Source organism: Papaver somniferum, chromosome 5 (genome assembly GCF_003573695.1).
Source record: "Papaver somniferum cultivar HN1 chromosome 5, ASM357369v1, whole genome shotgun sequence".
In the NCBI taxonomy this organism is placed as follows: Eukaryota; Viridiplantae; Streptophyta; class Magnoliopsida; order Ranunculales; family Papaveraceae; genus Papaver; species Papaver somniferum.
This window is the reverse complement of record NC_039362.1, coordinates 188,839,741-188,911,829: the sequence shown is the minus strand read 5'-3', so window position 1 is coordinate 188,911,829 and position 72,089 is coordinate 188,839,741. Positions and strand designations below refer to the sequence as shown.

At 35.6% G+C, this 72,089-nt stretch overlaps 3 protein-coding genes, 2 long non-coding RNA genes and 1 pseudogene across 18 annotated transcripts; 3 read left to right on the top strand and 3 right to left on the bottom strand.

The window, feature by feature from the left end:
- Positions 1-20,060: 20,060 nt before the first annotated feature.
- Positions 20,061-22,063, top strand: LOC113278348 (annotated as a pseudogene).
- Positions 22,064-22,657: 594 nt separating this feature from the next.
- On the top strand, positions 22,658-24,582 carry LOC113278347 (amino acid transporter AVT1H-like). The gene is made up of 3 exons (XM_026527210.1): positions 22,658-23,001; positions 23,149-23,756; positions 23,929-24,582. The coding sequence occupies exons 1-3, from the start codon at positions 22,824-22,826 to the stop codon at positions 24,472-24,474; spliced, it is 1,332 nt and encodes a 443-aa protein (XP_026382995.1). The 5' UTR covers positions 22,658-22,823; the 3' UTR covers positions 24,475-24,582.
- A 1,557-nt stretch (positions 24,583-26,139) lies between these two features.
- On the bottom strand, positions 26,140-31,029 carry LOC113284017. 10 transcript variants are annotated; one of them, XR_003327875.1, is made up of 10 exons: positions 30,000-31,029; positions 29,318-29,401; positions 27,823-27,995; positions 27,603-27,668; positions 27,359-27,514; positions 27,228-27,281; positions 26,910-27,118; positions 26,773-26,832; positions 26,510-26,619; positions 26,140-26,423 (listed from the first exon to the last, which is right to left on the bottom strand). It is a non-coding gene; the product is annotated as an uncharacterized LOC113284017 (long non-coding RNA). The 10 variants fall into 10 exon arrangements; XR_003327873.1 differs by having other exon boundaries at positions 27,823-29,401; positions 30,000-30,038; positions 30,783-31,029; XR_003327871.1 differs by having other exon boundaries at positions 29,318-31,029.
- A 7,423-nt stretch (positions 31,030-38,452) lies between these two features.
- On the bottom strand, positions 38,453-40,476 carry LOC113284016 (serine/threonine-protein kinase OXI1-like). The gene is made up of 2 exons (XM_026533408.1): positions 39,515-40,476; positions 38,453-39,397 (listed from the first exon to the last, which is right to left on the bottom strand). The coding sequence occupies exons 1-2, from the start codon at positions 39,612-39,614 to the stop codon at positions 38,880-38,882; spliced, it is 618 nt and encodes a 205-aa protein (XP_026389193.1). The 5' UTR covers positions 39,615-40,476; the 3' UTR covers positions 38,453-38,879.
- An 855-nt stretch (positions 40,477-41,331) lies between these two features.
- Positions 41,332-51,085, bottom strand: LOC113284015. 4 transcript variants are annotated; one of them, XR_003327864.1, is made up of 15 exons: positions 50,582-51,085; positions 49,162-49,300; positions 48,444-48,657; positions 48,252-48,352; positions 47,380-47,501; positions 47,164-47,255; positions 46,759-46,864; positions 46,213-46,367; positions 45,948-46,078; positions 45,423-45,550; positions 44,759-44,856; positions 44,283-44,548; positions 43,254-43,671; positions 42,686-42,954; positions 41,332-42,349 (listed from the first exon to the last, which is right to left on the bottom strand). XR_003327864.1 is itself a non-coding variant. In XM_026533406.1 (14 exons), the coding sequence occupies exons 1-14, from the start codon at positions 50,867-50,869 to the stop codon at positions 42,879-42,881; spliced, it is 2,334 nt and encodes a 777-aa protein (XP_026389191.1). In that variant the 5' UTR covers positions 50,870-51,085; the 3' UTR covers positions 42,403-42,878. The 4 variants fall into 4 exon arrangements, 2 of the variants coding, with proteins under 2 accessions (XP_026389191.1, XP_026389192.1); XR_003327865.1 differs by having other exon boundaries at positions 41,333-42,325; XM_026533406.1 differs by lacking the exon at positions 41,332-42,349 and having other exon boundaries at positions 42,403-42,954.
- A 9,325-nt stretch (positions 51,086-60,410) lies between these two features.
- LOC113278346 lies at positions 60,411-63,095 on the top strand. 2 transcript variants are annotated; one of them, XR_003325454.1, is made up of 4 exons: positions 60,411-60,586; positions 61,480-61,633; positions 61,786-62,013; positions 62,475-63,095. It is a non-coding gene; the product is annotated as an uncharacterized LOC113278346 (long non-coding RNA). The 2 variants fall into 2 exon arrangements; XR_003325453.1 differs by having other exon boundaries at positions 61,786-62,028.
- Positions 63,096-72,089: the final 8,994 nt, after the last annotated feature.

Here is a 72,089-nt window from a genome sequence, read left to right as displayed (position 1 = left end):
ACAGTTTAACTCCGTCTTCTCATTACAACCACGCTTCAGCTTCTAATCTCAAACTATTAGCTGTAACATAAGGTAAAAGTACGATTAATATCTAAACCCGTAAATAACCAATTATTGTACGGACCCATTACTATAAAACCGTGTTAAACATAACCCGCTAATTAAAATCCCTTTAGAATCCTTAAACTGCAATCAATTTCAAAGAAAATCTTCAACGCATTAACCAAACGCAGAAGATGCACTGTGCAAAACAGTAAGTGTTTCAAATTAGGCTAAATTAACTACAACACAAAATTATTAATATTAATAATCATGATTTCATGAATCATGGTTCTTACATTGATAACTTCTTCCAGCAACATACATGAAACTCTCTATAGTTACAAAAAGTTTTAATTAGGAAATAGGATACACAAAAGAGTAAGTATAGACACAAAGAAAAACGGAGCTTTGAATGAAGCAGTTCAAAAGATGATGAAACCATACCGTTCAATTTCAACGTCTCTGAATTGCTAGTAGCCTGAAATCTGGAAAGAAGAAAGGCTATGGATTTTCAAGAATATTAATTGTACACAGAGTGTTGTTGTACAGCTTGTTGGAGCACTGCTTGGTCGAACTCACAAGCGTTGTTATCTCAAGCTTATTTGTCAAGTTTAGTTGATCAAAAATATATACTTGATTTCTAGTCTACTTATATCTATGTCTCATATTAGGATAGAATGTGTAGTTGAGCTTTAGACTTCACGTCGTTCACCAATTGAAAAATAAGATCAACAAAGGAGCTTGGAGGAACTCCATCAACAAAACGTATGTGGAGACTAGAACTTATCCATCTCTCAAAAGTATATTATATTCTATATTTTGATGAGACTAAGTCGTATAGTTGTATATACTTTTACATTATACAGATATTTTGAGTCGAGTTCATCTCACTTATCTATTTATCGAAATATGTGTTGGAAGCTTTTTGCTTTATCTATGTTCATCATATTCTTGACGAGTTTAGTTGGAAAAAATTTATTTGTTGGAAACAAAATGTTAATTCAAAAGATGATCATGTGAAAATTATCTTGAACATCTTATATGATATGTGTGAGACAGTCATTTTATGTTAGCTCGGGAAGTTTCTTATTGATCATTCGATCACTTGAAAATTACTTGAAGCTAATGGTATGTGTAATAATTCCATTTTCGTCTTCCAAGGATGTTTCAATGATCGAAAAGGGAGTTTAATACAATTACCCATGTCTGGATACAACACGATACGCATACCTAGTATGAGAACTGTATTGTGATGATTCAGGTCCACAACTCTTGTTTGCGTACCTAGTATGCGAACGGTTTACCTGAGAAGGTATCTTATTTGCGTACCTAGTATGCGAACGGATTTACCTGAGTTTGGGTCCAGAACGGTTGTTCGCGAACCTGGTTTGTGAACGAATTGTCTAGGCCAAGGTACGAAGATGTTGTTCGCGTACCTAGTTTGCAAACACATTGGTGAAGTTATAAAATATATTATGTATGATTATCACACTCATGAAATAAAACATTTATGATTTAAGGAATGAAAACTTTGCAAACCGTGGCTTAATGTTCATGAATTCATTCTTGTATAAGTACTTTGTACTATTACAAATCAAACTGATTTCGATTCAATTTGTTCATATATATTTTTATGAGATAGTAAAAAATTTAACAACTCTATTTGAAATACAATTATATTCATTTGATTATGTTTCATGATTGATTGATCTTCATATTTGATCTAGAAGTGTTAGATGAATACGGTTAAGACAAGTGTTCATATGGCTAACTTCGGTTAATAGTTATTGAGCCAACTCAGTATACATGTTTAGGTATGGTAAACTATAAGTTAACATAAGTATATTTCATTTGTGTGTAACAAGATAAGACCATCTAACGGTGGAGATTTGTTGCTTAATTTCTAAGCAGACTTAGCTTGAATCTTAAATTAGGAGTTCATCTAACGATGAATATTGAATGCTTCGTTACTAAGCTATCTTAGCTTTGATTGTAAACAACATTGATTTGAAAGACCATATAAGAGAGAACACTAGTAACTGGAAAATCTAATCCCGGTACTTTCCTGTGTCCTAGTTGCAAACTAGAGTCGATTCTCCTTTAACCTAGGTTTTCCAAAACCATTATTAGGTTAACGACTTGAAGACTTCATTTGGGATTCGTGAAGCCAGATCCAAATATTTTCTCTGTAGTTGCGTATTGTGATCTTACTTATTCTATCGCATTGAGTTTAATCTTCTCTAATATTTACTCGAGATTTATCTCTGATGGGTAAGATGTAAAAAGTAATCACAACAGTTCTTCGTCTCAGACTCTTGTGACTCCACAATAACTTTTCCTGTTAATCAGTTGGGTTATTTTGAGGTGACTAATATTTCTAGGCTTCTTTTCGGGAGTATAAGACTGGATTGTTAGTTGGTACTTGTTCACGTTGATTTTTGTATCAAAAGACGGAAAAAAACAGAATTAAAAATAGACATATCTGTGGGAGACAGATTTGTTTATATGTCTTCGAATTTGGGTCGTAGCAACTCTTAGTTTTGGGTGAGATCATCTAAGGGACTTAAGTGCGTAGAAACCAGTGTGGTTCTAGAGGCATAAGGAACGCGACTGTACCTCAGACGGTGTGAGACTTGGTTACGGCTCAACTATATTCCATTCCGAAGTTAACTTGTAGTAGGCTAGAGTCTGTAGCGGCTTAATACAGTGTGGTGTTCAAATTTGGACTAGGTCCCGGGGTTTTTCTACATTTGCGATTTCCTCGTTAACAATTTTTCTGGTGTCTTTGTTATTTCTTTTCCGCATTATATTTTTATATAATTGAAATATCACAGGTTCTGCATAGTCCAATCAGTCGATAAATCCTACCTTGTTTGTTGGATAAAACTTGATTGACACTTGGGCATTGGTCTTTGGTACCGTCAAAGTTATTTCTCATATCAATCAGGCTCTCGAATTTCTATCTGTTTGATTTGCTGATTGTATTGAGAAATAAATAAAAACTCTTTGATATAATTTTTGATGGAGTCTCTCTTCTAAGATGGTTCTCTCAGAATTAAATTGAAGTTTAGTCCATACAGATTGTCGAACGAATTATTGGGTGTGGTTGTTATAACCCCGCTTTTTCACAGCTGAGTAAAACAAATGAATGTAGTTAGGATTCAGTAGGGTGTGTGCAACTATATGACCATCGTCTTCTCTATTAATTCTTCTTCATTCATTCTCTATAACAAAAATTGAATTCTCTGTAAAAAAATGAAATTGGTTAGTGAATATTATTTGTAAATATGTTGAATGGGTTATTCTTGTTAATTTTCATTTTTAGCTAGTTTTATGATTTTTCTATTTCAATTTCGTTAAATTCCACTGGAGAACAACAAAAAATTGTCATTTCAAAATTTATAAATTTTGCATGAAAAGGATACTTAAATTCATCGATTCCAACCGAATCAATGGAGTTTTAGATCAATTTTGAACATGTAATTTGTTCATTCAATTGTCTTTTATTGAAATCCATGATCAATTTTATCAGTCTCCTTCATTTGATTATGAAATTCCAGAAATTAACTTTTTTTTTGTCTTTTTGTACAGAAAAGGTGACGGAAAAACACGCATGTTTTCATCCTTAAATGACTCCTCCCTTCGGTCGTTGTCCGATTAATTCTTTATTAATATTCAAGCATATGTATATTGATTTTAAATAGTTCAATCTGTGGGTTTTTTTTCCTTAGGAAGACAAGTAATGCTAGGGATTGACATGCATATTAGCTGAGATTAAGTCATTCATATTTATACGAGTGATATATCACATCTTCAAGGAAGTTTGAGGCTAACACCTCTATAGCTCCTTGATTGAAAAGAGAACTAATTTATGAAATCTCGGAATTCTATACATTTAGGCGGTTGATTTGAAGCCTTGGGTTATCTTTATATTTGTTTAACCTTTTATCTTTAGTATAATCGTCCATATTTTGGTCATTCGCCTATTCATTTCGTTCATAGTTTTTTTTTTTTTTTTTGAAAGAAAACAAACTGAATTTTCATTAAGCTTAGAGCAAACAAAGTTAAGCATTACAATACTCTTTTTCAGCACCTAACCTAGATATGACTGACACATGGAGATCTGAGCTCCATTTCCTAGAACAATTATTAATCCTAGCATACTTACCAAGTAAGCCTGCTGCTTGGTTACATTTCCTACTTTTAAAGCAAACTTTAACATTACCTAAACATTTAACTAAATGCTGACACTCCCTAATAAGATTATTGTATTCCCAATTTGGTGGTTATGATATGACCATTGATGCTTTACATAACTTCATTGTTGTCTCCTTCTACAATGACATTTTGAAGCTGCAACTGGAGGATCCACTGAAGAGCTTTTAGAACTGCCACTGTTTCAGCTTGTGAAACATCTCTAGTTCTTTCTACCAGAGTCCAGGCCTCCACCAGCCTCCCTTTAAAATCTCTAACAATTAGAGCAATACTAGCATAATAATTATTAGGTAAAACATAAGCATCAATGTTTATTTTAAGTTTTCCCCTGGGGGTCCAATGTCTATTGACATTAGTATTAGTTTCATTTCTTCCTATGATGTTGATTGTAGTCTGATCCAGGTTACCACTCTAAGTTATGAGAATCTTGTCTTCAGTGCAGAAAGAAGTAACTCTGTTTTTCAAGCTAGAGCTGGTGCATCTGGAATTGTTGAAGATTAATTCACATCTTGATTTCCAAATAAACCATGCACATGGTAATCACAATCAAATTTATCATGGGCTTCTTGTTGAAAGAGATGTTGTTTTCTAGATTGCACCAACTTTTTATCCATTGCCTGACATCTGTGACATCTCTTAGTTCTTGATAAATCTCAGAATAAACAACACTCCACACATTTGTTGTATAGTTGCACTGGATCAGGAGGTGGGTGATAGATTCAGTTTCAATATTGCATCTTTGACAGAGAATCTCCATATATTGATTATGCCTTGCACATCTTTCATTAACTGGAAGGATGTCATGGGAAACTTTCCACGGGAAGAGTTGACACTTATGTGGTATCTGCAGGTTCCATATATTGATCCAAAATTTGGATTCTTCTTCCTTGCTGGCTAGATTAGGATTTTTCTGGCATAACATATATTTGTATGTAGAATTCACAGTGAAATGACCACTTCTTGTTAGGGACCAAAGAATTTTATCTTCATGCTGAGTTGAAGGCCTAATGTTGAGAATCTTCTCTATCTGATCTTGAGTAAAGTACTTTTGAAGCTTTTTTAGATCCCAACTTTTTGTGTATTCATCCATTAGCTCTACCGATTTCATGTAATAAGGATATTCTTCATAAGGAGATAAATTTTGTTGTATTTGTTGAGCAGTGTACCCCTCAATCCTGTTTTCCCTGAATATATGAACAGTCTTCCCATTGCCAATTTGTCATATATGAAATTTCTTGACCCAACTGATTCCAATGCAGATAACCCTCCAAATTTCATTGCCATTGTTATAAATCTCTTCTTGAAGAATGTTCACCTAGGGGAAATGTTTAGCCTTCAAAATCTCAGCCCATTTTTTATCTTGCTTTTGAACTAACCTCCATGGCAGTTTAGTGATCATGGCTTCATTGAAAGCTTTTAGATTTTTGAAACCCAAACCTCCCCATCTTTTTGGAATGTTAACACTTTCCCAAGATTTGAAGTAACCTATACTTCCTTGTTTCTTGTTTCACCAATATCTTATTTGGATTGCTTCAAGATAATTTATGTTTTGTTGAGGAAGTAAGAAGCAACTCATCCGATATTGATCCATAGAGTTAGTCACTGATTGAATTTGTGTACTCCTTCCAGCTTGATTAGTTATCCCAGCTTGCCATAGAGACATTCTTTGTTGCATTTTGTCTTGGATATGACTGAAACATTTGGTTCTCTGTCTTCCTATGAAGAGATTCATTCCCAAGTATTTCTCCTCCAAAGGCATCACTTTCATATCTAAGACTCCACAAACTTGTCTTCTTTTTTGATCACTTAAATGTTTGTTAAAGTGTATGCTGGACTTGTTTAGGTTCACCATCTGACCTGAGATCTTGCAGAATTTGTTGAGTATAGACTTTAGGTTATTGATGGAGTTAATATCAGCTGGGGAGAATAATATGCAATCATCTACAAAAAATAAATGTGAAATTGGAAGACCCTTCATAGAAGGAGAGATGGGAACTAAGCTTTTGTTGTTGACTGAAGCAATTACCAGCCTACTAAATCCTTCCATGAAGATGATGAACAAGTAAGGAGAGAGGCTATCTCCCTATCTTAGCCCTCTAGTTGGCTGAATTGTTTCTATTAGAGAGCCATTCAGTAAAATGGATATGGTAGTTGTAGAGATGCATTGGTTTACCATCTTGCACCATTGATCATAGAATCCCAATTTCTTCATGATATTTATGATAAATTTCCACTCCATTATGTCAAAAGCTTTTGACATATCCAACTTGATTTCCACAGTTCCCTTGCTAGTTTTAGTTGTCTTCATGTATTATATAACTTCGTGAGCAATAACAATGTTACCTACAATGTTTCTACCTGGAACATATGCAGCTTGCCAAGGGGATATTAGATTGTGTAAGAGGGGTTTCAATCTATTTGTCAAGATTTTTGAAATGATTTTATATGAAATGTTACACAAACTAATGGGTCTGAAATATGCAGGGGTTTGGATGCAATTACTCTTAGGGATCAGGGTTTGGAAAGTATGGTTAAGTTCTTTTAGAATTTTACCCTTTCTGAAGAATTCTTGAACCATATTAACAACATCAGCTCCTAAAGTCTCCCAATTTTGTTGGTAAAATCCATCTTGGAATCCATTTGGACCAGGAGCTGACCAAGCATTTATTTGTTGTACATTCTTCTTGATTTGCTGGGTTGTTGGGATGGCTATCAATTCAAGATTTTCAGCCTCTGTGATGCATGGGCTGATAAGATTCGTAATTTCATCATCTTCCTATGGATTATTGGTTGTAGCAATTTCCTGGAAATGAGCTTTCAGGATTTCATCTATCTCTTCTCTAGTTTCTTTCCATTCTCCATCTTGATTTTTAAGGAGTGTATTTGATTGCATCTTCTTCTGTGATTGGCCTGAGCATGGAACACTTTAGAGTTTTTGTCTTAACATTTGATAGCCCTTTCTCTAGATTGTTGATAAGCAATTCTATTTTTGATATCATACAAGTTCTTTAGATGATGTTGAAGTCTGTTGTGCTCTTGTATGTCAATCTGTTGTTGGTTAATGCATTGTTGAATGGAATCTTGGGCTTCTTTAACTTTTGAGTTTGTGTTGCCATACTCCTTAACTCTCCATTCCTTTAGTCCTTTTTTTGTAGCTCTGCGTTTGTTGGTGAATTTGAAGGCCTCAGTTCCTTGTATGTTGCTTCTCCAATGTTTCTTTATCTCTTCTTTGCAAGATTGTTTCTTAATCCAATGCTCATAGAATCTGTAGGGTTTTGGAAGTTTAATTTCACCAATTCAACTTCCCGAAAAATCGACCCGTGTTTATCATTGTTTACATTGTAGACTCTACGCGCTTACGGTACCTTTTATAAGTCCTGCCAACTACGAGGCTTGAGAGGGGCTGGAGCGTCCAAAGCCCAACAACGTTGGGACTAAACGTTAATTCCCACATATACAAACTGATATTTGACCTGCCGGTTTTTGGGCCGGAAATGTGTGTTATTTGCCTGCTTAAGCACGCCAAGGAACTCCTCCTCCATAAGGACCATAACCTCTCGATGGCGTTGTAACGCTAACACTAGAGTTAGACGTCTGCTAGAAGTACGAATTTCTTCCCAAATAAAACAAAATATTTCGAAAACCCTAATATATATTCAAGTATCATTCTGATCTTTCCCTTGGCTATTCAACTAGGGTTCGTGTTTTTTTTTCCTCCATGAGCAGTTTTCTACCAGCGGTTATCATAGTAAGCATTTTTTTCACGTTTACTTGTTGAATCATTGTCGCAATGCGCTTTAGTGTGCAGAACTTGGCGAAATATCATCTTCAAAGACGAGTCATTCACCCAGATGCACTCACGTCAAGTTTACGATCATGATTCTATTGCTGCTGTTGCTTCTGGTAAGGCAAGTTTTATTCAGTTTTTTGAGTCAGTGAAAGATTTTAAACTTCTAAGACTTATAGAATATGATGATGACAATTATAATCAAAAACCTTTGACGAAATTAAAAAAAAATTAACTTAATCCCTCATAATAATTCTGGTAATTTTGTTGGTTCATGTAATGGTTTGATTTGTATTTCTGTACTTGGGAAGGAAAATATCAAGGATCCAATCTATCACTACACCAAATTTGGGTTTTTGTAACAATAGGATTCCAAACAAAATCTTTTTTGGTAACTCTAATAATCTATTATAGATCTAGCAACTCATATAAAAAGTTAGCAAATTAAGAAATAGCTACCATAATTTGGAATTAATTCATAAAAAAACTAAATAACTATTGAAAGTGTGAGATCATTAGTTATACACCCCAAACACATTTTACACTAAATCACTATTACTAATATTCCTACCCAAAATCCATGTATACCAAAATCCACCCCATTTTTATAACTCTTTGTCATTTTTAGTAGTAACACAATTTTACATAACTAACACATTGATTTATTTTAAAATTTAGAAAATGTAAAATAAAATTATAGGATTTTATAAATCTTTTGTTTGGAACCAATTTCAGTTCTAGAACCTAAGAACAACTTATATCCTGGAACCAAAATGATATGGGAACCGTAACCTAACTTGGCTATTTTCCCAAATCTTCTGAGGACCGAAACCACACCCGACACAACTCTTTCAACCATTACACACCTGAAGAACTCGATCATCTTTCTTCCTTTATATCAGTTGAACTCAAATCCGTTTAATTTTTGTCTCCCAAATACCTATCTATCTAGGTTGAAGGAATTAGAGGATTGAATCTCAGTCAATCAAGGAATTAGGCGTTTAATTTTGATCTCCCAAATCGTCTAATTTTGCTGAACTTGATCAATTACAAGTTGGTTTTCTTTCTTTTTTTGTTGCTTTAAGATTGTCTAAAGTCTCTCAGATTTCATGCTATGCGAATTGGGTGTTTTCTGGATTATTATAACATTGGGTTTAGAAATTGGATTTACATTAACTAACCTAAATGCATGATATTTCCCAAAATATGTTTGCTTTCTTTAACGGATTGATTGAACATATGGTAAATTTGTGGAATGCTCAACGCCTGCAAAGGTAGAGTTAACTTCAGTGAGAATTCCTAGACTTAGAGTGTTTAGCTTAAGCTACAGGACAGAGTTCAGTTGTGATTTCTTCCGAGGTTTTGGTAGGCTTTTGATGTGAAACTTGAAAACAAAGATGAGATAAATTAAGAGCGACCAATTAGTGGTTAAATTGAAGTACTAGCTTATTGGTCTCTCAGTGAGGAAATACCAGAAATCAACACCTTGTCTTATGTAGTTATGTGTTGAAGCTTAATTTCGATATACATCCACAACCCCATTCATCTTTTATTGTTCCCTGCGCTAATCATTTTGGTGTTCATTATCTCTCAGGCTCCGTTGCGTTGTTGATGCAGGGGCATAATCATTTTGGTATCCATTATGTTTAATTGCATTATTCTATCACTTTACTTCTAAGAAACGCATCAGTTGTGTTATTCATTTTTCATTGTTTACCCCTTTTTTCTGAGTGTGGATAGGTCATTATGTGTTTGGTTATGGTTTTCTTAGTTCTGATGTACTAGGCTGCCTCACAGCATTTACTTGTATCATTGGAAACCATTAGAACTGACTAGATGTGCTTAAACATAATAGTTATAGGGATGCCTGATCTTTTTTGTAATTCCATCTTTTTTAGGTCAGGGTAGTTTTCAGTGTTTTTCTAGTAGCAGCAATCTCTAAATTGTATGAAATTTGGCGACAAATTCAAGCTGAGTCCTAGGTTCATGGAGGGCCTTCCAGTGATCCACTGTAAGGTCAAACCAAGTTGTGATTTCCTATGTCGTCAGCAAAAGGTGGATTACAAGGTTTAAGACTCCAGCTTCCGCTTCTTGGTCACAATTTTGATGAACTAGGTATATGGCACTTGGAGTGCATATCTGGTAATGTACTAGGTTATGTTTCAGGAAGATTTAGTATGTATGACAATGCATGAAGTTACTATTCTACATATGACTAAAGGCCTAAAGGATTGTTTGAAAGGCCAATTTTCTAATGGTATCAAATGGTTTTAATTTCTCTTGCATAATTTGTAACTCTGGGGGAAGCTGATTCATATAATGTTTACCAGCTACCTCAATGAGCTAATGCCCTTCTTTTTCATAAGTACAGGGTTGCGGGTCTAGAAAGGCAAGTAGTATGTTCTTTGTCTCAACTTGTAGAACGTGTTTTCTATGTCTTACCTTAGTTCGGTAGGTAACCTAGATGTTTTGAACATCAATTTTTGTTGTCCAATGAAGATTCATTACAGCAGCGGAGCTCCTTCTCACCTGCGCAAGAGGTTTCTGTTTTGATACTTTTCATTCACATATTGTACTACGACAAACTATAGTTTCATACATAGTATACAATTCTAGTAGAACTCCCCCTTCTTTGGTTTTTATTCATGTAAAATTTCTTCTCATGTATTGATTTTTCCTCACTAGCCAGAGTAATCAAGGTTCTGGTAAAGCAAAAGGGGGTTCAAAGTTTCCCATGGATGAAATAATTTGTAGTGTCTGCTTGGAAGAAGTCAATGATGGAGAAATCGGCTGGACCCTTACATCTTTGCATCAGGTGTGACCTCTTGATTCATCACCATTTAAGCATGTACCTATTCATGTTGTTTATGCTGTAGATGTTATATGCTCTGTGCTAGTTGTGGCCCTTGTAGGGTCTTAACTTCTTGTTTTTATGAAATTTCAGAATTAAGTATATCCATAAGAAGAAGGTTTCAGTCCCCAACATAATCCAATGAAACATGTTACATTGCAGTTTGTCGTTTTAACTAAATCTGGACTTGCAACCTGTTTTACTTCTTGTCTGGCAGCTTGATTTCCCCGTCATTTATTTTTATCACTTATGTAGGAAAGCATTAGCATATGTATATCATTAGTTATGTAACGCCGGAATCCTTTTATCTGAGTTTTCGTTTCTCTCTGGTGCTTTTACTGGCAATATTCTTCGAGTTCCTAGTTACTGAACTGCGTACTAATTTTTGAGTGTTCTAGATTCCAACTAGATGCCATTATTTATTTGTTGGAAGTTATAGGAAAGATAAAGATGCTAGTAATGATGATTTTGAGTCAATGCTAATTGGCGATTTTGGACACAGTTTTTATGTTGACATCTTTCGGGTTTTACAGGCAGCTGGATCAAAAGTTTCGCAGTTGGAGATGAGATGCTCAAACAGAAAAGACAAAATTTGGACTTGGAATAAATAATACATGGTTTTGTAAAATGAGTTGATGAATTTTTTTAAACAAGTTTATGGATGTCAAAGAAAAGATTGTAATTGATCAGTAGTAAACTTGTGTTTGCTTCTATTTTATTTAATCTTAAAAAGAGAACATCAAGGGATCTATTTTTGCAACATCAAGCATGTTTTCCATCGTTGTTGTGACGAAATATGAAGGATTCCCTCTAAAGAAATATCAAGGATAGCAATTTTCCCAATTTATTATCATCATATGGATTTCTTCCCATTGTCAACAGTTATTTGGGTTTACGCTGGATTTTCCAATGGTAGAAAGCAATTTGAAATTTAATGCGGATTTGCCTCGCATTATTCAGTGGTTATTGTTACTGTAAATATCCTTAATTCGTTCCAAACAAAAATAAAATACATCTTCAAAATACAGATGCCCGGTATGCATACCATTCTAATATGACCCTTTTGATCTTTAAAATTGATCTTTTAGAAAATTTCCCAAGCAAATAACCAACTGTTCACCATCAGTATGCATACCTTTATAGTAGTCTACTCCCGGTCAGGCTTCGAGCTCGGAGCATCTTTTTTTTCTCAAGATCTCCATAAAAGGGTTTTTTCAAGGTTTCAAAGAATATTCCGATGGAATCTTACCTGTAAATGGTCAAATTCATCGTTCCTACGAAGTTTCCGACTTAAAGTAGTCCACTCCCGGCAAGGTTTCAAGCTCGGAGCCACTTTCTTTCTCGAAGTCACCAGAAAAGGGTTTGTTTAAGGTTTCGGAGAATATTCCGATGAAATCTTACCTATGAATGGTCGGATTCATCATTCTTACGAAGTTTCCGAATTATAGTAGTCCATTCCCAGTCAGGTTTCGACCTCGTGCCACTTTATCTCTCGAAGTCGCTAGAAAAGGTTTGTTTAAGGTTTCGGAGAATATTCCGATGGAATTTTACCTATAAATGGTCGGAATTATCTTTCTTACGTAGTTTCCGACTTACAGTAGTCCACTCCCAGCCAAGTTTCGAGCTCGGAGCCATTTTCTTTCTCGAAGTCGCCAGAAAAGGGTTTATTCAAGGTTTCGGAGAATATTTCGATGGAAACTTACCTGTAAATGGTCAGATTCATCGTTCCTACGAAGTTTCCGACTTATAGTAGTCCACTCCCAGCCAGGATTCAAGCTCAGAGCCACTTTATTTCTCGAAGTCGCCAGGAAAAGGTTTGTTTAAGGTTTCGGAGAATATTCTGATGGAATCTTACCTATGAATGGTCGGATTCATCATTCTTACAAAGTTTCCGAATTATAGTAGTCAATTCCCGGTCAGTCCATTCTCGGAACTCAGAATGTTTAACAATCTACCAAGATAATCCTCAGTTTGCTGCATGTTAAAATAACAATCTTCAAACGAGTGTTCAATCGATATAATCTTCAGTTCGTTGTAAGTCAAAATTACTATCTTCATACGAGTGTTCAATCTAAAGTCAATCTTTGTTCGTTATAATTCATTTTCAGAAAATCGGCCTTTAGATATTTTCGAGCAATCATTAGTTCGATATAGGTCAGGAATATTGTTCATATTATCATTTAATAACCTCTTCTACTAAGTTGAAATCTCCACCTGGCTCTAAACCTACAAATGTTTCTCAGATTACCCTTAATGACCTCTTCCACTAAGTATAGAATCTTCACTGGAGCTATAAACTGAGAAGTGTTTTTCATATTATCCTTAATGACCTCCTCTATTGAATCAGAATCCTAAATCTATCGATATTGTTTATATTATCCTTGATGACCTCTTCGACTAAGTCGGAATCTTCATTGAAGCTCTAAATCTACTAATATATGTTATATTATCCTAAATAATCTCTTCTTCCACTAACTCGGAATCTTCATCAGAATAATAAACCTACGAATATTGTTCATATAATCCTCAATGTCATCTCCTATTATGTCGCAATATACACCTGAGTACTAAACCTACCAATGTTTGTCAGATTTTTTTATTGATCTCTTCCACTTGTAAGTCTGAATCTTTAACGAAACCCTTAATCTATCGTCATTAAGTTTTGAAATTTTGTTTAATCGAAAAAGAGTAACAGTTTTTGATTTCATTTCTGATTCTTTTGATTCGTTCTTATATGTTTTTCGGATTTATATATAGTCAGAAGGTCGATAACAATTTCCAAATTTATTCTGATTTATATGTAGGGGTATGATTCGTTGACATGGTTATAATGACATAATCTTGACATGGTGACACCTTTTTCTCTAAAACATCTAAACGACGATTAATTTGAAGCTAAGATTTTGGTGACACGTTCCTCCTATAAAACTCTACATTCCTACCAAAAATGAGAGTATTTCGAAATACGAAACTTTCGATTTTGGTCTTACGAAAGTTCAAAAAAAACACACCTATGCTCAAAAGAAACACACTTGTCTTAATCCGTGTGAGAACCCATTATTATTTTTCTACCGTTGATAAATCTCCGCAATCCGTATGAGGAGGAATCCAACGTCCAAAGTTTTTTATACAAAAACCTAAACTTTTTTTCTCCTCTCACTTTCCTCTTTCTCTGCTTTTCTTTTTTCTTTCTCGGTCTGTTCTCTCCTCTCCAACTCCGCCTTAACCAAAACCCTCATAACAAATCCGTGTTCATAACCCTAAAATTTTTTGAATCCTTGTTAATCCGTGAATCAAAAACCAATCCGAAATCGAAAAAAAGCCTCTAATTGAAACATTCATAACCCTAAAAATTTGATTTTGTCCCTGAAATTAAAAAAACCCTTTTTCTGTGATAATAATTGTTCTTCGATCTATTCGCCAACGATTTTTTTTAGAAAGTTACGATTTTCTCTCTCAAAATCTATTCTTCATATCATCTCTCACAATCTCTTAAGGTGAGAAATATATTATGTTTCTATCTTATCTTATCTTATCAATTTCTGAAATTAAGATTTTAGGGTAGATTTTAGGTTTTTAGTTGAAAAATGGTTGGTTTTGATTGTAAGATTTTAGGGTTTCCGTCAATTTCTCTCAAATATTTTCTCCATTATTATCCCTTTACTTCTTCATGTTGTTGTATTGTTATCTCCTTTGACTGTTTCTTTCAAGTAATTTGGTACTAATTTTTCTCTACTTTCTACTTCATGTGTAGGGATAGTTTTGAAGTCCATTTGCAGGAGCGTTTGTGAATCTACCTCTGAATCTCTTCTAGTTTTTGATCTTGTGATTTTGTACGTTATTTTTTTTCCTTTTCTTATACAACTTGTCTTTTGTATAATTTGAACTAGACTTTTTGTATGGTTTGAAGTAGAATCTACTGTGTTCAGTGTGTAGCTTTTGAGGGTTCTTGTTTTGTTTTTGAAAAGGGGTTTTATTCTTTTGACCTCTTCGTTTTTTTTATCTTGCACCAAGTCATTTATTGTAAACTTAGCAAGTTGTTTTAGTTCTGTTCTTAGTTTTCTTGTTATCCTTGGATCAGGATATTGTACATGAACTATTTCAGGTCATCCTTGGTTAGAGTGATAGTCTTTCCTTCTATGGTTAATATAATTTAATAAGTGGAATTGTTATGGTTTATTCTCCTTTGGAATTCAATGATATTATTATTTTTTTGAATTGAACCTGATAGGTGCAGTATTCTATTAAGCATAACTTTCAAGTTGTCTCATTTTTTTCCAATTTTGATCTGAATTGTTTCTTTTGTGTTATATGTAGCTTGGAAACTTCAATTCCTTTGAAGAAGTTCTTTAGTGCAGTCCTCACTTTGATCAAACCTTCAAACCAACTGGTAATCTCGACAGGAGTTTCGAAGGTAAAGAAACTGTATTGACCTAATACAGTATATATTCCCATATCCTATGTCGCAGTCCCCATCTTATTCATTTATTTTTTTCCACAATCTCTTTCAGGAACTCCAAAAATAGTGAAATGAGACCAGAGAATACTGTTGACAGTGAGGTAATATAAGTGCTCTATATCTGAGCTATTCCAATTCTAATTGGTTTGTCATTAAATGCAACACCTAGATGATTTATACTTTATGACCATATGCAGCTGCAAAGTGCAAGCTCCTTTTTTACCGTTTATGGCCCTTTCTATGCAACGAAATGAAAGGGTCTCAACTATGGCGTAAGTACTACACATTGTTCATGGGTATTTTCTTTAGAATGTTACTTTGTTTTGCATGTATTGGGAGTAAACTAGTATACTTTTGTTGACTGGGGTTGCAAGAGAAAGCTTTATGTGAAGCTAATGCTTCAAAAGGAAATTTTTATATCAAAAAGTCATGGTTGCTTACAAGTTAGTTCTCCTCTCAAATCTATTTAGGGTGTCATCGGTGCATTCTTACGAGGTTTCTGTTCAATGCGATTTGTAGTTTCTTTACCTTTATAACCAATTCTGAATAATTTGGGTGTTGGTTATGCAGATATTTCCAGGAAACAGGCTGAACAAAGACTTGCACAACCAGAACATCCGATAACAAGTGAGTATTTCTTAGTTTCATATGTATTATATAGGTTTGAATCAGTTTCTTATGAGACGATTTAGGTTTTTATACGAAACACATTAAGTTTTGGTTGGATCATGATTCTCTAGTTTGCTTAACTATGCTTTGTAACTGATTTAGTACAACTTTTTTATGTGCTATTAACTTTCTTTGGTGTTTACCTCCAGGAACTCAAATGTAACTGACAGAATATGGTGAAACGTTGAAGGTATACAATAATACACTCTCTGACTTCAAAACTTGATGATCTGGGAACTCTTCTCTACTATGATTGTATTTTTGTATATTTGTCAAATAGAATTTGAGCTGAATTAAAGTTAAACATATTTATTCTGTTGATTTATGATCAATTGACTGATTTAATGTTAAAATGGTAAATTCCGCTGAACCTACTGCTCTACAGTGGAAAGTCTTGGAGCAAGTTGATAAAGAGCTGGTGAAAGGAGATGAAAGGGAAGCATTAAGCCTCCTGAAGGAGCTGGCGGGAAACCTGGTGGTCTTTGTTGCTTTGGCACAACAAGGAAGGTAATTGTTTGGTTTTTCACTTTTTTTCCCAATGGTCGGTGCCTTCTATCATTTCTTGAAGCCATATAAAATAGTTCTTGAGTTGGTTCCTTATTTTGTTTACCCTTCCATAGTATGAATGATGGAGTATGGATCAATTTTGTCGTTGATGTTCTCATGTAGTTGCATGCTTGTGATGTCAGTCCTTACCGTGATTCATCCTATAGTGTGCTATTATACATGTTTTGACAAAGGAAGACAGAATAGGTGACTGGATGAAATCCTAGAATAGGCCTTGTTGTATGAGTTATGTCTAACACCATAAGGGATCTACATCCTGGCTGTTGTTCTTAGCTCAATGCCTGTGATATGAATAGGAAGGTTGATGTCAGGCTTCATATGTTGATAAATTTTTTAGTTCTTATAATTGTGGTGTTACTTGATGATGGATCGTGTCTATTGAATTCTAATTGCCAATGTGAACTTGTTTGATTCCTATCGTTGGAGAGTAAGATGGAGCATTTAGAATGGTTGGCTTATTTGTGTTTAATTACATTGCAGATACACCCAAGGCTATCACACACTGGATGAGATGAAGCTGAATGGCCTTCAACAATTCATTCACCTGTTGACGGTACTTTCGGTTCAATTGAAACTTGAAAGGTATCTTCAAATTGTTGTTGTTTTATGACAATTGGATCCTTCTCAGTGGGCTGCAGGCACCTATATATTTTATTATCAATATTCAATTTTATCACAATGCTTTCTTTCATCGATTCATAGGGACAATAAATAAATTTTAATTTGTACATTTGATGTCATACTTTGCAGGTTGATTTCTGGAAGCTTTCATCCTTGGGGAGGGAATTCGGTCCAATTTTCTTTGGTGAACTTTGCATTGATGGTTGCTGCTGAAGGTTGGGAAATAATTATAGATCAAGAAGGTTGTTGGTTGTATTTTCCCAAATATTTCAGTTTTGTACCGTGAATTTAGAATGGTTGTAATGTAAATTGTTTCTTTTGGGATCAAATAGTAGTGGATATGAATATGAATTGTAGTTTCACCAACATTCTTGTTATAAATTTGCACTTGAATTTGAATCTAAGAACATGCATGAGATGAACTGCTGTATATTTTCAGGTAACCGGAACCTGACATTTTCAGGTAGCCGGAACCTGGCCGGGGTCACCTGAATGTACCCTGTAAACATTAGACACATGGTGTTTCTTCAGTGGTCAGAAAATAAGACACATGTGATCTCTTTATTAGTCACTTGAACAGTTATATAAAGAGTTAGCAAAGGTTATAACACAATCTTTACATTACAAAATAAATAAGAATTGTAAAATGTCAATAGTTAGGATAAATATTGTAATGGAAATGAAGTGTTAGCTTCTTTAATTTCCCTAATGGACTAAAAGAGTTAGATAAAATACTAACACATTATATAACTGCTTATGGGTAACCATTTTTCTTAGTTAGGGAAATTAGCTTCTATATTTTGGTAACACTTTTTTTTCACAAGGAAATCCTTGATTTGGTGTAGTGTATATTTGTAATCCCATGACCCAAGAGTATGTGTTTCTACCAAAGTTGAGCGTGAAAAAAGTCCGTTCTGAAGATTATATTGTGAATGGATTTGGTTACCATCGTTCTATCAATGAGTATAAGGTTGTGCGGATTTTCTGTCGTGCTGCACGACCCCGCATGAATAAACCATTTGTTGGACTTGTCCAAGTATACACTTTAGGCAGTGGCAATGGGTGGAGAAATATAGCAGAAATCGCCTACAAGTTGCATCCATCAATTTCTAGTGAGATACTTGCAAATGGAGCACTTCACTGGTAAGGCGAAGAGGGAAATATTTGTTGGAAAATTCAGGGTAATAGAGGATGAAAACAAAGAATGAAAAGAATGTTGTATCACTGGAGTTTTAAGACCTTGCGATCTTTTTCGGCAATTACTTCGACCGTTCCCAATAAATTGGTCAGTACAGTCGGTCAACGAAATATTGCTGGATACAATGAAGCCCTAACAACGTTGTTGGATTCAAAAGTTGTACTTCCTTGACCCAACCAAGAACACATTGTTTTTTATTCTGAAGATGCTTAGAGAGAGAGTTTTTTTGATGATTGTAATGGGAAGAATTCTTCGCTGTTTATAGATGGTTTCATGACTTTTGGAGACATCGTTTCATCTTCAACAGGCGCTATCAAGTCGAACACAGCCGGAAGGGGCTACGCCCCCCGACCCCCCAGATAGCGGCAAACAATATTGAAAGTATCCAACAATATTGTGGCATTCGATTTAGCAAGTGAAAAGTTCCATGTCCTCCCAAAAATCCAGATTATGGCTGAAAAGTGGAACAGACAAAGTTTAAGAGAAGTTCATTGTGAAGTTTATGGAACCCGTTTTGAACTTAGGGTCTGGGGTGGTTGCTTGTGCATTATTGATCGATATACAAGCTATCGCGAATACTCTATATGGTCATTCAAGGAGAGGGACAACCTATTGGAAAAAGGTATCAAGAAAAGAAAGAGGACTCCTGACCATAATGAGAACAATGCTAGTAAGCAGGAGGAATATTACAAGTTCTCATGGAGTTGGAAAGACGAGTTAGTTTTTGACTGGAAAACCCGGGGCCATAATAAATCGGCTACTGCAACATACCCGTTCGCCATTTTAAAGGACGGTACCAAAGTTTTATACTTCGATAATAGTTACAGAGACTAGTGACAAAATCTTAGGGCTCGTAATTATAATGCAAATTATCATCCTGATGAGCGACCAATTCGGTACGTGAAAAGTTTTGTTTCGCTGAAAGCCATTGGAGAAGAAGATGCAAAGATTATGGAATTATGTGTAGGGGGACAAGAGCTACCAAGGTCTGACTTGGATACAGACGATGAGTGGATACCGGCTAGCTAGGTATCTTCGTTATTCTCGATTGTTGCATGTGGTGTCATTTTTTAAGTAATTTTGAAAATTTCAAATTTCCTTTTGTTCCTTCTTTTTCTTATCTTCATGTATGAAGTGCTCTCAAGGTTTTATTTTGCAAGTTGACGTACATGCCCGTCATTAACTTACAGGGAGGCATGATTTTGAACCCAAATTCTTTCAAAACAGGATTAGGCACATATTAAAGACACAAAAGGTAAAGTCAAAATACAATCGTGTGCAAGTGAACTGCAGGTGAAGTCATGTTTCCAACAATGTTGGTGCGATTTTTTCATCGTCAACTGGTTACCTACAACAGATATTCCAACTCAATGGTTGTTGTTCTTGAAAGACGGAAAAGAACCTGGCACGGAAATGGAACCAAAATGCCAAACAACGTGAACTACACAGTCCACGCCAAACCCCCCATCCTGGTTTGTAAATATTCCTGTTCCAATTTAAAACAATAACCATATTGGAAACGAAGGTTAATGACTACAGTACCCCTCCAAATTTCTCATTTCTGCTACCGCATAAATCGGATGTCTAGAAGAAAAAAAAATAATTAAAAGAAGAATTGTATTAAAATTTAGGATTTTCAGATCTAAAGCAAATAAGTGTAGAGAATCTGGCATTAAATAGGGTTATGATGAGCATTATCATGTATTCATGTTAGTTTTTTGATCTGTGTTGGCAGTGCTAACATTCAGTCATTCGTACATACAATCATTCTACATCATCGATCGGCGGCATCAATGTCTGAAAATCTGTTGAGGACACCATTTCTGAAATCGGAATCTTTTCGTAAAAATTATGACGACGATGACGATGATGAGAGTTACTTGAAGAGTTCTTTTTTTGAACAACAAGCCGACAGTTCTTTTCTTCATTCTGTTATCAACATGTCAGGAGTGCTTATGGGTACATAATATTTTCTTATTTTTTTCCTAAAGCTTTTTTTTTTCCTAAAGCTTTTTTAATTATGATCAGCAAACATAATCATATTTAGCTTCAATGGCGGCCTGATGGGTCATATGATCAGTTCACGACCAAGATTTTATTTTTCTTTTTTTTCGTAAGAATATACATTCTGAGAGTCAGTTTGCAAGTGGGGCAAGTGTTTCCAATTGCCATACCTGGCTCCCCTCCTGGGCATGGGGCAAATGAGGTGATGTTTGATTGTAGGCGCCATTGCAATCAACCTTTCATTGTATCAAATGGGCACTACATTATTTTGAGTGGACAATTTTGAAACCTTTTCATGTACTTATTCATTTTCAAATTTTCTGGTAGGTCTTGGACAATTAGCAACTCCATATGCTATACAAAATGGTGGATGGGCATCTGCTTTTCTCCTTGTAGGGTTCGGAATTTTATGCGCATATACATCATATATTCTAGCTGAATGCCTCAAATACGATCTCAAGTCGAAAAATTACTTCGACATTGGATACCATGCTTTTGGAAAGAAAGGGAGAATCATAGCTTCAACCTTTATTTACTTGGATATCTTTATGGGTCTTGTTTCTTACACAATTTCACTAAATGATAACTTGAGTACAGTTTTTACTGGAATCAATCTAGATATCTCGTGGACTTCTCTATCGACAACTCAGTTTTTTAACTGTTATTGCAGCTGCCATTGCATTGCCTACTTTATGGTTAAGAGATCTGTCTAAAATATCGTTCCTTTCGACAATGGGGATTATCTTATCACTTATGATCTTTATCACTGTTGGATGCACAGCCGTGTTCGGTGGTGTCAAAGCTAACCAAACAATACCTGCTCTTCAGTTGGAGAACATTCCAGCAGTATCTGGTTTGTACATATTCGGTTTTGCTTCCCATATGGTGTTCCCTGACATTTACAAGTCCATGAAGGATCCTTCTAAATTCACCAAGGTTCGTATGCATAATCGATTGCGGAATGTGCGCCTACTCTGAATCTGCATAGATTTATTTATATTGGTATAACACATCTGCATCTCTCAATTGATCAGGTCTCAGTTGTAAGCTTCAGCTTAGTTACATTCTTGTATACGGCACTGGGCTTCATGGGTGCAAAATTATTCGGCCCTGGAGTGAGCTCGCAGGTCACCCTCAGCATGCCTGAACAATCTCATCTTTACAAAATTTGCTTTATGGGCTACTGTGCTAACACCAATGACTAAATATGCATTTGAACTATTACCAATAGCTTCACAAATCGAGCATAAACTTCACCCTTCGATGAATTCTAAGGAAAGGATGTTCATTCGAGGAGCTGTAGGATCACTACTCTTGATTTTTGTATTAGTGTTAGCCCTGACAGTCCCTTACTTTGAACGCGTCCTTAGCCTCACCGGCTCCCTTGTCAGTACTGGTGTTGCTATTGTTTTTCCTTGTGCATTTTACATCAAGATATTTTGGTCTGAACTCTCAAAACCTATTTTAGTTCTTAATTTCTTCTTCATAGCAGTTGGTGTATTCTTTGGGGTATTTGGTACTATCTCATCTACTAAATCACTCCTTCAAGATTTTACAAATTAATTTAGCAACTCATTGGTTTGAAAGTTTATAGTAGAAAATTCAATGTCTTTTGTTACACTTTGCTCTTTAAATTCTTGAAACAAGAAATTCGACCTCTTTTGTATATGAGAAATGGTTATTTGCTGCAGTGCTTGTACTTTGGCTACTCATGGAACAGTTATAGGATAGTTGTGCATAGTTCCATGCATTAAGCCAGTGTGTCTATGGGATACCAATAAACAAGCCTCTTTAAGTGCAATGTCTATTGAATATTGATACAGCCTCTGTGATGATTACAGCGTTTTAGTGCTGAGGATATATCACAAAAAACATGACGTTGGGAATCGTACGGGATATTCAATTGATCATAACAGCAAAAAGCAAAAGAAAGGAATCATGCTTTATGGTTTAGTCGATTTGCATGCAGCAAAGCTTGCCACGGCTGTTCGGTTGAGTGTTACCAGTAGAGGAGACTGATAGATTCAATAAACTTTTAACAATGCGAATTGGATAGGTTCCTATGTTTGATTCCTTTTGGGTCAAATTATAAGTGGAATCTGAATGTTCAATCAATACGAACAATTGCACCTAGACCACTTGCTTAAACTTTAACTGAACTTTCTCCTTCTACTTTAATCAAAGAAAGGTTTAAAGCCAAGTTATAAACAAATAAGCGCCATTTTAAGTGGTATTGCTTTACACGTTTATAGTACAATAATTCACCATATTGGTGAAGTGTTATTTATAGTGAAGGACTGTGGATGATCTCATAAACATCCAATGATATAAGATTGTACTACATCTGAACAAGATTATATATCCCTTGTCGGAAAAGATTGAGAGCTTCTTCATTTAAGAAAATCAAGTTATGAATATTTCTGATGTTTGTTCCAAGGGAAGTAACACCAACAGAGACTTACATGTTCATGATGAGAAGAAGTTAACGGTGCTCATCGACAATGGTGATGGTGCTGCTCGTAAGGAAGATATCAAAACCAACAGTTCTTTTCTTCATTCTGTTATTAACATGTCTGCTATACTTATAGGTATATATCAATTCTTTTGGTTACGTAATATTGTTGGATGAAATTTTGTATTTCGTATACCAATTCTTTAGGGATAAATATCATGCTAAAGGACCTCATCAAGGTCTCTGGGTGTTCAGTTCTCAAATTTGGGTTCATATTTTGCAGGACTTGGCCAACTATCAACTCCATATGCTTTACAAAAAGGTGGATGGGCATCTTCATTCCTCCTCATTGGGTTTGGTATATTATGTGCATATACCTCACATCTACTAGGAAAATGTCTTAAGAAGGATGAAAAAATAAGAAACTACTCGGATATCGGAAACCATGCTTTTGGTGCTAAGGGAAAAGTTATAGCTTCGACCTTTATTTACTTGGAGGTCTTTATGGCCCTTGTTTCTTTCACCATTGCATTGAATGATAATTTGGCCACAGTATTCGATGGAAAACACCTGAATATTTCGTGGACTCACTTATCAACATCTCAATTCTTGACAGTCACAGCAGTTATTCTTGCATTGCCTACTGTTTGGTTGAAAGATCTCTCTAAGATATCTTTCCTTTCTGTCGTGGGTATTATTTTGTCGTTCCTCATTTTTTACAGTGTTATACACATTGCAGCATTTGGAGGTGTTAAGGCTAACCGTTTTATACCTGTGCTTCAACTGCATAACATTCCTGCCATATCTGGTTTATATGTTTTCAGTTTTTCGACCCATGTTGTTTTCCCTGATATTTACAGATCCATGAAGGACCCTTCCAAATTCACCAAGGTACTATTTTCAATATCTCTAATTTTGTTTAATTCTGACATGCCAAACCGCTAGTCGTGATTGTAAGACTTTTGCTCTCTGGGCAATCAGTCAACTTATATGGTGATGATAATTAGTTTGTAACACGAGCATAACTAACCTAAACTTCGCAATGGTCTTCCATATTAATCAGGTATCAATCGTGAGCTTCACAGTAGTTACGACCTTTTACACAACTATAGCATTCGTTGGTGCAAAGTTATTTGGCCCTGAAGTGAGCTCACAAGTCACCCTCAACATGCCTAAACATCTCATTGTGACAAAGATTGCATTATGGGCAACTGTGCTAGCACCTCTCACAAAATATGCTTTCGCGCTCGTTCCAATAGCATCTCAATACGATCGCAAATTACCTTCGTCAGTGAGTTCTAAAACGAGATGGTTCATCAGGGGTATTGTGGGGTCTATGTTGCTCATACTTGTCTTGATCTTAGCTTTAGCAGTTCCTTATTTCGAACAAGTTCTTGGATTAACTGGCTCTCTTGTTAGCATTAGTGTTTCAATTATTTTTCCTTGTGCTTTTTATACCAAGATATATTGGTCTCAAATATCAAAGCCATTTTTAGTTCTTAATGTATCCTTAATTGTAATTGCTTCAGTATTAGGTGTATTGGGTACTATCTCATCCTCTAAATCACTTATGAATATAGTCATAAAGAAGTCACTCAGTGTAAGTTAATGTAATTCTGTAAAGAGGAAGAGAACATCAAGTTCCGCCTTATTCATATGTTGTTACATTTGTAGTTTTCCTCTCTTCAAATATAGTTGAGTTGGGAACTTTTGCTTATGAAGTGGGCTTACCAAGTTATGAAATGAAACCGAACATCATATGATTTTTGGGCTGCTTTGTTGTATATTTTCACTTGCTTATCGCATTTCTTGGCCGGTATGAGGGACTTAGGGATGCACATGGTATGGCTTAGCTTGGTTTTTAACTAAACCACAACCGAAATTGATGATCTCGGTTTTAGTCACCGTTGGAAATCAAGTCTAACCAAGACTATATCTGGAATATGAACAATAGAGAATTTGCATTAGTTTACGTATTTGAGAAGTTTTGATTCTTGTAGAAGATCGTTTGGTTTAAGAATCTACTTTGTTTAGAGTTTGATGATCTAGAAGAGTTTTCTATTTAGGAATTTAAGTTTTATTAGGAAGTTGTCTTTGTTTATTTTTAGAACTCTGGTTGTATGGAACAATATAAATATAGGCTGTTAAGCCATAAAGTAATGTACACCGGAAACTATTATCGTTTTGAGTAATTGAATTCTTCTTTGGTTATTATCTTCCTCAAAGTCTTTATATATCATATTTCTACATATGGTATCAGAGCAACAATATCCTAGGCTTGTGGCATAAGTTGCAGAGAAGAAGATGGCGACTAGTTCAAGTTTAATCAAAGTACCAGTATTTGAAGAAAGAGTTTTGAACGCTGGAGAATTCAGATGGAGAATATGTTTATATATATACCAGGAGTTGCGGGATATTGTAAACACAAGCTACACGGAACCAGCAGAAGGAGCTGCACTCACTGAAGCTCAAAGAACTCATTTAAATGAAAACAGAAAGAAGAACTCTAAAGCAACATATATTATTCACCAAGAAATTCACGAGTCTATTATAGATAGAGTTGTATACACAAAGCAGTCAAAAAAGCTTGGGATGCTTTGACAAACTATTATCAAGAGTATGACAGGGTAAAGAACGTAAGACGTACTGCAGACATTAAGAAGAAAATATGAACTCATGCATATGGATTCATCTGAATTAATTTCATATTTCTTCTCAAAGACATTAAACTTTGTCAATGAGATGAAAGCTAATGGTGATAATATAGAAGACTCATCAATTATAGAAAAGATCTTACGTATACACCAAATGAGCCTAATTGTAACGGTTTACAGGTGTTACAAAGACCTTCAGTCACAGTTACTGTTGATGGTGTGGCAGATTTTCTGTCACAGTTTTCAAATGTTACGGATTTGGTCAGTAACGTTTTCACAGCACCGGCCATCTGTTCCATTTCGTGCAGGTAGTAACACGTCTCCACAATCTATCACACAGTGACACTGTTACTAAATTTTGTCTTGTAATACTGAACTATTCCAAAACAAGGCCTTTGGATGTTACTGAAATCACACATATATCAGGTTATTTGTCACCATCTGTAGCTGACACAGTTCTCGAACATCATATTCAAGATATGTATCTGTATTTACGGTGTTCGCAACATCAAATTAAAAGATAAATAGTACTGTATTTCTTGTAATATCATTACTAATGTGCTTTTGAAACAAGCAAAGAATCAAACAGATAAAGATTGGATCATTTCTTTCTTTACAAATACAAGAAAACGAAACTAAATTTATTAGTAGTGTCAAGGTATCTTTTAGTCGCCCATCCTTTTTGATGGTTTTTGCGAGAAGCATAAACTTGTACGTTCTTCCTAACATTTAAAGACCGGCAAATACCGTGTTGGACTTGACACCTCCACTATATTTATTATCTGAATACGATTACTTTTGTGGACTTACATCCTGGCAATACCGTGTTAGACTTGCAAATAATTATAGTCCGATCACGCAGAACTGGACTGTCCGTCTCAACAGTAGTATTATTTAGGATTACCTGCAATGGTGCAATTGAAAATGCAGGAGACTCAATAACAAGGATACACACATTTTGACGCTTGACCAAGCATCGAAGAAACAAACCTAAATTATTATTTGTGGGCCTTCTGTTGGATTCTTCATGAAAAATTTATAGTGATTGTAAGCAAATGTAACTGAACCAGAGCAGGCTCTTTTGGGAAACTCTCCAAGAACTATCAAAGAGATCATTAGCATTGTCAATTCGTTCTGTGTATTTCATAAATTATCCAGATCATGGATATCAGCAGAAACAAAATTACAAACATATGCTAAAGAATAAAAACTGAGACTCAACACTGGACATTGAATGTTAACTTCAGAAGTACCTTTGCTTTCAACTAACGTGTCTAATCCACATGCAAAGTACTGCAATGATTGATTGATAGCTACAGGAAAATTAGACTCCAATAAGAATTTAATAATGTGATTTATTAATTATATAAATTGTGTTACAGTAACTTACGTGTTAGGATATCGCCTAGAGATACCCATGATGAAAATGATAGCCTCATGGACGCCATAGTTATGATCCCAATCAAACACTTTACAAAATTCAGCTGCTCTTTCTAACTTGATGGCACATCAATAGTACAAACCATTTTTCTGACAAAATCTACGCCAACTTTGGAGGCATATTCCTTGAAATCCAGTGGAGCTTGAAAAAATTATTACCTGCGTACGAAAAAATTCTACGTCGGTCCTGAATTACACATGATTAACAAATTATTATTATTATTTTGGACAGAGACAAACAAAAAAAAACTTGGATCCTTTTTGTTACCTAGTGTAATACCCGGTGCAAAGCGGCGCTGGATCATTGAGTTTCGACTGTAGACTGCAGAGAAGATAAACCAGATTACAATTAAAGATACCCAGAAGAAAAGCTATATAGAAAATGGGTATAGTTCTTACCTGCATACCAAACGCAGATGCCAATGCACTAGCCTCGTGAAATCCAGTTTTTTCATGTGATCCAAAAATATAAAGGTCAAATACAAACAAGGCTCCTCCTTCCATCTCATTGATTTGGTTGCTCCTAAGAAGAGAATTTACAGGCAGTTGATGAATCTGCATCAGGAAAGTAATGACATTAGTTATTATGGATTAGTCACAGAAGCTTAAAAATAAACACATCATCTGCTTTCTTAAAAATTACTCATTCAGCTCCATGGAGACTTTTCGATAGAGGAACCACAAGATAAGTAAGAACCGGATGACTGATCTGTAGGGAGAAACCACCAGGAAATGAGAAGTTGTATAACAGAACCAGACCCCTCCAGGTAGAGAATATACAACTAAATGAAGATTAAAACATCCATGTGAAACAGACAAAAATTCAGCTCCCTAGTAGTTTTCTTTGATATCATGTCGCTTACTTCATCAGCAAAGCATGCTCATCTGAGTCATCTTTATTAATGCCTCCTAGGTATGGAACGCCATCATCACATATCCATAGTAATTGTAACAAAGAACACTAGTTAATGTGCTTGGAAACCAAGAACTTCCACCCGAATTATGAAAAGACAGCAGCAGCCAAAGAACCGAAGATCTGTGCCAAAAAAAAACAAAACAGTTTCCTCCATTCCATGATTGGAAAACAAACTAAAAAACTTGTGAGACAAGTACAACTAGCCTATCCATTTCAGAAATAAGACCATGAAATTATTTATGTCCATAAACAAGGATAAAATTAAGAGATATAATTTATTTGGCGTAACTCCAACAAAGCCAAAGAAAATCCCAACATTTCGCATGGATCGACTGAAAATAGATATAATTTATTTGTTTCTCATATATAGGCTAGTGTTTTCAAGGATCGACTGAAAATAGTTCAAGTAGAATTCTTGTCTGTGAGCACTTAAATTTCAATTCAGCACAAGTCAGAGAGTTGGAGAGGGTCATCAAATTGAGGGAACAGAAACTAGTCAGATCATAGTAGATCCAGATATTTGTGGTCGGGATAATGATAAAAACACAATTCTGAATAAACTATTAGACATTGGAAGCAGTAGTAGCCATCAAAATGATGAAACAAGTGATCCCCGCATCATCTCTATCATTGGGATGGGGGGTCTTGGCAAGACTAATCTGGCCCACCTAGTATTCAACCATCATAGCATACAAAATCTAACCCGTTTTGAAATAGCTATTTGGGTCAGTGTTTCTGATCGTTTTGATCGCATAAAAATTGCCAAGGCAATCATGCTAGAAGCTACAGGAAAAGATTCACAAAACTTAGGATGGAATGCTTTGCAAAAAAAATTAGTTGAGTCTGTCGGGGGGGGGGGGGGGGGGGTTAAACATTCTTTCTTGTGCTCGACGATATCTGGACTGAGGATCCAAAGAATTTGGAATTTTTAATGCAATACTTGGAAACTATGCTGTAAAAGGCACCTATCTTAGTTGACCAAAGCCGAAATTCACTAATGTTTTATTTACATCTGTTTTGTCATCTAAGTTGTACCTATTTCTGTAACTACTAATACTTTCCATTGGAAACAAAAAACCACGATTCAGCTAACCTTCAAAATCTTCAACATTACAAATCCTAGTCAATAAAGATAAGAAATTTCCATTAGCTAAAATCAGAAACACAACAAGCATTCAAACCCCATATTTTCCATTAGCAAGGGCAAGAAAAAAGAACTCTTCATGTTCTACGTGCACAGTCGATAAATTCCTTGACCCCTGCTAGGTACAAATCATTGGATCTATCTTCTTCTTCCATCCACTTTTTGTCCATCGGGACTGACGTACTATACATTCAAACTAATCACACTTATCATGTATCAAACATGCATGAAATTCAAAATTTACTCATAAACACACACCAATCATATCATTACTATAAGTTAGGATAAAGTAAACTACTTAGAATCACTTGGGACCTCTTGAGCGTGTGATATATAATTGAGTTGTCGCGTCACCTTCCAAAATTTATATCAGATAAGTTGTCTGTAAAATAAAGTTGAGGTCATTAATTCATATGTAATGCAAAATATAATTCGAAATGTTCTCTGTATGTATACACAGGGGGCTCATCGTATAGATGACTAAACCGCACTCACATGAAATCTATCATGAAGTATTTCCAAATATTCACCTCAACTGAAGTACAAACCATAACCAATCGAATACAAATACAATTAAAAATCCATGTCAATTTTATTTTAATTTATCAGTAAAGTGTCCTCATGAGAGAGTGGCATATTCTGGAATTAGTTTGGAACACCACAAACCATCTCTTCAAAACTATTTTCTTAAACGTGTGAATATAATATAGTTGTTTTAGTTTACAATTAAAGAAACAAAATGAGAACACAACAAGACAGTCATTTGTATGATAAATAAAAGTTCATTAGAAAAAATCCGAACGATTATAATGACTGAAATTCTTCAAAAGTCATTTGTAAATATACGTAACCTACCAGCAGAGGAAACAATTAGGAACATACGAGGAAAAATAGTAGAATATAAAGAAGAGTTAACGCGTGAAAAAATGTCAACAAATACTCTGAATATTCACTTGGTTTCGTGTTTTATCAAAACTTACGGCATCTCTTCTGGTCTTTCTCACCTCCTCTATAGATAGCTGCAAAAACCACCCATAAATTCATATCTCACTTCAACACTTATCTCTTCATTTCTAAAGATCGCACCTTTCATAAAAATAAACACAAACAAAGGCATCTAACCTTGTTCCCATCCTCAAACAAAAGCTATTCTATCTCACTTGTACAATAATCAATCCCAATTTAAGTATAACAAATCAAACAAACTAGTACGTCTACCAACATCCACTCTCCATAAATCTATCAAAACAACTCATAAATCAACATATCATCTGTAATAGACAATCAATTGGGTGACTTTAAAATCAAACCGCAAAATTAACCCCATTAGTTACATACGAGTAGCAACCAATCAGAAATCCATTAATGGCCTATCTTCTGTAACTACTAATACTTTTTATTGAAATAAAAAAACCACGATTCAGTTAACCTTAAAAAAAAATCGCCAACGTTACAAATCCTAATCTATAAAGATAAGAAATTTTCATTAGCTAAAATCAGAAACATAACAAGCATTCAAACCCCATATTTACCATTAGCTAAAATCCTTCAGATCACATTCAATTAGAATATTTCAATGTATTTTTTTAGTTTCCAATAAACCTAAACCTTTTAGGGTTCGGTAATTCACTATTTTTCAATTTCGATGATTTCATAGTCAAATTGAATACATGAAAGATATAGAAATCGATAAGAAAAGAAAGATAAAGAAAAATTTAGACCTATTGACAGTTAAAAGTTGAAACCAAACATCATTCACTTACCCAAAGGGGTTGATTTCTCCAATTCCTTTGATTCGTTTTTCCAAATTCTAGGGCTAGGTTTGCTGTGGAAACTAAATATATGGGTTTATCCGAAGAGAAACTGAAACTGAGATCGTGATAAACATCCCACGATCTTAGTGGAGAAAATTTTGGGAGGGAAATTTTCGAGCCAAAATTGGAAATAAAGAGAAGAAAGAGGGAAGTCATGTTCTGCAATTGAAAAGAATGCGGAGCTCGATATGCAGAAAGACACGCTTAGTGTATTTGACCGAGAAAAAGAAAAAGAAAAAGTATTTGACCGAGAAAGGGTGAAGAGAATTTTAATTATGGAGTGTATTTTACTGGCTAGTGTATCTCAAAACCCGTAACATGTAATAAACTGTTACAATCCATTAAAACAATGTTCTGAAACCGGAATAGTTAAAAACAAGCTACGGATTACAAGAAAATGTTACTGATGTTGTAACATTAAAAACATGTTACGGTCTAATGTTACAGATTCTTCATTTTGGTGTAGTGGTAGTTTACTTGAAAAATTTGAATCAAAGGTAATTGCAATAGAAGAATGTAATACACTATCTACTACGAGTCTTGATGAAGTGTTAGGATCATTATAAGCTAATGAACAAAGAATTAGAGAAAAACAGTTGTAAAGATGGTAGAAGAAGCACTATAGAGTCAGACAAACTGGAACAATGAAGCTAACTCAAGTAAATCTCAAGGTAATAGAGAGAGAAGGCCTTTAGATAAATCTAAAATCCGTTGTTATAACTGCCAACGTTTTGGTCACTTCCAATGGGAGTGTACTGACAAGAAGAAAGTTGTTAATTACAACAACAAATTAAGTAAACATGGCAGAAGAACAAGAAGATGACCCAGAAACTTTGTTATTAGCTTGTCGCACAGTTGAAGAACGACCTCATCACATGTGGTATTTAGACATGGGTTTTAGTAATCATGTGTGTGGAAGAAAAGATTTATTTGTTAATCATGATGAGTCTGCACGTTCAACTATGAAGTTGGGAAACAATTCTACAGTTCTAGTTATGGGAAAAGAAATAATAATCATTATACTTAAGAATGGTTCACAAACATACTTAATGGAGGTATTCTATGTACCAGGATTGCATCAAAATTTATTAAGTATGGGTGAACTCACTGAAAGGGGTTATTCTATTAACATCTTTAATGGTATCTGTACATTTCGTGATCGAAGAAGAAGATTGTTTGCAAGAGTACAGATGACTAAAAACAGATTGTTTGCTTTGAATATTCAATATCAAAAGGAAAGTTCTTATATCTCTTTTTTCATAATGACTCTTGGTTATGGCACAAAATAACGGCCCATGTGAACTTCAATAACTTATAGGTTCTTGCAAAGAAGGAGATGGTATCAGGCTTTCCCATCATTGATTTTCCCGAACCAATGTGTGAAGATTGTATCTTCGAACAACAACATAGAGATCCTTTTCTCATAGGCAAAGCAAGAAGAGCAGAACAACCACTAAAGTTAATTCATAGTGATTTATGTGAACCTATTGAAAAATTTCTCGTGGTAGAAACAGGTACTTCATTACTTTCAATGATGATTTTAGTAAAAAAAAATATCGAGTATATTTACTAAAACAGAAGATTGAATAATACTTTTAAAAGTTTTAAAGCATAAGATGAAAAACAGAGTGGTCAAAGTATTAAGATACTACGTACTGACATGGGTATATAGTATACAATAGTTGATACTTTATTAAAGAATATGGCATTCAACATCAGATGACTGCAAGGTATACACCACAATAGAATGGTGTGGCAGAAAGGAAGAATCATACTATAATGGAGATGGTACGTACCATAAGAAGACAAAGAATTTTTGGGTAGAATCTGTAATTGTGATGTTTATTTGTTAAACAGATGTCCAACTAGAAGCTTGTTTGTTAAGACTCCTAAGGAAGCACTAAGTGAAATAAGACTCGGCGTATGGCGTCTTAAAGTATTTGGTTGCATAGCATATGCACATGTACCTACTAAAATACGAAAGAATCTTGATGAAAAAAGCGAGAATTGTATCTTTATTGGTTACAGTACTGCAACCAAAGGATATAAATTATTAAATCCAGACAAATGGAAGCTGGTTATAAGAAGATGTGATTTTTGATGAAGAAGCTCAGTACGAATGAAATTCATAAATATCAAGAAGGGTTACTAGTACAGATGTGACACCAATAGTTGAAGAAGGCGAAAGTAAAATTGTTATGTTGGAATCATCAAATCAATTATGTTGATAGTACTACATTGCAGCAGCAATCGTACTTTTCCAACAAATTTGAATGATTATGTTTTAACTAGAGATGATAAAAATATAAATGAAGTTTGGTGAACTTTGTATTCTTTGGAGATTGTGATCCCATAGAGTTTGAAAAATCTTATAAGAATCAAGGACGTTTACAGGCCATAGATGTTGAAATACAAGCAATTGAGAAGAATGATGTATGGGAACTTACATCTCTTCCACAAGGTAAGAAAGCTGTAGGTGTTAAGTGGGTCTATAAGACAAAGTATAGACCAGAATGGTAAGATATAACGTCTTAATTAAAGCTAGACTTATAGCCAAAGGCTATAAAACGAAACCAGCATTGATTATTTTGAAGTGTTTGCACCTGTTGGAAGACTTGATATTGTTCATATGATCATAGCTTTAGCTGCACAACATCATTAGAATATTTTTCAAATGGATGTAAAGTCAGCATTCTTGAATGAAGTGTTGGAAGAAGAAGTTTATGTTGAACAACCAGCAGGTTACATTATGGAAGGGAAATAAAATCAGTATACAAGATAAATAAATCTTTGTATGGTTTGAAACAACTTGGTATACAAGAATTGATACTTATTTTACTAACAAAGGTTTGAATAAGTGTCCATATGAACATACTTTATACATGAAGGAAGATGCTCAAGGAAATCATATCATAGTATATCTTTAATTATGTGGATGATCTTATTTTCACAGGAAATACTGAGATGATCAATGATTTCAGAGAGGCCATGATTAAAGAGTTTGAGTTGACAGATCTTAGGTTAATATCTTATTTTCTTAGACTTGAAGTTTTACAGACAAGTGATGGAATATTTTTCCACCAACAAAGATATGCAAAGGGTATTCTGGAACGTTTCAAAATGAGTAATTACAACTCAATCAGAACTCCAGTAGAAGAAAGACTGAAAAGAAGAGTTTGTCAACCCTACATATTTTAAACAACTAGTAGGCAGTCTCAGGTACTTGACTTCTATAAGGCATGGCAATTATGTATGGAGTTGGTTTGGTCAGTCGTTTTATGGAATCTCTATATCAATCCCATTTGCAAGAAGCAAAGCGTATCTTAAAATATGATAAAGGTACAACTGATTTAGGGATATTTTATGCTACTTCAAAAAATGCAGAATTAGTTGGTTATACCGATAGTGATTGGGTTGGTGACACAAAAGACAGAAAGAGTACATCTGTATTTTCCTTTCATATGGATCTGGTTTCTTCTCGTGGTCATCAAAGAAGCAACAAGTTATTGCATTATCTACAACAGAAGCAGAAATTGTAGCTGCTGCTTCTTGTGCTACTCAGGTTATGTGGTTAAGAAGGATATATGATAGGTCTGCTATTGCGCTTGCGAGGAATCCAATTTTTTATGGAAGAAGCAAACACGTTGATATCAAGTATCATTACATCCGAGAGTTGGTAAATAACAGAAAGGTAGTTGTGAGTTTATGTTCTAGTTCTGAACAAGTTGCTGACATATTCACAAAGTCTCTGAAGTCTGATATACTTGTCAATCTACGAGAAAGATTTGGAATGATTAACTTACATAGTCTTGGGCCGAGGGAGGCTGTTGGAAATCAATTCTAACCAAGACTACATTTGGAATCTGAAAAATATTTAGAATTTGCATTAGTTGCATACTTGAGAAGTTTTGAGTTTTCTAGAAGATAGTTTGGTTTAGGAATCTACATACTTTGTTTAGAGTTTGATTGTTCTAGATTATATGTTTAGGAATTTAAGTTTTATTAGGAAGTGGTTTTGGTTGTTTATTTTTGGATTTCTGGTTGTATGGGACAATATACATATAGGCTGTTAAGCCATAAAGTAATATACACCAGAATTTATTATCGTTTTAAGTAATTGAATTCTTCTTTGGTTATTATCTTCCTCAAACTCGTTTCTGTTCGAAACCGAGCCGAGTCGGTACTAAAAAGAAGTTGACTCTGGTTAACCGACAATTTCTTTGCATTGGTTTGTCTGGTTAACATTGGTTTTGTTTCGTTATCCAGTAGGACCTGATTTCATGTTGCTGCAAAGAAGAAACTTAACTGAAAAGGGAAAAATATATTAAAGAAGAGTGTCACTCAAGGTAACAAAAATACAACAGCTCAAAGAAAAGCATACAACAGAAAGTTTTCAAGGACAGTTCACAAAAACATCCCAATTACATATTAAAGTTAAAAGAGGGAAACCATCAAAAGACTTGGTATGAACCAACCAATTGAACATAGTGCACTTTACTGCAATGATAAGTTGCTTATTGTTCGTAAATTTATTCACGGAACACCTGGTATTCCGTTCTTTCCAAATAATCCACCAAACTGCAAACGGTAAAAGAACCAAATCTTTTGTTTTCTTGTTTTAGGTATCGTAATTCTCCAATTCCTAGGCAAGCCCAATGTGATTTGCTGCAAATCATAACTACAACAAAACGATTCAATCAATAGGTGAAAGTACTGATTCAAAATAAACAAATTATATTTTATTAAGATCTGAACAATACTCAAACTCAGATGACGATGTAGTTTTACATCAAGTCATTTTCCCATTTGTAGAATACATATCTACTCGTTGAGGGCTCTCAGAAAGCCTCCCCAGATCTGCGTGGACCTTACAGGTCAGACCACAAGGTTCTGGAGTCTAAACTATAGCATACCTGTTCAGACTCAAAAATAAATATAGTTTTGAATTCAAGCAATCACGATGTCCACCGGACACCTTGGATGCCTGTTAGGAATCAACGAGCATCTCGGGTAAGTTTGAATTCTCTATACATACCCGACATAGCGATGTTTGATTCACAATCATCTTGAAAAAAAAATCTTAATCTCTTTTTCCTTGGCATCTTCAGAAATTCTTTTTGATGTGTTCTTGGTCGAACAAATGAGTGTGATCCTTGATTTTAGTTACGTCTTCCTTTTCTATAAAAGTGGTAGTTTCTCTTTTATAGAAAGAGATATAGCACTCTTTTTATCCAGAAGTATTAAGTTATTGAAGTAATTATAGTCAAACAATTTTGGGTTCGTATTCCTTCCATTCCTCTTTTTAGACCAAAAATTCCAACGAATCATAAAGCGGACTTGTATGATTGGAGGTGAGTCACAAAAATTCTCATGTTAATTAAGACCAACATTTACCAAAGAAATAGTATTCAAACAATAACCAGTAATCCAACTCTAAACATGGACATGTTAGACTTGATTCCCACAATTATTAATGCTAATGAGAATGCTAGTCTTATGGAAATACCCCTTGAGGGAGAAATCAAGAGTACTCTTTCCGCAATGGGGATTTTTAAAACTCCAAGGGGATTTTTTTGGGGGAAAGGATAAAGAAAAATCTAAAAACCACCACAAATGAAATAAATAAAATCCAAGGGGATTTTTTTTTGGGGAAAGGATAAAGAAAAATCTAAAGGAATTTATCCGAAATCTTGGGTAGGAATATGTAAACCTTTGGAAGAGGGAGGCCTAGGTTTTGTCAACCTCGAAAAATTCAACAGTGCTATTATCTCAAAAATGGGCTGGTGCATGATCGAGCAACCCAATAGTATTGGAGCTCAGGTCATTAAAGCTAAATACTTTGAGAAGGAAGACATTATGCATATGTCTACACTTCCAAAACCAACTGACTCTTGTGTTCGGAAAGGGATCCTCTCAGGTGTAGCTAACATCCAAAAATATGGAGAATGGGAAGTTGGCTCTGGAACCAAAATCCACATTTGGAAGGATAATTGGGTAAAAGGCTAGAATGCACCTCCAACTAGGCCAAACAACTTCCCAGAAGGAGTAGAAAAGGTGGCTGACCTATTAACTGAAAATAATAAGTGGAATAGATCCCTTATCTACAATATTTTCCCACATAATATAGCTGAAAAAGTAATACACACAACAATAAGAGCCAGACAGGAAGATAAGGTAAAATGGTCTCTAACGAAGGATGGTACATTTTCTGTCAAGTCTCTATACAATAAATTGACATATAGAGGTCAGTCCAGTTCTCAAAACAAAAACTGGATGACTATATGGAACCTTGAGGTTTCCCCTTCAATCAAAATATTTTTATGGAAAGCTGCACACTCCATTCTCCCAACTGGGGAAAGAATAGGAAGGCATCTGAACTACATAAATGCTATCTGCAAAATCTGTAACTATCAAAATGAGTCTCTAACACATTTGTTTACCAACTTTCCCCTGATTCAAAATGTTTGGAGGGAACTCCACTTTGATCCTTATGATGTTTTCAATCAACACCTGGATTTTTATGAATGGCTCACCCACTTTCTACTCCACAATAAACAAGGAGAAAACCATTACAGTTGGGATGAGTTATGTGCTACTGTCATATGGCATGTCTGGAAAGCCAGATGTGACCTAACTTTTCAAAACAGTTCTCCTAACCCAAAATACATTGCAATGGAGATTATGAAATACATGAACAATCAGAGGGCGGCCAGAGACAAAAACAGGAAAAAATTGTTGTCTGTGGACTTCTCCAGGGAAGAAGTAGCACAACAAATTATTGAATATAGAAATGCTTGGAATGCCCCTAAGATGTTTACTATGAAAATCAATTTAGCAATATTTACTAACCATGTAACTAACATCACTTGTTTGGGAATGCTCCTTTTTGATCACACAGGTAGCTGTAGAGGAGCAAGGGGATCAAACCTTGGCCAAAGCTCCACCGAAGCCATAAAAAGGAAAGCTGCAACTGAAGCCTACAACTGGGCAGTGGAACTAGGAAGCAGAATGGATTTTGAATCTAACTCTTTCCAACTAATAAAGCTGATCAGAAGTAGGTATGCGGAGAACATAGGAGCCAGATTTACTTTAGTGTATGATGGGAAGGAACTTTTTGAGGTCGGCAACTGGAGCACGATCAATGACAGAGATCATTACATAGCAGTCAATTTAATTAAGCTCAGCTCTAACTGCAATTTTCGCAGACAATGGGATCAATCGTCTATTCAGTACCTGATTCCGATTATCTCCGGCAATATTAATCTTAGTCGTATTAGATATTTGAGCAACAATATGCTAAATTTAAATTATGGAAATGTATTTATGAACCATGAGAGGACTGTCAGTCTGCTCAGCAGCACCAATATTCAGATATTGTAGATCTTCAGGTTTTATCCTCCTTTCTTATTAAAAAAAAAAACCATATGCAGTTCTCTTTTTCTTCTTTTCCTATTTTCTAAGATGTGCATGAATCAGCTAGTATTCAAACGGCAAAGTCCACATTTTGGCCTAATGGAAAAGATCAACCTAATAGGAAAGCTCGTGACAGACTACTTTGTTCAATTCCGTTTAGCATGCCTAATTTTAAAATTTGAGTTCGAGAATTTTGTTCAAGATACTTGGGCCAAATTTCTAGTTTTCATAAAGAATAATAATTCCATCCTACTTAATAATCTTCTATCAAAAAAATAATTAAAAAACAAAGAAATCCTCATTTTTGTTGTTAGTTGTAGGATTACTCAAACCCTCCACCCAATGATCTTTACTTTTCTTCATCTCATCTTTGTCCGCCACAACTTCATCACAACCATTAAAAACAATATGTACAAATGTCTTCACATCAATTCCATTAATCACCTTCATATCCTCATCAACATCATTTTCTTCCACCACATTTGGAGATGGAATAAACGGTGGTCTAGAGATTTGCAATATCTTTTCCCAATTTAACCCCTGAAAAAACTCATGATTCTTGATTTCTTCCAAACATATTCTCTTTCTCGGATCCTTCTCTAGTAATTTCCCAATAAAATCTCTCAATGCCGTTTATTCACCAACCAATTGAGGAGTTAATGTCAAAATCCGAAAAAACGTTTCTTGCCGGTTTACTCCCCGAAACGATGTCTTACCATATAACATTTCATACAACACAACCCCAAGCCCCCACCAATCAACGGAGAAATCGTGACCGTTCCCTGATATAATCTCCGGCGCTACGTATTCTTCCGCCCCGACAAACGAGTTAGATTTCTCTGAGTCAGATCTTACCGAGTTCACTCTCGCTTCGGAATGACGCTCCGATTCATATGAACCGATCCCTGAACTGCAGAAGTTTAAAATCGGGAACCGTTTTTTCTTCTTCTTTATTTCTTTGGAGGAGATTGAATGATTAGTTGGAGATCGAGGTTGTAAATTTTCAGATTTCATTGAGATTTTGGTAGAAAGATCGAAATCAACGAGCCCGTTTTCCTGAACCATAATATTTTCCGGCTTCAAATCTCTGTAAACAATCCCTAATCCGTGTAGATACTCCAATGCAAGTACTAATTCAGCAGCAAAAAAACCTGAAAATGATCATCAAAATTGAAACAAAATCGGCAAACAGAAATACAGAATGTACAAATCAAAATGAAATAAGATTTGAGAAACTGAAATTAGATCTGAGAATTTCAGAAAAGTACCTGATAATGTAATCGGAAAACATTTTCTCCGACTGTTTTTTCCGGAGAGAACTAAGATCACCGCCATTACAATAATCAATAGCGAACCCCACGATTTCATCAGTAACAATAACACCTTTGAGTTTAGGCAACAGAGGATGATCAAACAATTTCAATACATCTCTTTCAAACCAAATCCTTCTGTAAATATCTTCTTCTTCTGATGATGATCCCTTTTCATCTTGATTCTTATTTTTGTTCTGAATAAATGATTTAGAAATGACCTTCAAAGCTAATGTTTGTTGTTGTTCTTGGACTTGGAATACAACTCCTTTTGCTCCTCTGCCTAATACTGATAATGCTTTGGAATACAATTTCTTGATTCAAGTGAAGAGGAGGAGAGGAGAGATTTTTGGAGATTACTTTAATTTAAGAAGAAATGAAATCTGTTCTGCAGAGATTTTGGGGTCTCTATGTCATTTTTGAATAACATCTTTGAGAGAAAATGAAAAAAGAAATACCGGTGTTTTATAATTTTAGACTGAGATATTAAACACACGGGATATTATCTGAATTTCATACTAGTGTTTTCCATGAGGCAACATTGTTCTTACTGGATTGCCAAGGAATCCGAATAATGCAAACGTAGCTAACGGTCAATGTAAGATGATGAATTTCAAGTCTCATCCTGGCTGGTTGTCTTGCCATGACAGTTAGCTATCTAGGATGCCATTACTACACCCACCGATAGTGCACATGTTTTCCAAGACTTCTTTTCCTTGAAATAAATTTGATAGGGGAAAAGTAGAGAGTTCGAAGAAGATGAAGAGAAACTGGAAGAAATCTTGTTTTTGTATGTTGGGAATTTTACTAATGGTTTTTAGAGGAAGACATTTGGGATTTGGGAGTGTGGCGTTTGAAGAGCAGGCGGAGAGTGAGTGTGAGAATTGAACGTTTCATACCATCTGTCGGGAGTATCACAGTTAGATATAAAACGCCGAGAAATGTAATTGAGGTGTGTCCTTGAAGAATAAATATTTGGCAATTCTTTCCAGAGCAGTCCAATTTGTTAGAGTAATGCTCCGTTGAACCCACAAGTTTTGTTATCTCAAGATTGTCGTCAATGTTAAACGATAAAAATTATTTTTGATTTTAGTTTACTTAGCCAATGTTAGAAAATTCTTTTTGCGGAAACAAGATAGGATCACATACTTCTGATCATTGTTGATTTGATGAGAATTAATAGAAGAAGAACCAATAAAGGAACCCCAGTGAAGAATGCAAGTATTCCAATCGCTTCCATGATCAATAAAATATAATGAAGTAAAAACTCTTATTACAAAGTCTGTCTACACTCTTACTGTTCCTTATTTCTCTCTGTATGAGGGTCACAGAATCTAAATTTCTCACTAGTGATTTTCCACCAAAAAACTTCAAATATTAAAAGCATCATCACAAAGGCAACGTAAAAAAAAAGTAAAAAAACAAAACACAAAATTGGTTAAAAAGATCAAAACCAACAATTCCTAGGTGAAATGGACAGTTAGATTTTGATACTGTTTAAATGGACAAAAATATAAAAATAGGCGGTGCTCACCATGATGCACATTTCACGGTTCATCAATATTTTCGTTAAAATTGCACAAGAAGTTTGATTGTAACGGGAGAGTTTAGTGTTTTGAGCTTCCATTTGTTTATAATTTGCTTCACTGGAACAGAGGTACAAAAGCTCCGACATTATAATTTAAAGAAATGCTCAAGAATCTCTATAATTATTTTCAATTATCATTTTTGAAACTTGGATTTTTCAGAATTTATATTATTCAACGTATGACATCCCACTAATAATAATCTAATTAACCAATCTTGACAATTACTCTTGTGCTGTCATATAATTCTAGAAGGAAAAGGCCACGGGAGGAGATACTATAAAAAGATCCTTTTCTTGATCACCAAAACGAGTTTGTAGCACATCACACGTGTATCTTGGATCGCTTTGCGTCACAGCGTTCGTCATTTGCGTATTGGAGAGATTCAATTTTGAGATCAAAATGACCGTCCTTTTGATATGATTCCATTCCATCCAGGAAGGAGAGACTTTGAGATTAAAAAGGGGTGGTAGTTCGTACTTGTAGACAGATGCTTGAAGCAAAAACTTCGTTTAGTGGTTGTCAGTTCACCTCTAAAAGGTGGAGGAGCTTAAAGCAAACGGACTTTGAAAATGAAACTCGTGAATACCCTAATTGGGTATTTATTTGTGAAGACACGAGACGAATAGAGTTTTTGATCGACGCGCAGTTTAGTGTCGTACTCTTGTGGTGTGAGTTGTGATAACAAACTAACGAACACTTGAGTTGCAATCAAAGTTGGTTGGCGTGTATTTATCAGTTTTCACATGATTTCTTCTTTTTACTCTTTCGTTCTTCAAAGCGGAGGACTAGTTTGATTTATCTCAGTTTCCGTTAACAATCTCTGACTGTAACCCCAGAACCAAACAAAAAACACCCTTTATCTTAACTTCTCAGAAAACATCTACACAGATATGGTCCTACAAAAATAGACTTGCAAGGTTTCTGTTAATCCATCGACTCAAGTGCGACGCTGTGTGAACCCAGTGAATCTTCATCTGACCTATTTAACTCAGTTCAACTCAGCCACCCTACACAGACATTTTCTGAAACAGTGGATTTTGTGGGAAAACGTCTATTGTAGTGTAGATCTTCCTCGCTGAATGGTTCTAAATGTTAATATCCATCATCACCTCACCTGGGTATATGAAATCAACTGACATAGAACCGATTGCTTGTTTCAGGATTAGTCTTATTTGCCAGCCTGCACACCAGTCTGCATATTTGTCTTTACCCAAAAATAAGAACAAAAGAAAACGCAGGGAACCTTACAGAAAGATGTAAAGAAACATAATAACTAACATTCATAACCTGTATGCTCTTTTCCTTTTCATTAATGACAATTTAGTTGTTTGATCCAGGTATTCTTGAGTTTATATCAAGTTGATTACAGTAACTGAGGACTCGATCACTCAGTAAATAGCAATTGTGAACATTTCTCTAACATTAAATTATCATATGGGAAGAAACATTACCTTTCTTTAAAAAAACACATCACCATGCAGACAACAGTTTCAGTATATAATGGAGGTAGGAAATTAGATAAAAAATAAAATTCACCTACCTCTATTCTTTCTTTTCCACAAATGCTCGGGGGTAGAGACCCAACCAGGATCGCAACCCTTGCTCAAATGAATCGAGTATCTACAGGATGATGGTTAAGGGACTGCTGCAAACTTGTAAAATATTCCACGGATGCAACAATTTGACCACTGAAGAGAGCATGAATCGATGAGTCAAAATCAAATGATTCATATCTACACCAAAGCAGATAAATCTTGTTGAGATTGTGCTTGTCGGGCTTCTAGTACTTTCTGCAGGGCATAATGACATCTGAAAATACCAAACGAACTATCAGTGGTTATAAATTAACGCTAGATGAGTAATATTACATGAATATCATTATCTGTGAGTTAAGAAGACTGTGAGTTAAGACCACACTGCAGGATCCAACATCTAAATGGGCTTTAACAAAAGAAAACTTATTTACTGTTCTCATTTTTCTAATGGCTGTGACCAAGTTAACTTGGGAAGCCCACAGCAGCTGTCCCATCATAAATTCCAATGACACTCTTTTATAGAATGCTTAGAAACATTTAACAAGAAGATAATTCAGCTCATTGTCTGCTTACCTCCAAGGCAGATGATCGAGGAACATAAATGGCGAAACAATAATATCTTTAAAACTTTCCTTCTTTGCAATGTAGGCTCTATAACCTTGGTCTCTTTCATGAATTTTCCACCCACCCCAGATCGGCAAAAAGCTTTTCTTTTTTGGCAACATTAGTATAACAACACCTGGGAGGTACATCTCTGGGGGATCTCCTGCTGAGGTTTCATCAGACGATGGGACAGCATTCATAAATTTAGACACAGGATCTTCACACGTAATTACATCTTCCTTCACTTCAATGCATGGAGTGGTGCAACTACTAAGTGTATCATAGCAGCCAACTTGCTCAGAGTTTTCTTTTAGAATTGCAGTATCTTGGCTTTCGGTAAAATCTGTAACGTTGAAAGCAGGGAACTCCTGATCCTGTTCGGCACCCCCTGCATTATATACAGGACACAACCTTTATCATTTTTAAAAGCTTCCGGTCGAACAGGCTCCTGGAAACGTCTATGCATCCTACACTTACAACCATGGTTTAAGATCTCGAAACTGTAACCATCTTTGCAGTGTTTTGACTTTTGAGATGCAGTTGGATACTGTACAGAAGGTATCAAATACATTTATGGAAAACATAATCATCCCAAATCTATTGGTTTAACATTACTGATTAACAAACAAAGATTTTAGGAAAAATCCAAAACCGACACACACATTAAAGTGGCCCCCTGCTGGCCTCGGGGGCGGGGTGGGACCCACTTACTTAAAATGTGAGAGTCGGTTTATAGTTTGTCCAAAGATCTCGGTTTGTTCAGAACTGTTGTTGGTTTAACTTCTTTTTAGCTATACCCTTTTTGGTCAGTGTCAAAAAAAAAAGTATATGAAACCGACAATTAAAACCTATTGGAATGTTTCATACTCTCTATGCATTCATTTAGAAAGAAACTTTGAACCTTATTTCAGCTGGAAGCTAATATCTGGCCATTCTCAACATGCCAAAAAAGTAAAAACAAAGAAAAGAAAGAAACAAAAGAGTTGCAAAGAATTTCACCTTCTATAACATAGTTGTAGTGTCTTCTTCTGTGAATATGGTGGTTACTGTCTTGAGGTGTCATGGTCTCACTTTCCAAGGAGGAAGCAGGAACTGCCTCCTCGTTGGACTTAAAACTGCTAAGCTGCATTACTCGCCGAGCAAGTCTGAAAATCATGACTGAATCAGCAGCAGAATCCTCTGACAATGCTGTGATTGATGCGGCACGAAGCCTAAGAATTGAATTTACTGAAAGCCGTGCAGAAAATTCATCATTGTATACGATGCTGCAAAACCTCAAGCAATTAGTATTCTGAATAAGCAGAACAGGAAAAAGAAACTAATAACTGCTTAGAATTGGCAATTTGGAATAGACATTCACACGGAATAAATCAACAGAGTGATTTAGGGACACCGTCTGTCTGTCAAAATCGAGGAAAGGGGCAAATAAATCCAAGGAGAACCTTCCACGGTAAATGAGAAGCATTTATAATCACCTTGTAACGAAGTCTGAACATGAATCTGCAACGATTGAATCCACACATGGTAGGGGTCCAAACGAATACACATGCAAATTCGGAAACCGGCCATATAACTGTAGAAGAGTTAAGATACAATGATCAGTTATTTCATTACACAAAACCATTCAAACATGAAGACTCAAAAATATAGGGATAAGAATGGAGGAATAAGCTGGAAATGAAAATAATAAACACTTTACAGCAAGAACCTTTTTTTTCCATTTCTCTGGAGAGGCATATATGATTAGAACCTGTGGATGCATAAAGTAAAAAATCTGCTTGACCTAGAATGAGAACGCCTTAAACTACCTAGAATAAGAACGCCTAAAACTAGAGATTGTCGCTGGGTTTGACAGAAATGCTAACCATGTGAACTCATCTCAACAAAACCATGTAATGGATCATACGCAGAAGTTTTAATGTCACAATTTAACATTATCAATTTGTCAACAGGGGAAAGCAGGGACAAATGTTTATTCAACAAACCAGAATCAGGTGTAATTCATCCATACAAGTATCTAGTCCATTGAACAATTGAGAACCAACCAACATGGATTATCATTCGACATTCCAAACTACAAAGTGAACAAAGTGATAAAGTACTTGGTCACTTGATAGTAACAAACAGTTACTGCATTACCCTTATTCCAAGTAAGGCACTAATAGAACCTCCAAGAGAATGCCCCACAATCCGAATATTGTATCCATGACATTCACAATCGGGTCCCATTAACGAGGAAAGAAATCCAGTGGCATCCTGTTCACTATCTACAATGGAGAAAATAAGGTAAAATTAGAACATCCCAGAAATATGACTTATTAACAGGATATGCTGCAGTGTGATCAGAGGACAGAGACTATAACTTAAAACAGATACGCAATACTAATCATAGTACTTCTATGTCTAATTTGTAAAGCATACACTATTTGAGAGCATATTGTGCACTACACATGGTGTTAACATCCAAGGGAAATATAATAAGAACAATAAATGAAGCGGCTTACAATGAGATGCAAGAAAGTTGAGAAGTATGCAACAGCAATAAGCAGGTATGAAAGGGTAGCATTGATGGGAGGCAAGAGATCAAGAATCCACTAGGAATCTACAACCACTTTACTCGACATTTTACAACGCATAAACATATCTTCTTTTGATATTGCTAACCTTTACTCTCAGGTACGCCATCAATTTGCATGAATAGCTCCCGTGCAGTTTCAACTATTCCTGAATGCCCATGATGCGGAAAACTTGAGAGAACCCCTTGCTTCACATCTGGGTTGATAATGCTATTGCTACTGAAAAAAGAAAATAGTAAGGTATGACATATTTAGTTCAGTAATGGGCTAATTAAAATGCAACATTAAATATTATTCTAGTGAAACTAATGGATATTGAAACTAGTTTATCAAATATGTATAGTGAGAAACACCTTATCAAACCATCCAAATCTTTCTCTGAAAGGGTGCATTCCCTGCACAAACCATCAGTTATAAGGTCTTCAGGAGTCTCCGTTCCACGTACAGCAATAACCACAGATCTCAGGTGATGTAAAACCACGACGAAGTATGCAGCTTCACACTTTGCCTGATGGTAAAAGATACAAACTGATTTATAAAAAAAAAAAAAAAGAAGCAAAGTAATAAATAAAACAAAGAGAAAGAGACTTCTTTCTTATGTCACTATTGACACTGGTCATATAGGGAAGTGAAAGGGGAACATAAGGGGTGTAGGATTGTGTTGCAGGAGTAAAATTTTTGGAATGGAAATGGGTAAATAATTATCAGAAGCAACTCAGCAAGTAATGGAGTACTGAATACTTGCAATTAAAGATACATGTTCTAGTAATACGTGCTACTTCCCTAGGTAAATGCTTCTGCAAATAATCTCTGATAATTTATGTTTAAAAAGTAACAATTGCACAACAAACTAGCAACTTTTTAGAACAGAGAAATACACTGATATTACAAATTTTAACCTGACAAACTCGCCCTTGCCGAAGTGATTCTGGGGAAAGGTTAACGTAATTTAAAAAGGCAGCTGCGTGTCCCCGCCACCAGTTATCACCTCCAAGAACAGGTCGCCTGGAAAAGAGTGAAATGTAGGTATTAGGACTAATAAGTCCTTAAGTAAAGGAATTCAGAGATTCAATGAACAAAAAGTGAATTCCCATATTCCTAATAACCATCCTCACTGCACTATATACAGAATATGGATGAAAAAGTAATATCCAAATTTCCCAACAGGACAAAATGTTTCTCCACCATAAGCAATATCTCAAGGATTTCATTTTCAACTGTAGGTTTTAGTTTCACGAAAGGTTAGATGTTCTAGACATTCATACAACCATCAAGTTTGATACCGAACAAAATAAAAGGATGACCTGTTTCGAGTCCAGGGGGTCACAACCCCTTGCCTATAGAGCCATGCACAAGGGAACAATATGGGGTTCCTTCCAAAATCAAGCAATGGACCCTGCACATAAGCTTTTTATTAAGAGACCATTTATATTGACTTGTTTCTATAAGGCAAAGACAATGCTGCTGATGACACTATAATGATAGCATAAAGAAGAATGCACCAAAATTCAAGAGAGGACCGTGTAGGCAGCTTCGGTAAATTGATGAAGGGAAGCCGCCTCTCGAATCGTTTCTTCAGGTGCCTCCAGTAAATCATCTTCGTTACTTGTTAATGGCCTTGGTCTCTGTAATAAAGCAAGTCCTGAAAACAGAATCCTTCTGATATGAAAATTTGTTTTAGCCTTTCCTTGACAGAGGATATGATTGTACACAGTGATGATTGTTAAATTGAAAGAACAGTCATTACATATCAGAAATTGAAAAAAATATAAAAAATTAAGAAACATGAAAAAGGAAAAAGAAACAAATGCAATTATTAACACAGCTAGCCACTGGAAATGGAATCGGGTTAGTGGATGATTATAAAAGCCACATCCATTAGTTACAAGTTTATAAAAACCGAATTACATTCATCATAGGGACCGGCAATTTGCCTAACAGAATGAGCAAGTAATCAAAAATCCTAGAGAAACGGGGCTTCAAAACTCAAATACCGTAAGTAACACAATGCTTCAAGTAAATAAGTGCATGTGTACATTATCTAGGTTATGAAACAATATTTTGTAAAGCTTTAACAAAACAAAATCTTTTTTTTTTGATCGGTAAAGAATTTGATGCTGGCGAGTTTCGAACTCAGGTCACTGGTATCATCACCCAGTGACTTTACCACTGTACTACAGTGACACCGGTAAAATCTCAAATAGAATGTAAAGATGCCATCACAAAACTCTAGTTATTTGTCTTTATATGCATCACGAAAAAGAAAAAAAAATAGTTTTTACAGATGGAATTGGTTATGGAAGTTCTATCCATATCAAGTAAAGGAAGATGGCTCATGGCTGACATCGAGCAGTGAGATGAAAAATGCATCACAGTAATTTATACAACTGACCTGCCAAAAGTTCCAAATGCCCAGTTCCAGATGCACGATATGCAACAAGGTCGCCCAAAAGCCGTGCTACAGAGTATACCTCATCTTCCTCCAAGACACTCCTAGAAGAATTAGTAAAAGAAAGCAAACATTATACCAGACTGAAAACTAACAGTAAAAGAAAGACCCGAGAACATATGGAGGAAACCTTACAAGTATTTTACTCGCCCGAGACAGCACAAAACTTCACGAATTCCATGATCAAAAACCTCGTGGTAATGAGCTTTCCATGCATTATCATGAGTTGCATAGAAAGACCTCCATCTCAATACATCAGATCCTGCTATACATTGTATAATGACCACAAACCACACAAGAACGAGAAAAGCGACCAGTAACTTCCGCTCCAATGCATTATGATTTGGATCTGTCCTGATCAAAGGAAAAGAAACCTGACTTTTCTGAAATAGCTACAATAATGTTATTCTGTATTGAACAAATGATGAGAAACACATTATATTTAATATCCATATAATATCAACCTAACACGAAGAGTATGTTCCAGGCTAGACTGTAGAATCCATCCTAAATTAGATATAAAGAAAATGTTGAGGATATAAACATGCTGATAATATGGTCTTGCTGGCATTATCTCTACTGAATCACTCAGCATCACTGATGACTGATCCATTTATTCATGTTCCGATTATTTTAAAAACCATGGTCCAAGGGGAGTTAACTTTTACCATTGTACTTTGCTAGTGGCCATCTTTCAATATAAGCAAATGACTGAGCATACGAGACAAAATTCACCAAATAAGCTCAAAAGTACAATTCTATGATGGGAAACACAACACTGCCACAGAACTTTCACATCCTCCTAATGAAAATGAACATATACTGATATACATACGAAAGAACTCCATTTTACCTAGAAAACACCAACTTGATTTTCCAGATTGAGAAAAATATTGTAGTATGATGATCATTAAATAACTTGCCCCAAAAAACTGTAATACGGTAATTACCATTCCAAACCGAGTCCACCACAGCCACCTTTTATACCTCATCTGACAACATAAACATGATAAAATCTTACAATCTATAATAGAGAAAGCTGGTTTAGAATATACTTTCCAGTGAATGGCCCAAAGAATAAAGCACAGTTGTTATTAGATTGACATACATATATGACCAGGAAAAATAATTAGTTCAGCTGGAAGATATCAGACATTGAGCTTCTCAAAATCCCACGAACATTTTTATCAAAAGAATTCTTGAAACTGCTACTTAGGTTGTACTAATATTAGACACTAACAGCGACTAAAACATCTCAAGTTAGTCTGTCGAGAGGTGCATGGAATGCCGATGGAAGAGTTTGCTGTCCCTTTTGTTCAATTCTGAACCTTACTGCAGACTTTGTCCTTTCGAATTGAGGCCAAACAGGGTTCCTCTAGATAAAGAAAGTTGGCAGGAAAATCTAACTCAACGACATTCAGTTAAAATTTAAAAGAAACAGAAGCAGAACCAGAAGAAGGATAAATAAAGCATAAAAGAAATCTAGGGAAGTGATTTTATGAATCATCACGATGATATGAAAAATCCAAAACGAGGCCGAGCGTAAAATGCGCTCAGCAAGTTTTTTAAAACATGCTATCCTGGGTTTTTTGATGTTAGAGCGAGGCCTGAGTCAAAACATATAAGGATGCAAGTCCAGGCTAACATTATCTTTTCTAACTTCTAAGGAACTCTTTTGTAAATAAGGAGTATACATTCATGTGATCAGGGTTCTAAATCTCAGTTGCATAGACATCAGTTGAACAACCAAGCAAGATATTCCATAAAAACAAATATAGCACGCGATCCCCTTCCCTCCATTCGAAAGTAGAACGCAATCACCACAAAGACAACACTGGGAGAAACCAAAGAGTACACTAAAAAAGAGTGAATCAGCTAGGTTCTATGTACCATTACGAACGGAACAACATTCCATAATGTTTAAATTGACACATATTGTCACTAATTACCACATAATTTCTTGTCAACACTTCTCTTATGACTTGTCCTAGAATCGTTATCCACGTCACAGTGTTTTAGCTGGGTAACATCTACACTCCAACAAAATTTTTCTAAGTTGTCGCGATAAAGGACTACCAAGAAAAATTTAGAACTTATAAAGTTACACCATAAATCACTGTTCCTTAATTCAAGTTCAAACTAGACCTACAGGTATCTATACGAATTAATACTTGTCGAATGCACGCTTAGTTAATTACACTGAAAATTAAATTATAACCTAATTACATTAAAAGAAAAAAATCAAACAACAATGAGGGAATTCACGAAATTACCCGTCGTTCATTGCGGTTAACAGCATCAACAGCAGAAGAAGAAGAATCAACCTGAGTTGAGCTCAGTATACTTGTGGCGGTAGCTTGTTGAGCAATCGCTATACCAAACATAGCAATGATTCTAACAGAAGCAGCCATTGCAACAACTATTAATGGAAGAATTTTACCACCATTACATCTCCCAAACGATGAATAAATCACTAAAATCACACCTAAAACTATCACAACCAAATTCGATATTCCTATTACGTATGTAGACGATCGTATACTACTTAATTTTTCCAACATTATTCTCAAATTCGAGAATCAACAAGATTTCTTCTTAGGAAAGGATGACTGGTTTCTGATTTGATTTAAAAAAGAAGTAGAAGTTATGATTCATGGATTTTTTTTCGTTTCTTCAGACATTTCTAAGGATTTATTTTTCGCCATTGTTGTTCCTCTTTGGAAGAAATGTCGAGAAACTCTTTGAATCACGGAAAGGGATGATTATTCTCTCTCCATGAAAACTGTAGTCTTTCGTTGGTCTTTGATCACTCCAACATTTTAAGGGCTTGATCTATTGGGCCTTTCCGAACGAATCCGATTTCGTGCACAAATAGTTCCAAACCGTTTTCAAAAGTGAAAACCACATTCACACCCATTTTTCAGATTTTGGACGCCGTGAAACCCACGCCCAGAAAAGTTCACACTCGCACCCATTTTCACGGAATAAATTATTCTAAAACCCATATTTTCTGAAATTGTAAAATTAGTTAAGCTTCGTTTTCTTTATAGTTCCTGAAATATTTCCAGACCTACAAACTATTGATCCCTTTTTCAACTCGTGTCCTGAAGGAGAAGATGTAAGAGGTTCAACTCGAGAAATCAGTGGATGGATTTGCAATTTCCCTATAATAATAAGAAGATGATTATCAGTTGTTGATGACAAATCTGGTGCTGCTACTGAATTTGAAATGAAAGAAAGGGGATTTGATGTTGCAGAAAGATTGGGTTTCTCTACGAGTTCGAATTGGAGCCTGTAAAGATTACTGGAGATGTTACTAAGATGTGTCAGTTCTGGTTCGACGTTATATGAGAAGATTATTGACGGAGGTTTTGGAGAATCTGAAATTAAACTAGGAATTGGGTTTTTGTTGCTGTATGCGTAATTGCTGGTAATTGGGTTTTCCGTGTGAGTCTCAGACAAGGATTAAGAGAAGAACTTCACTGGGAATTTATGTTTAGATACAAAATTGATGTTGAACTGAAGATGGGTTTTTGTTGGATTGAATATTGAGACTAAAATTGGTGATGTTCTTGAGTTGCAGGGAAGAACTGATGATACTTTGAATTGATATGGGTTTGCTCGTCAGCCTTGGGTTCTTGTGATTGTGTTCAAGAGAAATAAGACATGAAATTGAAGATGAGATGGACGGGGAATTATTAAAAACGGTTTCTAGTATACATTATGTTGTATATCGTGGTTAGTCCAATCCAAATTTGCAGCCCTACAGTCATCATAAGCACTGATCAATGCATGGGCAACAACTTGATTCACCTCATCTTATTAAGGTGGGTTAAGAAGTACGAAAAGCCTCAGTACTCCAACAATCAAGTTTTTGAAAAAGAATCTTTATTGTCAACGGGAGCAATTTTCAAGAAGTTGTCGAAGCATGTTTCTAGTGTTTCCACTAGCTGACGTGTTGATATTTTACTTGGCTCTTATATGAGCAGTTTTGAATACAATTTGATCAATCAAAAATGTCGAAAATATACTCCTAGTTGCATATTGCAGGGAGTGGGAACCACTAGCTCAACTGTTGCAGCTATTGCTAGCTAGTGCACCATTTTGAGGATAGTAATTTCAATTTCAAGTGTGTAGTCTAAAATAAGCTTACTCCGGGAAACGATGGTACTTGTAAGCATCCGTAAAGCAGTCGTTTATGCACTCTTGGAGGTACCTGCATCTTTTGGATTCATTTGCTTTCTTTATCTCTTGCAGTTTCTATGTGTGATGTTATGCATTTCTATATGTGATACATTCTGGTTCCTGCCAGATGTAGTCTTATCTATTCATAATAGTTAGAGAGGGAAAAATGAGTTGTTAGAGAAGAGACGGTTTGGTTACGAAGGGAGATGGTGAAGAGATTGACTGGATGAAACGTTAGTGGAAGAAAGGGTTGGATTTTTTAGACTTGTGAATGGTGGGTTGAAAACACACTCTATCCACACTCCATGTTCTCGTCTTCTCCGTCTTTCAATTAAATCCCTTTCACATTTGGATTTTATTGGTTTAGTTGGAGAGGATCTTCATGATCTCTCCTGCCATAATTGTCTCCTTTATTAGTTGAATAATCCGTTATACGGTTATGGAATTGATTGCGTAACTTGTTATGTATCTATAAAATTTGTTGCATAATTTGTTATGCAGTCCCGAAAATAGTTGCATAACACGTTAGACAGTTTTTTTTATTTTTGCATAATTTGTTATGCAATCTAGAAAATGGTGGCATAACACGTCATGTAGCTATTTTTTTGTTAGTATTGAAACCAACAAAAAATAAGGTTGCATAACATGTCATGCGCCTACAATGATATCTACATAACATGTTATGCAGTCGTGAAAATGGATGCATAACTTGTTATGCATCCGAAAATATGGTTGCATAATGCATCAACAAAATTGTTGCACAATCTTTTATGCATCGAGACAATAGATGCATAACCTGATATGCATCCGTAAATATGGATGCATTATGCATCAATTTTTTATGTACGCACTAAAATCAACCAAAACAATGGCTACATAACTTGTTATAGATGCATAACAAAGTTATGCATATGCATAATTTGTTATGCAGCCGAGAAAATGATTGCATAGTTCGTTATGCGTCTGCAGAATGTGTTATGCATCTTTTTTGGTGGCTGCATAATGGTTATGTATCAAGTTTTTGAAAATTTTGCCTAAAATGATGATCACCTCCGATTTTTTCGTGAAAAACAAAAATTTGATATTCTTGTTTGTACTTGTTGCATAGCTCTCTTAAAAAGATTTCCAACGATATAAAATTTGTAAAATTCCAAGGCGCAGATTTTTAGATATGTTATATCCAAGTTGCATTACCAATTATACCCCTGATGCATAACCCGTCATGCGGATGCATAGTACGTCATGCAGACAATTTTAATAATTTCATATAATTATGGGTGTCGCAGAACTAAAAATTAATTGTGGGCCTGACAAATGAGAATATTATTTTTTTTTTGGTCTGCGCCTAATTTTCCCTATATGAAGACAATGGAACAAAAACGAGAAAGGGGAAGCCGGCTACTGGAGCCGCAACTGAAGAGCATAGAAACAAAGAGGGCCGTTGCTGAGATTTCTTGGGAGGTTTGGGACAGAAACTTGAGAAGAAGAGGAGGTGTCTGCATAGCTGTTTTGGAGCATAAGAAAAAGAGACGACACAGAGGATTTTGGTTTGATCGTTTCTCTTTTGATTATTATTTTTATGGGTTTTAAGAAATCCATTTTTATGTATTGCTAGATTTCATAACTCGAGTTTTTATGGTTTCAAACTACATGGGTATTAGGTTACTTTAAATTGAATAATATAGCAAAAGACCATTATGATTTGGATAGATTAATTTTCGAACATTATTTATTGATTTATTGAAAAATGAATTGTTGCTTCACCGGTTTTAAAAACCTATGTGCGTCATTGATAGTTTTACGAATATATTTGTCTTATTATTTGATGATCCATGCTTGGTTAATTTTTTTGATGGGTTATACTTAGAAAAGCTAAATAATATTTGTGAACCTGTATTTAGTTTCGTATAATTTTCTTGCTAACGCAATTTGATGGTGCTTGCTTGTGTTTAGTCTTTTGATGTGCCATGCTTTGGGTGTCCCAGCAATATTTGCGACTCTAATACATATAATAGGTGATGTCGATAGAACGAACAATAAATATATATTCATAATTATGTTTCATTTCAGTAATTAAATAGAGATAGTAGTGGATACCATGAAACCCTGGTTACCGACTTTTCCTTTCGATTCATTTTATTAGTTTACTTTAATTTTATTATTCATTTTCAATTCTAAAAATCCAAAAATATTGTTTCGTGTTAGTTTTATTAGAGATATTGATTATAGTATTTCCACCGCTCCTTGTGGATTCGACCCGTACTTGCCTCTGTCTACTAGTTAGACACCGTGCGATTGCGGTTTATTACATGTAGGTATATCCGGATCCTATCAAGATACGCAAAGAAGATAAGATTTACCAACACCGGAGAGTACTGGTTTGAATCTTTTGATATGGGAGATGATGTTAGTTAGGGTAAATTTGGTATTTTAATAATTTTTTTTCTTTTTATTCCCCTCGTCAAATCCAATTTATCCTCTTATAAACAAGACTGCACAATGAGTTGTTGCAGAACGCCAACATCTAGGAGAAGATTGTTTGAATGTAGTGAAGGTAATTATAGTAGAGATGGATCTGTTTGAAGGACAAATAATAATATTATAAATGATGATATGATCTTATGAAGTATATTTTTGTTGATGGTGGATTTTCAACAAAGGTCAAAACCGTAAAATCATGATACTACACGTTTCTGACACGGCTTCAGGAATCCATGTGACGATTCGTGTCTTACGAAGTATGATGCATATGTCGCTCGAAAGGTCTCTCAGGAGCGTTCGACACCGGGCATTTCATTATAGCCTCTACGTAGAATAACGTAATTTGGCGGTTCTCCGTAAGATTGAGAGCTTCACGCCTTCAGGATATCGGTGACACTCACTGTTCCCTGACTACATAGAGGAATTCGCCTCTACATAGAAGAACAATTGGGCGGTTCTCCGTAAGATTGAGATAAATAACGCCTTCAGGAGACCGGTGACATTCACTGTTCCCTGACTATGTAGAGTGTCCATGTATAGACTCAGGCGGTCCTCCATACATGAAATATTGAGAGGGAAAAACGTCTTCGGGGCATTGGCAATACTCGCTGATTCACTTACTATACGCAAGAGATTAAATTATATGTCATATTCACCAATGAATTCCTAGAAGATAATCTATCTTATATTATTTCTCCTATTCCATGGTCAAACTCACGACTGGTTCTATTGAATGGTAATAGATAAATGTATTACTCCGATTTCATGATCGAATCCACGGATGATCTCATGAAATGGTAATAGATATTACTCCGATTTCATGGTCGAATCCACGGTTAATCTCATGAAATGGTAATATCACCACCTATCTTGTTACTTCGATTTCATGGTCAAATCTACGATTCCATGAGATGGTAATAAAATTATCATTTTATTATTCCGAATCCATGGTCAAATCCACAACTGATTATATGGACTGATAATAAATGATTACTCACTTTTATTGCTCCATTTCATGAATCATTATGCATTGATTTTCATAAATTAGTAATAAATACTCAACAATCGGGCATCTGGACTATTCCTGAGTGAGTCCCATAAACTGGTGCAAGTGTAATCAACCAAAGATGCACGAACGCGCACCCAAATGCGCGAACGAGCATCCAAAATATGGACAAATGAGGAATCCTACACAAAATAGGAGAGAGAAAATAATAACATTAAAATAATGAAGAGGCGCCAATGGGCCAGGCCCACCGGTCGGCCGTCCATGCCCTAGCCGTGGCCGGTCACATGCCTCTCCCATTATTTTTTCCTTATTTTTGCAATTTTCATGAACTCATGAAGACTCCTCCATTCTAACAACTTTCCTTGTTTGAGTAAAACTCATGGTTTTTCCATATTTTCATGGTTTCTCCATATTTTCGTGGTTTCTCCATATTTTCGTGGTTTCATGAAAAATAATAATACAAAACAGGAAAAGGTGTTGCGGGTCGGGCAACTTAGCCGGCCGGCCATACCCTAGCCGTGACCGGTCCCACACCTTGCAATCCCTAATATTTCATAAATTCTTATTTCTCTCATCTTGTGAAACTTCCCTGTTTCAGCAAAAATCATGGTTTCTCCATATTTTCTCAAATATTGCTCAAACCATAAAAAAGCCAAAAGTCAACATGGTCACATGACTGACTAGGCTACTCACGAACAATATATTAAAATATTATTATTTTAATATTCACGAAATATTGATCAAACGGGCATACTTGCTCATTCGAGAAAAATCGAGAATTCCAGTCAAAAATCGAACTCTTCTAAAAATCCAAGATATTGCTCAGGCGCACATCAAAAATGCCGAAACTCTCAGGACTGAGACACGGGCATTATGGTGACACGATCATGCTCCCTTGACCGACCAAGGGCGGCTCTAAGGCTTGCAACAAGCCGGTCCCACACGTTCCTAAAGAAATCAAAATTAAACCTTATACAACTCTTGCTACCCTAATTAACAGCAAACCCATGAAATATTTCACCAAAACAAAGTCAATTCCATTAAACCAATCAAACAAAACAGAATCCCTAAATTCAGTCTCCGATTTACCTTTCATGTTGGGTTTGATTCCAGCAGATCAACCAAAAATACCACCACCAATTAACCTTCGATATTTACCATCTATATAACAACTCAGAATCACGAACTGATTCTCTAAATCATCAACAGATGAAGAATAGGGAAGAAGAAGAAGAAGAAGAAGGAAGAAATCGAACGATTTGGAGATAAAACCAAATGGTTTTACTACGACACCCAGCGTTCCGAATAAGGACAGCCCATGTCGGTCTAAGACGAAAAGACTAATTTAACCTTATACAAATTTGATGATATCTTCTTCGTCCGGTATTCGAATGACACGTTCGAGTAGTCCGTTTCGCATAAATTTTCAAGATCTATCTAGTAATACTAGTTCTGTATCTAGATCCTCATCATATTAATTCCTATAAATTAACGTTCATATTTAACTAGTCGAGTCATTAGCGGCTAAATCGTCTCTTGATCATCTCTAGACGTGCTTACGTTTTCTTACACGTTCCATCATAAGAAAATGATATGTTGAATTGTATTTGAATCTCAGCCTTGGGAGATGAGTCTCGGAAAGGATATCTTATTCTCGTTCATACACCTCTAGTGAAAAGTCTATAACTTGAAGCGTTTTGAATTCTACCAATTTGTTGCACACCCGGAATCTCTGTGTCAATGGTGTAAGAGTCTGTCATCTAGGAGTTGGATGTTAGGGACGCCTTATGATATTCACACAGATGTATGATGTACGATTCTTCATCAGTCCCCAGTTTGTTATGAACAGGGATGCTCATTTACTGGAGATGTCTGATCATCGAGGTAAGACCTATGTCTTTCTCGAGATTGAGTCTTTAGGGATGAGACAAATTCATTGTTCTATTTTTGCTAGGTGTGTTGACACGGACCCATGTGAACTTTCGTTGCAAATTCTCTATTGATATGTATTATTCTGGGAGATGGTCAACCGAACTTGAGATTAGTAGACACCTTCTGGGATTAGGGGAGATGTATCTTCAGTCATCACATCTGACACTGACACATAGGGAAGCTTGTTGAGTTTTTTTTTTTTAATAAAATAGGCTTTGATTGAGGGAACTCATATTTGTTATTTCAGTGACTGTAATGTTGTGGTTGTATGTCGAGTAATGGAGTTTTATCTGAATTGTTGGCCTCACGAGTATCACTAGGAATTTATTTTCCCTTGATAAATTCAGGTGCGAAGATATTATCCTTCCCCTTCTTGGTGAATTGAGATCCCATCGGAAAATAAAAATATATGGTCGTTGGTGTAGCTGAACTGAAAGCTTATCAAAACTTGGTCGCACAATTGTTAGGGCTAGTTCCTCCCTTTTCTGACAGAATGGATGTTGAGATAGCATATCGACCAGCAGTTTGCATTCTCGAAAAATCATGAGATTTGGTTGAGAGTCATCTTGGAAGATCGTATCGTCTTATACTTTGTTGCGTTATGGTCATGATCCGTTAGAGCTGGATGAACGACAAGTTGTATCTTGGCCGGATATGGTAGTCCGTGAAAGTAGGCGTCTCTACAACATTTTGATTAGTCACGAATTTTTTGGACCCTTTCCAAGTTTTCTTTAAGTTTATCCAATGGTGAACGAGAAGAAAAATCCAATGAAAAAAGAACGAGGTCAATCAGATACATAATTAAAGAGTTATAAGCAAAATAGTGAAGTGTAGTAAACTTCCTGAGTCCCCTGTGATCAGGTTGAGGCCCCTTGACCAAAATGAATTTTGGACCAAATATTCGGAGGAATCTTCAAGTTTAGATCATCATCTGATACTTGAGAGCGATGAGGTCGGCTGGATGGTTGCTCCTTTGCTCTGCCGCGTTCGTAATGATCTTCATCTTCTCCAGTGAGGCCGATTACGGACAGACTGGACCCATACGTGTTATTCCAAGCAGTTTTAATGCTCTTTCTCTAGGGTACATTTACCTGATTTATATCTATTGGATTTATCTCTAGCGGGCATTCTAAAGAAGTTTACAGATAAGTCAGGATGTCGATATGAGTTTTTGCAAGATCCTGTTGAGTCTCCGGGAGTTTATAGGTCCTAATCTAACGTTTAGTAGTGGATCTTTATAGATATAGGTTACTAGCTAGAACGTTTTTTTTCCCATGGAAGGAGAGATTCAGATGATTCAGAATGTCACTAACCTATTCAAAACTCATATAGAGAGAAAAGTGCTAGTAGGGATAACTCTTTCGACTAAATCTGTAATTGATTTATAGAGACTGAATCAATGGAAGGTGTTTTTGTATGGACTAGTGGAATCGACTTCCTTCCTAATATCGACCATGATTGAGATTTGTAACTGAGTGGACAACCTCCCACCGTGGTCGCCAAAATGTAGTTACCTAAAATCGGTGAGAGGATGAAAGTGAGTTTCTAAGTTTTGAAAGTGAATTACGAAAGGTTGAGCACGAACATTTTTCGCCTAAACCATACAAAATATTGGGATGGTAAGGCCAGTTCCTATGGGTGTGGCAAACCAAAGAGTTTGCCATTTTTGCACCCACTATAGAGCTGGCAAAGTGGCAAACTTCCACTTAGCCAGGCCAGGTCAAGTTTCTACCGCTCGGTATAGTTTAAATCAGGCGAGCTAGTATGCACCGTTACCGGTCGAATATCAATCGCTGAGTAATAATTTTTATTATTTTATTAGTAAAAGCCGACCTTTATATCGGCTCAGTTATTATACCTAATATTTTATTGGAGTATTTGATGAGGTGGGGACGCAAAACGTGGTCCAAATTGCTACACGTAATCACACACTTAAACAGATCCTGGCAAAAGCTAAAAAAAATATTTAATTTAATATTATATTATATTAATAAAACGGTGTGGGAAGTACAACTGACCAATGCATACTCCATCTAGCGGTCTAGACTGTGTCGCTTATAGCATTTGTGCATAGTGGCGCGTATCATTTACCCGTCCACCTGGCATGGCAAATTAACATTTTTGGAAGCTTCATGGGAACCGGCCTAAATGCATGCAAAATCCAAATCAGATTTTAACTTCGTTTAAAATCTCAGCACCATCTGTTATACAAAGCATGGTCCAAGAAGTGAACTGCTCCTTATGCTGGAGATGTTGCGGATTCAACTAAAGACAATACCGCGGTGTAGCGTTTGGTTGGCTTCAGCTAACGAGAAATAGCCGCCTATGATCAGTCGGGAGGAGACCCTGAAATGTATTATTACCAGACTTTAGTGTTTTTCACCAAACCAAATACAGTAAAAGAGTAAAAATGAAAAAAACACTGTTATAAAAAGAATACGATTTTTAGTCACAGAAACTCCTCCTATTTACAGTGAAGAAGGGAGAAGAGAAGAGGAGAAAAAACGCACAGAAGTTTGAGAGAAGAAGTTGTTGAGAGTCCTGAGACTGAGAAAGAACATTTATTCATTTACTTAGAAGCCCTTATCCTTTCTTCTCATCCCACTTATCCATTATGTAAAAAAGTTTGGAAACAAATTTTTATTTTCTCTCAACAACATGGATAAATGAGGTGAGAAAAAGGATAATATAAAAGATCGGGTTTCTTTAATTGTTGGAAATATTTTGTGGTTCTTTCCAGTTTGTTGTTGATTAAGTTTATGTATGTAGAAATATACGCGGTGGGTGATTTTTAATTTTGTATTTTGATAACTTGAATTACTTAAATTTTGAATTTTAGGGTTTCTAAAATGTTGTGCAAGTTGCCTTAAATCTTGGTTCTGATATTAATTAGACAATGAATTTGTGATGTAACTAATGTATTGCCTTTGCTGGTTTTATGAGAAAATGGTAGTGTGGGTGCTATTAGGATTGCATTTTCCAGGTCACCTGGTCTGTGTATTTCGACCTCATTCTCTCAGAATAGATAGCATTGATGTCTTTTGGGGTCATGGATTGTGCATCTTGACCAATTATGTCTGTTCGTAGGTGGAAAAACTCATGTATATGTAGGTTTAACAAGGCATTTAGGATTGAAACTAGAAATGATAGGCGATTTCTCAAGGATTTAGAAATGTGTACGTTATGCCTGATATTGAAATCTGCTACTGTAGAATGAAAATTCTGCTGATATTGTCATGTTCAAGTTGATTTATTTGTTTACTTGATGAATTTAACATTGTCATCAGTACCTGTTTCGTTGGAGCAGGCAGAATCCGCGACAAAATGTTTTGTTCAAGAAACTACTACTGTTTGTGAGGCTTAATTGCTTCTTTGTCTTTTTTGTATATGCTATGTTGGTAGTTTAGTTGTTTATTGCTTATATCCGACTAGGCAATGGAATCTTGCCCAGTTGGTAAAAGAGAACTTTTACTTAACTACTGAGGTAAATATTAAAATTTAGCCGGCTAGGAAATAGGTTGTCTTGCGATTATCTTGATATGGGTTGTTTGTTTTGTTTGGTAGGATGGTGAGCAAGGACGTTTACCGGTGTTGATTTTGAGCTTTAAAGGAAGTGAGCAGAAGGCCAGCGATTGTATTTTTGCATAAACAAATGCAAGAAGTGGTTACAACCTTTACTAGAAGTAAAGGATTCTCTCAACTTTTAGTGCACAGAGATGTATTATTTCTACCACCTTCTATATTCTTCTTTTGTCAGTTCTAAATGAAAATGACTTTCGTGCATAATCATGATTATTCTTTTTTCTTGTTACTCCAATGACTCTATTCTTAAAGTAATAAATCTTTTCCTGTTTTGTGGTTCAAATGCAGGCTCTTGTACAAGGAAAAAGGGTGATACAGGGCCCTTCATATTTGATATGGGTATTCCAGTTTTGTGTTAGTTTCACATTTGATCCAGAGCTGGGGATTCAAATCAAACTTCCGTTACCTTCTTCTCTGCCAAATACAAGAATGTTATGGCAGGTTTGGTTTTTGGTAAAATCGGGCAGAGCTGTTCACAAAGAGAAGATATTGATCCTAGCAGGATAGGAATTACTGGTAAATCACTTTGAGGTTTGTTCCTTGTAATATTTAGAACTTTTCAGTTTTTGTTGATTTTGCATGCACTGTACAATAACAGTGTTCTGACCAAAGAGGCTATTCTGTCATGGACATCTGAAAAACTGGGTGCAGATAGTTTCATGTTGCTGACATGTTTTTATAAACTCACATAACATTTAAAATCTTAGTCAACAGGATTTATACAAAACTGCAGCTAATAAATCAAAGGGAAATCTGCAAAGGCACAAGTTTTAGTCACCCGAAGAGAATGGATAGCTTAAGGAGATTGTCACGCCTTTGCCATACAAAAACCTCTCACATCTCACAGAAAATGACACTGCTTGCTAGTCTTTTTCATTTTCTGATTCATGTTATATTCACAGTTGAAAACGTCTTCTTTCTCGTTTATATTGAATCCTAGTCATGGACTTGATTTAATGTCTTATGTGGTTGTGCAGTGGTTGAAAGAGGCAGAGGAAGACGATTGAAGAGTGATGTGTACACGATAAATTGTTCTACAGTGTAGATTTTCTGGTAGCAGATTGAGTGCATGAAGAGTGATGTGTACACGATAAATTGTTCTACAGTGTAGATTTTCTGGTAGCAGATTGAGTGCACATGCAGCAGCTGACAAAACGTTTCCACCACAGCGTTGGACCGCGTGGCATTCATCTCAGATCTCGCCCTGTTCCCCTCCTTCAGGTTGACCGTCATCAAGTTTAGCTTCATCTCCTGAAGGAAAATGGTAGATGCTCCCATCTTTTCCCATGCCAGCACCACCATATCCTCTGTCAGAACAAAGTATCAGTGAGTGTAAATTGAGCCACCATAAGGACGATACGAATATAGCTCAACTCAACAAAAACCTGCCATATCGATTTACAATGTTTAGAACTTCCAACAACATCCTCAATCAAGAGGAAGTTACCTAGTTAAATGTTCATTAAAGCCCATGAAAAATATATAAAAGAACATGATGAAGAGTCCCCTTAAAGGGGTAAACCCTAGGTTTTGTATGTAAAATAGAAATAGATGATATAAGATATTATTCTCCCCCAAGATGTAAAGACAGATTGTTTGAGATTTGGATGTTGTCTTTTATAGCCTTCAATACATGACCCTCAAGTATCCTCTCTTTCAGGGTTTGGAAACCTATTGGGACCAAGGTTCCTTGATTTAAAAGTCTAAAACTCAACTTATTTTTTTATACTGACACATGCCTAATAAAAGCCCAACAAAAACCAAAACCAAACTCGGAATCACCTCATTCTGTTTGTATTGACTTTGTATTTCAATGGGTTTTCATTTGGTCCTTGTTTCTTCTTCATTAATAAGCTCATATTTCTTGTTATTTTAAAGTCATTTCCACTTTTTTTTTGGTTGGTTCATCCTAACAAAGGCTGTAAAATAGAGAACAAACGTAATAACAAAGTAATATTAAATAATAATAGCTAATATAAGAATGAATTTGATATTCAAAACATGTAGATTGCGCACTTATCAAATTCCTCTCTTTGTTTCACCTTAGTTTCAACTTATAAATATTGTTATAATAGGTTGGAATACTCCAAACACAAGGAGGTCAAGAACAACTTATAAAATTATTAAAAACATATAAACTCATCCTAAAGCTTTTGCCCTACATATGTGAATGTTAGGGCCTTTATAAAACACTTTTCATAACTTTCACACACGTGCAATTTGCATATTCCAATTTGCTAACTAAAAAACTGGCAACAACGAGTGACAATTATACTATCACTAAGACTCTTCAAATGTTTGTTGATATATGAAAAGACGAGGGTACCCAAATATGCCTCAATCTAAAACTTTTCCACCTATAATTCCCTTCTTTCCGAAAGTGATTGTCTATGGACTAAGTTGAGAAAATACAACAAATCGGTCTCACACTACGTGTGATCGTCTATGGATATTAGATCGAGACAATACAACAAAGAAGTATGTTTACTTGATAATAGGTTCAGACTTAATCAAACTCTATAAGATTATCTATCAAGTAAATGGGAATTAACATTTGTGTATTTTACTTCTAATTATAATTGCGGAAATAGAAAAGTAAAAGACACAACAGGATTTTGTTAACAAGGAAATCGCAAATGCAGAAAAACCCCAGGACCCAGTCCAGATTGAATACTCTCAGAATTAAGCCGCTATACAAAATCTAAACCAACTTCGTATAGTTGAGACCAAGCAACTAAACCTATAGTTTACCTAGTTTCCTCAGTATCCCTGCGCCTCCAACTTGTAATAAGCCACGCACTTGGAACAATTCCTTTGGTTCGTATTCCAAACGGTAAAGGAACAACAAATCTGTTCGGTAACAACTCTTTTCAATCAAGTGATATGAGTTTGACAAAGGCTCTCTCGTTTAACACATAAGCACCTTTGTCGGGTCCTTAGATCTCTTTCTTAACAATCACCAAGGTGATTGTAACCCTTAAGCAATCAACACTTTTAATCACAGAGAAGTGTGTTGATGCCGATCTACACAACTAATCGATCACGATTATCACAAGGATAATCTGATTATAGTCGGATCCCTTTCCAGCCGAAACAAGTATTGTACACACCAAAGATTATGAACCCAAAAAGTCTTCTTGTCTTCAAATCTTATTTGATCTTCAATAAACACATGCACACAATCAACTTGAATCTCTTGTGATCAATCACACACAGAAAGGAGTATGTTAACCTTAGATTATCACAAAACGTCTTTAGATCTACAAATAGTTTAAAGATCCCCGTCGAAACTTCGATCTAGTTTGAGTGAATCTTATATCAGAAGAGAAGATTCTCAAGCATAAACAAACTAGGTGCAATCAAAGTCCAACCACCGTCAGTCAATCAAATCAATCGAAAACTAATAATGAACCGCAATTATCTAGTTTCCCACCAACGGTACTAATAAAGCTTCTCAATCCCAAAGAAGTCTTTAAACTGAGCGGCCGTAAGAGATTTCGCCTAATTAGGGTACTTTCCTCTCCGAATAGGCGGCTCCACCAGTAACAACACAACTGAGGTAGTTTTGCTGGATCTGAGGATTAGTTTGCTAGAATTCCAAACTTCAGTATTTATAGACAAGGAAGTTTGGACACCAAGGAATTTCCAAAACCGAATATTCTCAAAGATATGCAATAAACACAAAATCGGTTTTCATAATTCCTGGAAAAGCTTTGTCCAAATATTGATCGAAATTCCAATAGAAAAAACTATAATCAGTAAATGCACATTACTAATTATCATTTTCTAAAGATATGTATTTAATTGCTGGAAATTAAATACCATATAAAAACCAAGAAACCTTTTATTAAAAAGATTCTCAATTAATTTCGATCCTGGGATTCTCCTTAGAAATCAAGGAATATCTTTGAACAATTAATGATAAGAGTTACAACTCTTGTTCAAAGAATGATGACATCCTTACTTTGTAAGTCCTTTTTCATACCTACAATCTTGGAAACGATTTGCATCCGACTTCCAAGAACCATGTGATTGATTATCCTATCAAATCACCAAACATGGGTATCACGGTTCTACCAAAACAAGTTTCGGTTCTACCTCCATGTGAGTACTGTGCATAGTCACACTAGTTACCAAAACTCGGTTGACTAGGTACTAGGATGGGTTCCCGCATACTTATGGTAACTACCTGTAATTTGGTGCACATGTGCATAGGATCGGTCCCCTCACTTCTAAGAACTTGTTGCACATGTTCATAGGATCAGTTCCCCTCACACTAATAACTGGTGGCACCTCTTACAAGGATCGCTTCCCCTCTTGCAAATTTACCTGCACCTCTTACTAGGATCGGTTCCCTTCTTACTAATAAAAGTTTCTATTTACAAGGTAAAGACCACACCATCTTGAGTGATTACTTAAGATCGGTTTTACTAATAAAAGTGTTAGAGCATTGCTTGATCGAACTCGCATGCGTTGCTATCTCAAGCATGTTTTTCAATGTTAGTGGTCAAAACTATAAGTCTTGATTTCTAGTCTATTATAGCTAAGTCTCGGACTAGGTTAGAAAGTGTAGTTGATCTCAAGGACTTTATGGCGATTCATCATACAAGTAGAAGAACTACTCAAGGAACTGGTGGAACTTCTCGTCAAAAAGGTATGTGAAGACTTGAACTTATCTATCACTCAAAAGTCTATCTACTCTATCTCCTACTCTTTGAGACAAGAAGTCTTATGTTATATATATAGACTTTGATTATACAAATTTGGTATTTCGAGCCGAGTATACGTCGCCTATCTATATCTCGAAATATGTGTTGGTAAGCTTTTCGCTTCAATCAAGTTTATCTTTACCATGTGACGAAAGTCATGATATGTTTCAATCATCTTGAAATTGCTTTGACGAGAAATGGTGTAGCAACTATATAACGTCCTCTAAGAATGTTTCAATGATTGAAATGAGAGTTTAGATTAAATAACCAACGGTGGACATAAGCATTGTTGTGGAAACACATTTATGTATAAGTCATATTCCTTGAACAAAAGTTTGTGAACTTTGTTGATCAAGAGAACCGGAAGAATGGCGTGAGCCAAGTCCGAGAACTCAGTCCGCGAATTGCCGAAATTCTCAAACCCGAGAATTTCTGCTGGAGTTGAAAAACTAATTGCGTGAAGCTAAGTCCGCGAACTCAGTCCGCGAACCGGCGAAGTTCTCATACCCGAGAATTTGTGCTCGAGTTTGTAAACTCTGTCCGGTAACCTAAGTCCGCGAACCTAGTCTGCGAACTTGAGAAGGTTATATATCTGAAGATAATTTCTGAACTTAAACTTAAAAAGACTAAGGAATGCAGTTTGCAAACCGTGGATATAAAAGTTCATGAACCGACTCAAGTGAATCAAATCATCTTTGCTTCAATTGTGTCTTGTGTAGTACATAAGATTTTCTTGCAATTGGAAAACTCTCTAACTAGTTCATTTGAAGTCATTTGAACTAGTTATGGTGAAGAAGAACATGGTTGATATGAAATGCTCATATGGATAACCTTTTGGTGAACTATTGTTGAACCAACAAGTGCATATGTTTGGGTACGGTTAACAAACCTAGAGCTTGCATTGTCAAGTGTGTGTAACAACCTAAGTTTTCGATCTAACGGTTGAGAAATATTAGCTTGAATCTAAATGAGGTTTTCATTTAACGGTGAATATTGAATTCTTTGTTACTAAGCTAACATTGATTGCAAACCCTGATTTGAAAGACTATATAAAGGAGAAATCTAGTATTATGCAAAACTAATCCCCACACCTTACGTGTGATACTAGTTTGAGTGCTAGAGTCGATTCTCCTTTAACCTTTGGTTTTCTTTTTCTAAAACTAGGTTAACGACTTAAATACTTCATTGGGATTGTGAATCCAGACCAATACTACTTTTATCGTAGTTGTGTGATCTGATCTTGCATCTTCTATCGTACGAGTACAATCAGATTGATTGGATTGAGATTGATATCTCTGATAGGCAAGATATTAAAAGTAATCACAAACATCTTCGTCTCATTGTTTGTGATTCCACAAAATCTTGTTTCGGTACCATACGATTAATATTGTTGTGAGGTGATTGATAACTCTAGGCTGTTCTTCGGGAATATAAGACCGGATTATCAACTGGTTCCTGTTCACCTTGATTATTATCAAAAGACGGAACAAAACCTTTAGGGTTTATCTGTGGGAGACAGATTGATCCTTTGATAGACTTGTCTGTGTGAGACAGATTTGTTTATTGTCAAAGCCTGTGATTTTGGGTCGTAGAACTCTTAGTTTTGGGTGAGATCAGCTAAGGGAATCAAGTGCGTAGTATCCTGCTGGGATCATAGGCCTAGGAGCATCACTGTACCTTGGATCAGTGGGAGATTGATTGGGGTTTAACTACAGTCCACTCCGAAGTTATCTTGGAGTAGGCTAGTGTCTGTAGCGGCTTAATACAGTGTGTGTCCAATCTGGACTAGGTCCCCGGGGTTTTCTGCATTTGCGGTTTCCTCGTCAACAAAATTTCTGGTGTCTGTGTTATTTCAATTTCCGCATTATATTGTTTTATCTTTATAATTGAAATAATACAGTTTGTGCGTTAGATCATCAATTAGAGTAATCCAACCTTTGGTTGTTTATTGTCATTGATTGACCCTTGGATATTGGTCTTTGGTACCATCCAAGTTATTCCTTGTGTTTGATTAAAGACTCGTTGATTTCTATTAGCTCGAGTAAATCAAAACAAGAGAGAGATATTAACTCCTTGATATACTTTAAGCTAGATTGAGTCTGACTGTCTAGTTGATTCTCTAGCAAAGTATATTGGAGTTAGTCCATACAGATTACTAAGCGAAATGTTGGGTGGTGTTGTTAGACCCCCGCTTTTTCAATTGGTATCAGAGAAGGCAAACACGTTTAAGACCTTACAAGTCTGTGTTTGTAGCGATCTGACTCTATGGACAAGAGTACTATCTATGATAAACGCGTCGCCAGAAATAAAAGTTCTATCTCGTCAAATTCTATTAAATATAAAGTTTCTTCAATCTCGAATATAGACAAACCTTGTGTTCTGACGAGACAGACTAACATCGACATGTGTGATCCCGATTACCCTTCAAAAGAGAGCTTCTTTGGAAATGAACGGGATTCAGCTGAAGAGAGTGAATTTATTCTAAATCTTGTTAGAATTCAAGAAGATAGATTTAATCGGTTGAAGCACCATGTCAATACTCTTCTTGGTGTAGTAAGTGATTACAAATCCAAAGATAATGCTGAAGATCAGTCTTCATGCACGGCTCTTGAGGCTATCCTCAAAAAGGATGCCCTGGAAATTGAACATCTCTTGAGTAAGCTCTCTATTCAAGGATGCTCAAAGAAATCCAATATTCCAAGTACTTTTGACACAACTAAAGATGGTTCATGCTCAGAAGTAAAAACGGAAGCCCCTTTTAGTAAAACGGATGTGCCTGAAGTCACCATTACTCAAGGATGTTGCACATCAAATGGAAGGAAGAAATCTTCTAACGATGATATTAAGACTGTACTATCTAATCAATCTGATGATCAGAAAGTATGTCTTGTTTGTGAGACAAAGAGTTCTGTTAAATGAAAGGGAACCTCTAGGTTGAAGAAAAACTCCTTGTTTAAACTTCAACACACCTTAGATTTAATTCTTAAAGGTGTAACTGACATTCGTATGACTAAACCAATTGGTTTTCGTACCTACCCTGTGTATGTTACCAGGAAAGTCAGTTCAATGAGTTCCTCGAACACTCAAGAACAAAACAGACGTCTTAATAAACATCGTCTAAAGGAAGATCGTGTCATGGTCTCTGGAAATAACGCTGCCCCTGATGAGAAAGGAAGTTCAGAAGAAAGAAGAAAAATTGATGAAATGAGAAATAATCTGAAAGAGATAATTAAAGGGTATAAAGAATTCATCAACAGGTTGTCTTCCTTCTCAAACCAAGATTCTTCTGTTAAGAACTCAAACTATGTCTCGTATTTTGATGACAGTAAGTTTTATGATAATTTCTCACATAAAAAGGGACCCCTCTCTAGATTAAGGAGAAAAAAGAGACTTGACCATAAAAACAAATCTCTTGATGAGCTCGTGGCTCATACTTGTGCTAATTAATCACAAGGTTTGAAGAGCTTACTCATAAAAACACTGTTGAGTAAGATGTGTTAATAATCAGGTATACTTTTGGCATCTGCGTCTGTTGAGTTGAGCTATATTCTTATCGTCCATAACTAAACTTTTTGTTGTGTTAAAAGTATTGTTGTGTCTAAATTTGCTTCTCTTTTTTCTTTAGGAAGTCCTCGTTTGAGTCTTGTTTCTTGCTACAACTATGCTCAAAATTGCATTCCTGAGTTACGGAATTTTTTTGAGTCTTTTGTTGCAAAAGTCTCTTTTGGACTTTATTTTTTTGGGGGGTCATGCTGTACTCGAACGGATACCTGTGTTCTGGGACGAGTCAACTGTTTAAGAAAACCCTAGAATTCCTTCCCTAAGAGACCCTTAAATATCAACCTATTGGGTTATGAAAGTCACGTACGCATACTCTAGGTTGTCTTCTGGTTGTCAAGAATGTCTTCGTCTTCATCTTGCTATGGTGGTTTTGCAAGAGGATTCCTTGACAAAGGTTGTGATGTTGAGTCCAAGAAGAAAAGAACCCTTGTAGATGAAGATCATCCTAATGCTTCATGTTATTTTGCATATGTTCACGAGGATGCTGAAAAGGATGATATGATCTTTGCTGAAGTTGTTCATGACTTTATTAAGTACTTTGGGGAAGCAAAACAAGAGCTCATTGTTACTCTGAAAAATCTTGATGCATTGAAAATTGAGTTGGAAAAGGTTACTGCTTTGGTCTCATAAAATCGTACATCAATGATCTTCACAAAGAGAATCACCTATCTGATGTTGCAATGAATGTTGTTGATCACAAGCTAAAAAACCCTTTGTCTCGTGAGGATTCTGAACCATCCATATGATTTTAGTTCGTGTTCGGGATAGCACTGGAGTATGTTTTTAGCTTGCTTTTTTGTTGCCTAGTATGTCTTCTTTTTGGTTTAGTTGGAAGAATAACTAGTGCTTTGAATAACAATGATTGTGACTACACATAGCTATTATGTTTCATCTTCTTGTTCTTTTTTTTTTAGGTTTCTTGGTTTAAATTATAAAAATATTTGGAGGATGATGTTTTGCATTATTAATCTTTATCATTTGATATATTGCAATTTGTTATGGGATATTGGTGTTTACGTCCGTGAACTATGTTTGTCCCATGCTCTGTCAAAAGTAAAGTCGTTCATGATCGGTATTCACGTACTGGTAAAAGAATGAATAGACTTTTGACACATACAAAAGTTAAGCCTATATTGTCAAACATTTGATGGAAGATAGGTTAAAATCTTTTGTTTTCAAGGATTATGTCTATTAATTGTCGTTATGCAAATAGTGATTGAAGATAGAATGAATCCTTGTGTATTCCGCAGTATTGATCATCCCTGATCCACATTTTATGTATTACTGTGAGGCTCTGTAATGTATCTTATGTTGAGCACTATATAACCAAGTTGATCTTTTATCTTAGTTGGTGTTCCGTGAGATATGTTATGTCGAGCATATTGAACTAAATTAATCATCTTGTTTGGTTATTTAGTTATTGCTCCGCAAGTTTTCTTATGTCGAGCAAAACAAATGACAATTAAATTGATTACTTTTGTGATTAGTTTGGTTATGTATTCCAATTAAATTAATTATGGGTTCTCTTGTAATTAATCTAGTTGAGTATTTTCGTGTCTCCATAAGTTCTCTTATGTTGAGCATAATCAATTGAATTGATCACCTCTTGTGTTTAATTTGATTGTGTATTCCGATTAAATTAATCATGGGTTTACTTGTGATTAATTTGATTGAGTTCTTTGGATATAGAAAATCGTTCTCATGGTTTTTGGTGTCCAATAAAATCCTTCTTTTCTTTTGAAATTAAGGTCGCTCTTGTTGTTCTTTCGGGAATGACATCTAATGGGGGAGAGTTCTTTTGAACTTGTGCTTAATGGTCATATCTTGAGAGGTGTGCGGCTGTGGAATTTTAGAGGGGTTATCTTGTATCTTTAAACTCCTTGATGAATGCATTTAGCTTAGGCTTGATGATTGCATCTAAATTAGTTGGTATGTATTTTTTTTCCCTTGTCATGAAATGTCTCTCTCGGAAATTTCATTATGATCCCGTTCTTGTACCTTTGCCAATTTTATTGACAAAAAGGGGGAGAATTAATATGTAATTCATACTACAAATACATATGGTTTTCGGATCATTATGTAAGAAGGAGTGGTTTCCATGTGAGATGGAGTATTGACTAAGGGGGAGTGATACATATCACCATAGTGTTATTATTGAAGTTGTGATACAATTGAACTTTGATGTTGTGTAATAATATTATGACACTGTATAACAATGATCGAGAACTATGTTTTCTCATTGTTATAGCTACGGATCTTCAACAGCGGTGATGCTAAAGTTTCTTTATTTTTTTGTATTCCATACGTATTGATAGTTTTGTC

Coding starts and splice junctions, on each gene's coding strand:
- LOC113284015 (XM_026533406.1), bottom strand. CDS start 50,869: ATGTTGGAAAAATTAAGTAGTATACGATCGTCTACATACGTAATAGGA. Junction 44,857..45,422: donor GTGCCTTACTTGGAATAAGG/GTAATGCAGTAA, acceptor ACTCTTCTACAG/TTATATGGCCGGTTTCCGAA. Junction 44,549..44,758: donor TGTTCAGACTTCGTTACAAG/GTGATTATAAAT, acceptor GAGGTTTTGCAG/CATCGTATACAATGATGAAT.
- LOC113284016 (XM_026533408.1), bottom strand. CDS start 39,614: ATGAAATCGTGGGGTTCGCTATTGATTATTGTAATGGCGGTGATCTTA. Junction 39,398..39,514: donor TTTTCCGATTACATTATCAG/GTACTTTTCTGA, acceptor GATCATTTTCAG/GTTTTTTTGCTGCTGAATTA.
- LOC113278347 (XM_026527210.1), top strand. CDS start 22,824: ATGAATATTTCTGATGTTTGTTCCAAGGGAAGTAACACCAACAGAGAC. Junction 23,002..23,148: donor CATGTCTGCTATACTTATAG/GTATATATCAAT, acceptor CATATTTTGCAG/GACTTGGCCAACTATCAACT. Junction 23,757..23,928: donor ACCCTTCCAAATTCACCAAG/GTACTATTTTCA, acceptor CATATTAATCAG/GTATCAATCGTGAGCTTCAC.